The 52,208-nt window shown below is 38.3% G+C and overlaps 2 protein-coding genes across 3 annotated transcripts; both read left to right on the plus strand.

Annotated features, from left to right (window-relative positions):
• Positions 1-2,850: 2,850 nt before the first annotated feature.
• Positions 2,851-16,905, plus strand: LOC143879651 (uncharacterized). 2 transcript variants are annotated; one of them, XM_077382143.1, is made up of 10 exons: positions 6,253-6,336; positions 7,186-7,322; positions 7,895-8,379; positions 11,595-11,794; positions 11,903-12,073; positions 12,966-13,280; positions 13,534-13,692; positions 13,770-13,919; positions 14,565-14,774; positions 14,874-16,905. In XM_077382143.1, exons 3-10 carry the CDS (start codon positions 7,963-7,965, stop codon positions 16,531-16,533), a joined length of 3,282 nt encoding a protein of 1,093 aa, XP_077238258.1. In that variant the 5' UTR covers positions 6,253-6,336; positions 7,186-7,322; positions 7,895-7,962; the 3' UTR covers positions 16,534-16,905. The 2 variants fall into 2 exon arrangements, with proteins under 2 accessions (XP_077238257.1, XP_077238258.1); XM_077382142.1 differs by lacking the exons at positions 6,253-6,336; positions 7,186-7,322 and adding an exon at positions 2,851-3,564.
• A 10,855-nt stretch (positions 16,906-27,760) lies between these two features.
• Positions 27,761-44,965, plus strand: LOC143879652 (diacylglycerol kinase 7-like). The gene is made up of 12 exons (XM_077382144.1): positions 27,761-28,264; positions 29,995-30,117; positions 30,362-30,499; positions 30,589-30,674; positions 31,428-31,512; positions 35,632-35,707; positions 38,284-38,366; positions 40,348-40,418; positions 42,674-42,751; positions 43,038-43,125; positions 43,399-43,515; positions 44,548-44,965. Exons 1-12 carry the CDS (start codon positions 27,905-27,907, stop codon positions 44,704-44,706), a joined length of 1,464 nt encoding a protein of 487 aa, XP_077238259.1. The 5' UTR covers positions 27,761-27,904; the 3' UTR covers positions 44,707-44,965.
• The last annotated feature ends 7,243 nt before the right edge of the window (positions 44,966-52,208 follow it).

A 52,208-nucleotide genomic window follows, 5' to 3' on the forward strand; every position in this document is an offset into this window, starting at 1 on the left:
ATTATTACTAATATTTTTACACTAGGAGGGGGTGGCCTAGGGAATAAAATGGGGCAGGTTTATCATTTGGGAAATGATAGCCCCCCCCCCCCCCCCGCGGATAAAATCTCCCCTTAACGGTTCCTGTGAGAATGGTTCAGTGCTTGAGGATAAATGCACCCCTGTTTAACGTTTTTCCCTTTAAAACTTAATGAATAACGTGGCCGGGGGGTGGTGGAATGTGTGGTACAATGGGCGCTCTCATAATTAATGCTCATTAAATTTATAATCTCTTTTATCCTTTTGCTAGGCCAAGAAAACCGGCATTATTCCTACATTAGTAATTTATTATAATCCCTTATTTCTATTACTTAATAAAGAAAAAATAAGATAAACTATTGATATAAGATATAAGAGAGTACTTCTTAGAAAATGTTGTTCAAACTACCTATACTTTACAATACTGTGCGTAGGTACAACATAGGAGAAGGAAGAGAAACAACATTAGAAAAGAAAACGGGGGTCAAAATTCACAAATCCTAATCGCATTTCATACCACTAGCATTCTGAGAGGATTAGCGGGTGTGTATTTATAGTATGTTTCTAACCAAAAGAGTGTAAGACCGTCAACTCATCTTTCTCAAATGAAAAGAAGTGTAACCGTTCATCTCTAACCACTGGAATAGAATGAGTTTTGGTTCTATTTTCTTATTATATTTCAGGGTTTTTATTTACTTTGAATTCGTTCGGGTTTTTTCTTGAAAAACTCTTTGGAACTGCCTTCTTAAGTTTTTTTTATTGAGTCTTAATTTTTTATTATTGGGCAGTGATATTTCCCCCTCCATAAAATCCCCCATGCTACTCTACAGCTGGTACAACAACTACAAACCGGTCTCTCTCTCCCCACCCCAACAATTAATTTGTTAAATCTTTGAGCAAGATAGGCCCACCCATGTTTTTCAAAATGAACCGTATGGTCCACACCATAGTATGATCCAAGCCGTCCATTTGATGGGCCACATCGTAAATAGGTTGTCCCAAAAAATCATTTCCACAGGATGATCCTAGCCCTCCAATGAGGCTTTTGATCATCCTATGCAAATGATTTTGGGGGCACAACCTAAGCACGTTGCTGCCCATCAAATGGACAGCTTGGATCATCCTATGGTGTGGACCGTACACTTCATTTTAAAAAATGTGGGTGGGGCCTACAATTGGGTGTTAATGTTACTATACGACCCACACCATAGCATGATCCAAACATCCATTTGATGGGCCACAATGTAAATAGGTTGTGTCCCAACAATCATTTCCATGAGATGATTGCAACCCTCCAATCTGTAGAGGTTTTCATAATATGCAATTTCTCTTTTGATTGGAGGGCTAGGATCATCCAAAATGATTTTTTGGTACACGACCTATTTACGTTGTGGCCCATCAAATGGACGGCTTCATTTTGAAAAACATGGGTGGGGTCTACCTTGCTCCAAGATTTAATTATTGTGCCCACCAACCGTTCGAGTTGGGAGAGTGAGGCCGGTTTGGAATTGTTGTACCGGCTGCAAAGAAATTTGCTTGTAGTCTTGTACGATATACAATTCCTAAGCCATAAAGAAATTTGATCGCCCATTTGGGAGACGTTATTTTCACCCCGCTGCAGTACGCATTCGCACCCCTGATAACGTAAAGAGTGGGCGACTTTTAACTTTAACGTAATCACGTAATCACGTTAACAGTGCGCGAATGCATACTGAAGGAAGGGCGACATTGTGAAAATATCATGCGCTTTGACTTTTTATTTATTATGTTATAAACGTAAAGTTGGGAAATGTGATCGGCACTACTGTATTTTGATGAGTGCACTCCTCACTTTATTAAAAGTACGGTATGGCCCCATCGTAGAATGATCCAAACCGTTCATCAGATGGGCCACAGACTAAATAGTAGGGGTGTCAATGGATTCAGACGGTCTGATGGATTGTCCGAAGGTCTGATGGATTGTCCGAATCCGAACGTTACTGAACGGGATCTAAACATATGAATAGGATCCATGGGTATATTTCGGATCATCAAATATGGGATCCGAAAATTTTTTGGATTGTGTATGGGCACACCACAGATGCCCATTGGATAGTCACGATCCGAAATGGTTTACAAAAATACCCTTCAAATTTTGTAAATGCTAGCCGTTCTATGGAGGGTATTTTGGTCAAAACCTCTCATCACTTAATGAATCGGATCGGAAGGCGATTTCACTCATTTCAATCGTTTCATTTCATACTTTCACGAAGGAAAAGAGAGAGGGTTTCGTTCTTTATGCATCATATTCGTTGATACTAGTTATACATTATATTTATGCATGTAATTTTGATTAGTTTTATTGTTTACAAGCATTATTATATATATAAATTAAACGTAGATAAATTTTTAGTTGAAGAAAATGCATAGAGACACACTAATAGTGGACTACCATTCTATCTCTTTTTAAAAACAAATTGTTTACTTAAGAGTAGTGGGACATAATAAGACACTTCGATGGATAGTCCGAATTAAAATGGATCGTGATCATGACGTGAAAAGTAGGATCCGAAGAACAATCCTACTCCGACCGACCGATAAGGAATTTGAATGGATCGTGAGTGTGACATTGGTGGATCCGACCGACTCGAAGTGGATCCGTTGACACCCCTACTAAATAGGTTGCGGCTGTGCCCTAAAAAATTTTACGTTTGTAAGGTTTAAACCGGAGCCCGGACCAAGGTGGGCCGGGTCATCGGGCCGACCTGCTCCAAAAATCGGACTCAAGGCGTCTGCAGTATTTTCCGCAACGGACCCACTGAAAAGGGCCGTATTTTGAATATTATAATAAGGCCACAACTCTTCTTCTCCTTTGAGAACCAAACTGTAAACCCTAAAAATTTCCTGAAACTCTCATTTTTTCCATGAACCCTAGAGAGAGAGAGAGCTGGTCTGTCTAAATAAAACGCTAGAAACCCGAATAACAAACCCAAAAATAAATAAAACAACACCTCTCTCTCTCTCTCTCTCTCTCTCTCTCTGTTTCTGTCTCTGTCTCTGTCTCTCTCTCTCTCCAACGAAGAAACCTCCTACATCGCTATATTCACGGCAACATTCATTTGGTTTCAGGAAGACGACGACTATTAGGTTTCCCCTTTCGTGAAAACCAAACATAGTGTTCTCCTTGCTGCGAAGTCATTCCAATCCCTTTCCATTCCTATTCAATGCCGCAGTTATCTTCTCAGTACGAAGATTGTGGAGTCGAAGATGATTTTGACGAAGATATGGAAGCCCTGAAAAGAGCTTGCATCTTAACTGGAAAAAACCCTAACGAGATCGATGATGATGCTGCCATTTCCGATTCCGAAGGGAATAGCGGTGAAATCGACGATCTAGAATTGGTTCGGAGCATACAAGAACGATTCTCGCTTCCTTTGCCCAACGATAATCCCATCCCTCTCGCAATATCTCGGGATTTTAACACGCCAGGGAATAATAATTCGGACGATGAAGATGATTTCGAGACCCTCCGTGCGATTCAAAGGCGGTTTACAAAATACAGTACTGGTAAGCTTTAAATTAGTTTTGTGTTATTGTTATATCGAATGAGTGATTTTTGTTTTTGCTTGATAGAAATTCTAGGGTTTCTAAAAATATTTTCAATGAGTTTACATTGCTGCTTTTATATGTATATATGATTCTTTAGCACATGAACAATGTGCTAAAGAATAAGTTGTCAACTGATTAAAATAAGGTGATAGAGATAGAGAATTGCCAATATCAAATACTTTGATTCTAATACAAGCTTTCTATAATTATTTTTTGGAGTTACTACTATTATGCCGAAAAAAAAAAATCTAAAATCCTGCTGCTTTCTACTATATATTGGTATCATAGCTTTTAATATTCATGAAACTCCAGAATAATAGGGTGAAATGATATCCAGCATTTCTATATTCTGATAATGACACTCCTTAGCTCTCATTATTTATGCAACCTGAATAATGGAAGGAAAATGATATACTGCACTCCCACACTACGATAATGACTGTACTCGCTTTGTACACTCCTCTAATTGAAGTAAGCCTAACAGCTCTCAAACTCAGATAAGGCTTGATATCATGCAATCCAAACCTTATCAGATACGATAATGACTGTACTCGCTTTGTACTCAATCAGATAAGGTTTGATATCATGCAATCCAAACATGGCCTTTTGTCAATCTTATTGATTTTTCAATTAAGTTTTAGTACATAAATAATACTAACATGCCCCCTAACATTTACCCTATAAAATAAAATTTTAAAAGTCAATTTAGGAACAAAATAGCAAAAATATGAAACCCATAACATGTAATCGTAGTACTAAGTTCATGTAATTAAATCCCTACGTTGTTTAAGACTCTTTAAGTTGTGCCTATAGCAAACATTAATTATTATATAAATCTCATTTTGGTCAGTAGAAGTCTATGTCCAGAATCATAGCAAAGTGATGTCACTTTACATGGTTCCCCTTTAAAGTGGATAATTTGAATGGAAATTATAGTAAATTTCTAGCTTTCTTTTATTGTATTTTGTAGTAGTTTTGGTAACGAATAAGTTATCAAAATCTTTGAAATTAATGTGTTTCATTGGATTGTTTGTCTAATCTGTAGATTTGTGTACAACTTGGTGTTTCCTATTAGCATCATATGAAGATCCCAAAAATTTCTTGATATTTTAAGAACCTATAACAAAGTTGGTGTAACGGATGAAAATAATATTTACATCCAAAATGCAAACAAACTATAGCTAGATCCATCTAAGTTGAACATAAGACTTAAGCCACCTAAACTTTAATTTCTTCTATCATTAAAAAAAATTAATTAATTTCTTCTTTCTGCACAGAGCAATAAGGAACTGACACTGAAAGTGAAACTTTTCACTTGTATACTACAAACATGAAATTCCAAACTAAAGAAAGAAGCAAAGTTACTATAGAAAAGAGTTTCCTTTGGTCCGGTAAGTTGGAACCAGGCAAGAAACCCTGTAGTAGGTAAAATCAGAACTTTCTAGGTTAGTCAATTTCCAGTTTTATGATATACAGAGGATTTAGGGAAGTTGCAGATATGAAGAAGAAAGAGTGGAATGAAAAATAGAAGTGGAAAAAAGGAAAATAAGTGAATATTAAAGAAGAAGGGTAGGTGGAAATTCCATTTAAAAAAAAAGGGTAGGTGGAAATTGGAAAACAAACGAAACGGTGCTTTAGGGTGCAATTGTTTTGAATCATAGCCCACCGTGGGAGAAGAAGAGATGGTAGAGAAACGGTGAGCAAAAACAAGTGAAGAATAATACCTTCAGCTCTTGCTTGTGCACAGAAGGGAAGGAGAGAGAAAGTTCGAGAGAGACGTCCAGGAAGAGAGAGACAGTCGCAACTCGCAAGGCATTAGGTGAAGGAGAGGAGGACAGCTGCAGTTTTGATTTGGACGGATGTACAGGGCCATTTGACCTTCAAATGACAGGAATGACCTTCCGAAATGGGATGGCGTGGGATGTTTTGGTTAAACACAACAGGATGCAAAGGGAATTACAGCAAAAGATCGTGCCAAAAAAATATGATTCTCCGCACAATAACACGTGTAAGCTTATTTGGACATATACGTAGGGGTAAAAAATGGTGCCAAGTGACAGAAAAGGGCCTGTGAAAACCGGTTGTCGGTTGCAGCTGTTTCGTACCCTGGTGCAAAAGTAGGCAGGATGTCGATGGAAATTGAAGGAAAGAACGTGCCAAAAAAATATAGGATTCTCGCTTTTAGTATAGTAAGGATTTATTAATCTTTCAAAAAATTTATTTTATTTTTTATGCATGCTTTGGTGTGATTTTGCTATTTTTTATTTTCTATTTTACTTCTGTTTATGAGATTATGAAGCTCATAGTTCAATAGTTTTGGCCATTCACATACTTATTCTTTACGTTTTTACCCAGTGCATAAGCAGAAGAAGTTCAGTGCTCCTTTTGTCCTTAAAGAATTTGGCTAGTGGGATTAGTCATTAGTCAATTGGGATAGTTATTTAAATTTGCCTTGGAAATATATACCTAATCTTAATTTCATTTATTGGTTATTGCATGCACATCATTAAGTGTCCTTTGGATGTATATTCAGGTGCCTGTGTCGATGTATATTAAGGTGGCTCTGTCCATGCATTTAAGAAGTTGGTTGTCATTTATGCATTGGGACTATAGGCATTTGAATCTCAAGTATTGTCCTCATTACAAACTTCTCATTTGAACTTCAAAACAGTGTGCATGCAAATTTCTTTTTGAGCATTTGAAAGGAAGAAAACATTGTCTCATATACGGGTAAGTAGTATTATTCTTCAAACTCTTTCTTCCTAATTAGTGCTTTGTAATCATGCTACAAAAATGAAACCGATTTTATATGACCACCTTCTTGTTTTGGTTAAGTGTCGACCTTGTCTTCTTCTTCTTCTTCTTCGGTTTTTGGTTTTGGTCTTTCCCTTTGGCATTTAGGCAATTCTGGATCACTAGACCTTTGAGAAATGAGAATTAGGGTTTTTAGGTTGTGATTGTGACCTCAAACTTTTATTCCTATTCATATTTAAATGTGCCATTCAAATATGTGCAGTAGTTACCGACATATGTGTATCAATCCTTATATCAGGTGCCTCAACTTTTCCTCACAACCACTTTTGTAGTTTGTACTAGTCTCCCACTTTTTCTTGTACCATCTCTCTCTCTTCTTTTGGACACTATTATAGTAGTTCTACCACTGGTCTCCCGAACTATTAGAGTTTTGTCTTCTAGAGAATATTTGCAGTTGTTTCTATGTCGATTCTAGTTTCTTCACCATTTTATTGTCACATCATCAGTTTTGGTCCTGTGTTTTGTTCAAGTAACATTACATGAATCACCTAAGAGTTGCATTCCGTCACTCTCTTTTCAGTAGTTGATCTTAGTTGCTGGATTCTTCTTCCTGGATTTATGGTCCTCAATCCTCTTTGTGAAACAGATCCCTCGTTATATAATGGCTGAGAAGTGAGAATTCCTTTAATAAAGGAATCAAGTTTGCTTCAACATTTGTTCCATCATTGTTGATATTAAGTGATGAAGAAATTTGTTCAGATCTATGTATGATTTATAAGGACATTGTAATGCTTAAAAGTGGCTATTGGATGATCCAACTTTCAGGTGAATATGAAATGTTCTTGGAGGTCCTGTAATCTACAATTATTTCTGGTCGTTTTGCCGTGTTAATGAGTGCCTACGTCTCTTCTTCCTACATGCTTCCATCCATGCAAATGCTTTGTACCCATGCCTTCCTCCAGGTAACATAGCCCCAGGTGCTTGTTTCTCTAGATTTTTGCTTCCAACCTTCCTGGGAACATGGTATTCTGTCTTAGAAATTACTATAATTTGCGTGTGATCTGACTTTGTATATCCTTACTTATGCATCTAAAAACCAATCCAAAAGTATCAGTGAACAGACTCTGGGCATGTGCTTGCAGCATACCAAAAACCAAACATTTTCCTGATCACGAATTCCTTCACAAAGGTTTATTGTTTGTGAGTGTTTGGTTTAATTGTGATTCTTGATTTGTCTATCAGATTTTTTGACTTGTTACGAGAAGTCTCACTAGCTTAAGCCATACTATGCCGACTTACATTATAATTTTATTGGATGCCTGTTGCGGCAACATCCCATGGCTGGTCATTTTGGGTCTCATTCCAATTTGAATATCATATATGTGGTGTTAAAGATTGGGCACCGGTTTCTTTTTTTGTCTGGTGATTTCTTTTTTCTTTCTTTCTTCATTATTTTAAGCTGCTCCTCATGTCCTGAGACAGACATAGCCTGGAGGTTTTCTATTCAATTCATTATTCACATATGTTTGTGCAGATGGCTTAAAAAAGAACAATGAGGACACTTCTAATACTCTTTTTGGAGAACACAGTAATGGTAGGGCCATGGTTGAAGAGTTTCCAGATTCAGACCTAGCTCACGCCATTTCCTGTCCATTACAATATTCTTGTAACACAAGTCTTGGAAATCAGCCTTCTGGTTTCACTCAATGGGACCCACCAAAAGATGGAACACACAAGTTATCTGTGGTGCCACTCAATAATTCTAGCTTCCCACAGCCCGCACAGTTGTTCATTGATGCCATTAAGAAGAACAGGTCATGTCAGAAATTTATTAGGAGTAAGCTGATAGAGATCGAAGCAAGGATTGAGGAGAACAAGGAACTCAAGAGGCGCGTCAAGTGTCTTGTGGATTTTCAGGTTTCCTGCAGAAGGAAGGTTGGGAGACTTTTTAGCCAGCAAAACAATCCTTATGTTCAGTTAATCTCACTTCCAAAACCCAGGATTTCAAACGTTGTGAAGGTTGTATTCTTTACCTTTTTTTTTCTTCGAATGGTATTCTTTAACATTTTGTTATACAAGTTAGTTAAAAGATTACATTCTTTACTTTCCATGCTGGAGTAGTGTTTCCCGAATTTCTTGAGATGTGACTTCATCCATTTATATCTTTACAACCTTATGCATTTTTGCTGATGCCTACTTTGGTGCATGTTGGAGCTCCTTTCTGGATTCTATAGTTTTGCTGATGCCTATATAAATTGACCTGTGTCTTTATTTTAAAACTATTACACTGGAAATTTGTTTTAAATGTATGGTTCTTGTCTTTAATTTATACGGGGCAATTATGCTATGTATTCATATAACTCATTGTCTTTATAGGTCTGCTTTTCATGTTCAGTCACAAGCATTATTCTTTCTGAACCTGTTCATTGGGGGTGTTAATTTTATATAAGTTTATTTTTTTATGTTGAAAGCACATATTTAACATAAGATCTTGACCAATGTGCTTTCATTTGATTTTTCTGAAAACTGAGATTGGATAGAAAATCACTTTAGGGGTAGAATTGAATCTGTGCAAATCCAATAATACTTGTTTCGTCATGTTTGGCCTTCTACCTATTGCGACGCTAATCTTCTTCTTGCTCAGTTTGGAGTTGACAGAGACTAGTTTTCAATATTTGATTGTCTCCCACTCTTAGGGGTCTTTGTTTTTTTGCTTTTGTTGTTTTTCTTATGTTTCCTTTTTCCCCTGTTCTGCTTTCACTGCTTGTATTTCTCTTTGCTTGGTGTTTTTTGGCCATCTCAGTTATCGAGCTTTGTGTCACGGGGAAACAGTTCAGGACACAACCGGTATTAAAATCCATCTCGTCTCGTCTCGTTGCGTCTTGGAAATGCGTTGTTTATAGCACCTTTGGTCGCCACTCGCTGCTAAGCTGGTTGGTTGGCCAAACTCTATAGGAGGAGTTGACCCCGTGACTTGCTGACTCCTCCCCCGTTAGGCCCAGCAGGTGTGGGCAGGAGCCTTGGTGGCTTGCTCATGGGTTGCAAGAAGACTTGCTTGTGCATCTGTTGCACACAGTAGGAAATCATACTTCAACTCGTAGGCGTGCCCTGAGGGAGCTTTGGGTGCGGACTGCGAGCTATCCATAGGGATGCTCCAGTTTCTTTGGTCGAGGATGGGGGCCAAAGACAGTGTATGTTGGGTTGGGTTCCCACATGCATTGCGCGTACGGACCGGTGCTGGGGGCTACGTATACTGTTTGCCCTTCAGCACCGCGGTACGTCCGGTGGGTAGGCCATTCTCTAGGTCTTCCATCGGTTCGTGCCGGTGCGACTTCGGTTGCCCTCGCAAGGTGTACACCTTGCGGATCAGTCCATGGGGCATCTTGCTCCTTGGATGACCAAGCCCCAGCGCTTGGCGGATTGGTGCGTGGCATCGTCATGCCTCGTACTCGATGGACTTTGCATTAGGCCCCAAGGCCTTATGTTCGATGTACTCGTGATGCAGGCCGATCTTGAGTGTGGGTATCTAGAAGCGCATGTCAAGATCTGAGCCAAGTAGCCTGTTGAACAGCTTAGAGTTTGTGTGCACATGAGAAGCATCAAGGGGTGTTGGCGTGTAGGGCCTTTAAAGGCTTGCACGATTGAAGGCTGGCTCTAGCATTCGTGCATGTTGGGGCGCCGCACGGGTTATTCCGTTGCTCAAATATTTGGCCCGTGACAGTTTTGGCTCTCTTTTAATTGATTCCACCATTAAAAGTTTGTTGAAGGGAATTTGGTGACATGGGAGAGTAAGAAACTAAGTTTTGTCGCCAAATATAGTGTTGAGGCAGTGTAGCAGCAATACACACTGTACATTACTTTAGAAACAAAGTGTTCTCTTCAAATCTTGTGCTGATGCAGAGTCCCACGCAATTACACATGCACGTGCGCGCGTCGCGCACACACGCTGTACATGAATTAATGCAAGAGATGAAATGTAAGAATGATGAGTTAATGGAGATGTTTTATGATAATCAAATTTTTACGTACATAGTCAGTAATTTGGTGTTTTATGAAAGAACGAAACATATTGAAGTAGATTGTCCATTTATTTATAAAAAGGTTACTAGTAAACAAATATGTACTCCATATGTGAAGTTAAAAGATTAATTGGTAGACATATTCACCAAGCACTTGGTCGTAATTAGTTTCAGATGATTCGTTTCAAGGGCGGAATGAGTGATATGTATGCTCCAACTTGAGGGAGAGTGTTGAAGTCCTATTATTATCTTTGTTTCTTTTATTTATGTAGTGAGGGGTATTCTTGGTTTTCTACCTAATAATGGCATACTTGTAATTAGAGTATCCTTACTAATGTAAATAACATCGTGTGGAGATGAGAGTCTCGGTCTTGGAGGGAATCAATCCTTTTCTTGATGCCATGATCTCACGCATATTTGTTTTTCTCATTCTGTCTTTATGTTTCTCTGCCTTCTAGCTTATTTTCTTCCATTTTCTTTGATTGATAATTGCTCAATGTATTTGCCTAGTATTGGGCTTAAAATGGCTTCGGCTTTGAGTGGGAGTGTTGAAGTCCTATTATTATCTTTGTTTATTTTATTTGTATTGTGTGGGGCATTCTTATCTTTCTATCTAATAATGGTATACTTATAATTAAGTAGTTCTTACTTCTTACTAATATCAATAACACCATGTGGGGATGAGTGGCTCAGATTTGGAGGCAGTCAATCCTTTTCTTGATGTCAAGCTCTCCCTCTCACTTTCATGTATTCATTTTTCTCTTCCTCTATTTCAGCTTTTGTCGCCTTCTCTCTTTCTTCTAGTTTCTTTCACTGACAATTGCTTTATGCATTTGCCTAGCAATTGAGCTTAAAATGGCTTTGGCCTTGTTTCTCTTGGTTTTGTTGAGCTCTATGGTTTTTCTTTTTAATGAAAACTCCACTCATTTGAATACCAAAGCATGATTGCACACCATACTTAATTTTGTTTTATTATTTTCTTACCAAGTTAACCAAGGTACGTTGTGCGTGCACTGTAGTCCATAGTCTAGTATGGGGGTTAATGGTGTCATGTGTTACATCTTAGAAGTGGTGTTACATTTAATATGATGTTTGTGCTTTGTTTTTAGGGTAATTTTTATGGTAGTGACATATGAGTCTTTTCAAGAATTTATGTACATACTCTCGCTTGACAATATGATGCATCCGATGACGATCGTAAATTGGGTACTGCAGGTTAAAGATAAGAAGGTTTCTGGCTTGCATTTTGTTCCAAATGAAAATTCTCATGTTCCCAATTACAAGATGGTAATGGAAAAATTCCCTGTCTCACTGCCTAGGCGGCCTTGGTCGAAGATAGAGAGGGAGAATCTCGCAAAGGGAATAAAACAACAATTTCAAGAAATGTTGCTACAAAAGTCAATGGAAGGCTATAGGTGTGCTAGTTTGGAAATATTTTCTTTAGGTTTCATTTTTTTTAAATAATTCTTTAGGTTTCTATTATTCTTCCAATTTATGTATCTGGATGCATTTTTCCTTGACAGTGGTTCAGAGGGATCTTCAGGGGATTCAATTTCTTTAGATAACATTATTGCATCGATTGCCGATCATGAAATCACTCCTGAAAATATTAGATCATTCCTACCTCATGTTGATTGGGAGCGGTTGGCTTCCATGTATGTTACGGGTCATTCTGGTTCAGAATGTGAAGCAAGGTAACACTTCTTGTTTGTTGAGAAGTAGCCATGTATATCAATTGTGTATTGTTTCTTCTTTTACTTTCGTGCATCATTGTCTTCTTTTGAAGTTGGAACTACCATTTCACCCCCGATTGGATATATAAGTAAATCGATAAATTTATTATATTCGGATCTTTCTTTCTTTCTTTACTTATTTGAGAGATAATGGTAATTGATTGAAAAAAGATAATGGTAATTCACAATACCATTAGCCTCTGTCAATATGAAAAAGCGGGACTTATAAACCCCTACATGGATCTAACATCTTATCTTCCTAATGTGCTAGCCTCCCATGCCTTGTATTGTGATGAAGGACAAAAAAAAGGACGTCGAGTCACCTTCCACCTAAAATCTCCCATCCAACTTGTTTACAAGCACTTGGATGCTGCTGAGAAGAGTCCACTGAAACAGAATTACGGGGGTTCAAGAAATAAGGGAAATTTGTTACCCAAAATAAGAGAGTGTCACCTTCATAACAAACTACAAAGTACTTACTAACTGGAATTCTACTATAAATTTGTTACTCAAAATAAGACAGTGTCACCTTCATAACAAAGTACTTACTAACTGGAATTCTACTATGTTTTCCCCATATGGAAATTTTGTTTGATGGTTGTGGATCCATGGTTCTCTCCTTGTTCCTTCAATATTCTATCATGGAACCAGATCTTCACATATCTGGCTTGTTGCAATCTGAATTTGTCCATGCTTGAATTAAAATTTTTAGGTATTTTTTGTCTTTTCCTTGCTTATTTATTGCTGTGCTTTGCATAGATTATGTGTATGACCAGCTTGAATGTGTGTTTCATAGCTGCCAATGTGTTGGGATTACAATGATTTAATTTTTTTTTGTTGGCCTTACCTGCAGGTGGTTGAACATTGAAGATCCCATGATCAACCATAGTCGATGGACCAAACTCGAGGATAAAAATCTGTTATTTATTGCCCAGCAGAGGGGGATTTATAACTGGATCGAAATTGCATCTTCATTGGGGTCAAATAGAACCCCTTTTCAGTGCTTGGCCCGTTATCAACGAAGTCTTAATGCCAATGTTTTGAGAAGGGAATGGACAGAAGATGATGATGCTCATCTCCGTGCAGTTGTGGAAGCTTTGGGCGAGGTTGATTGGCAGCTAGTAGCTTCTAATCTCGAAGGCAGGGTAGGTCCTCAATGTTCTAATAGGTCAGTACGTTCTTATTTCTGATAGGCCTGGTGCAATGTTATTTTTGCCCTCGAATAGTGACAACTCTTACTAAAGCTAATTGGTCGAGTATAATTGTGTATATAAATCCTGTTAGAAAATATGGAAAATCATTTGTATATGAGAAAAATACTTTGATCCCATGATACTGGTTTTTCTGATAGCCTTGTACTTTTGGGCCTGCTCGTGGATTTTTTCCCATCCAATCTGATTATGTGACCCTGTTGAATGCAGATGGAGGAAAACACTACACCCTTCTATAAAAAGGGTAGGGAGATGGACTGTAGATGAAGACAAACGTTTAAAAATAGCTGTGACGCTTTTTGGGCCCAAACAATGGATGAAAATAGCTCAGTTTGTTCCTGGCCGAACTCAAGTTCAATGTAGAGAAAGGTAAAATTAAGATCAGATCCTACTCAAAATTTAACTACAATTTCTTTGATTAAATGAGTGGCTTGATCTGGTGACAGGTGGCTCAATGCTCTAGATCCATCTTTAAATCTGGGACAATGGACGGAAGAGGAGGATTCTAAGTTGAAAGCAGCCATATCTGAACATGGACATTGCTGGTCCAAGGTTGCAGCATTTGTGCCTCCACGTACTGACAGTCAGTGCAGGAGGTATGGATTATCTGCCTCTATTCTCTTGGTTTGGAGACATTTAAATCCTTCCGATCAAGCTTATGACCGGCTAATGAGTATTTGTTTACTCAAAAAATTAAAAACAGAAAATCAAGAAAAAGGCAAATAAAAAGTATTTATTTCTCCTGCTTATAAAATATCAATCTTTTAGACATAGGAAACCCTAGATATGGAATTAAGGAGCTTTTAGCGACTTTTGAGACTGGCATCATTTGTAATACTTGAGAACAACCCGACTTAGCCCTGACTACAGGATAATAGTTTTTCATGCTAAGTCACAAATATCATTCTAAGGAATTTCTCGGCATGGGAAGATCTCAGGATATATTAAATTTTTTTAATTCTTTTTGGATATACATCGGGAAAAATGATAAAAATAAAATTATTGAAAAATATAGAAACTTAAGAAAAAATACTAAATTAAAAATATCATTAAAATACCGTAAAAATATCATGACTTTATCGGGATATTATTGTGTTAAATGAAAATATTGCTTTATTTTTAAAATTCTTCGAATTATTTCGTGATTTTGTTGTTTTATCCAAATGTTGCGATAAAATCGCTATAATTTGAAAATATCGGAGATATTTGTGACATAGGTTTCATGTGCTTTGACTATTCAGGAGATGGAAGGTTTTACTTCCACATGAGGTGCCGTTGGTACAGGCCGCTCGGAAGATACAGCGAGCTGCTCTTATTACCAACTTCGTAGATCGGGAGGAGGAGCGGCCTGCTCTTGGCCCTAATGACTTTACTCTTGCTGCGCCAGAGATAAATAGTCTTTCTGAAATTGGAAATGAGAATGCTAAAAGGAAACAAAAGAAAAAATCACGGTAATTTTGCTTACAACATTTTCCTTGAATATGACTTCAATTACTTTTGCTCTCACTATATTCATATTTCTGTTGGTGTCATTCACTTTAAATGTGCAGGGATATGCCAGATTCTGAGAAGCAGATTGCCTCTTGCAGTAATGATCCCTCAAGGCCGAGCTCCACAAAGTCTATGAGTAACGCTGAGACTCGTGAAGAAGAAATTTTAAGAACAGTAGGTGAGGACGTTGAGACACTTTGTGGGGATAATACTCTCCCAAATCAGAGACAGAAAAAGGCATCTAAGTCAAGTTCTAAGAAGGATAAATGCATTCAACCGACGGAGGGCCATGGAGGTCTTCTAAATCCAGACCATTCAATTTTGGACACTAGATACACCACTAATGCTTCCTTACCTGAAAACTTGGGGTCAGCTGATGTGGCTCAGAAGGCTAGATCCAAGCAACCGAGGGCTAAAGGTAAAGTCCGTGTGAGAGAAATTTCAGCAACAACAGATGGTGATGGTGTAACTGACAATGTGAAAAGATGTCTTGAAGTTGGTAATAATGACATTATTCCAGACCAGGCTCTTCCTGGGAAGACAAGGGAGAAGAAAAAGGCCCCTAAGCAATTGTCTAAGAGAGATGCATGTGGTCAACAGGGTGATGCCCAATTTGTTCTACAACGTACTGGAGACGAAGGGAATGTAACTGGCAATGTGGAGGGAAGGCTTGTGCTTGCTCATCTAGAAAACTCAATTTTGGACATAACGGACCCTAATGTAACTGACAATGTGGAGGGAAGGATTGTGCTTGCTCATATGGAAAACTCAATTTCGGACATAATGGGCCCTAATGTGGCTTCCTTTCAGCAAGACACAATGAAAACAGGCATCCCTCAAGAGAGTAGATCCCGAAGATCAAGGGCTAAAAGTAAAGCTCATCCAAAGAAGATTTCAGTACCTACGGATAGTGCTGATGTGGCTAACACAGTGAAGAAGAGAAGGATTGAATTTGTTCCGGGCCAGGCTTTTGAGGCTTTTCCTTGGGAAAAGAGGGAGAAGAAAAAAGAACCTAAGCTGCCATCTAAGGATCAAGTGGCTTTACAATGCCTGGGACATGAAGGTGTTCAACCTGTTGAGGGCGATGAAACTCTGCCACATCTGGCCCTGACCATTTTGGAGACTCTGGACAGCAATGTTTTGTCCCAAAATAGCTCAACCACACCAAGTGTCGATATTGTACCAGATTCTGCCGAAAACAGAATTGTTTCTTTGTGTGTAGCCCAGAATGGACAGGGAATTACTGATCCAGAAAAGAAAGATAATGATAACCACACTCCTGCATCAACTTTCAACTATTCCAATGGAAGTCTGGATAGAACATTTCATATTGTTGGAGGAATGGTTGATCTCCCCTGTTCGCGTTTGTGCTTAGCTGATGAATCTTTGGATTGCTTTCCTTCTCATCAACAAGATGGTGCCAGAGAATCCATAGTGTTGTCACATTTAAAGGTGATTGAGCCTCGTCGTCCAGATGTTACAATTCCTTTTGAGCAATGCGAAGTGACTGCATTACAAAGTAGTCTACATCATATTGGAAGAGAAGAAACCAATACTGGCATATCTAATCCTCCTGATATTGGCCTCCAGGAAATGAAGCCCCCCATGATTCCTGATTCATTTGATAGCAAGAAGGATAACGGGCTCAAGAGGAGCAGAAGGGCTTCGCGGAAAGCTATGAACTACAAAGAAATGGCTGAGGGTACATATTTTGATTGAGTAATGAATATAGCACGAGAGGGTGCAGTTTTATGGAATTCTTGAGAGTATAGATGCTTTCCGGGGCGTTTTTCTATGATGTTCCTTACACATATCATCTGCCTATAGACGAGAAAACCAATTTTGTACGAAGAGAAGATTGCAGGAGATGCCTATAGTGTTGTTTTAATTAGGCATCATCCATCCCATACTTATGTACACTGACGTTTGCTTCTGGCTTGACGGATACTCTGTGTGGTATGCTGCCTAGGGTTGTTTTTGGTGTGTATTTTTTTAACAGAAAACACTGGCAATGTACCCTCACATAGAAATTGACTTCATTTCTACCATCTTTAATATGGGGAAAAAAAGGAATGAAGAAGCTTTTTGGTATGATTACATCTAATGACAAATCGCTGTTTGGAGCTGGTAACTCGATCATATCAAGAAATCCTTCTTTTCTAACAGTTTCAAGAAGCTGGAGAGAGCATTTGATGAGGTACAGTCTTTAAAAATACTGAATTTCTTACAAGTTTGAATCTTTATAAATTTCTGAATAATTCTAAACTTTCTCTACTTTCAAATTAAAAGCAAAATTTTAGAATGAAACCCAAATATGTCAAATTAAATATTTAAATTCAAATTTGATGAATCATTTTTCAATTTTCTCGTGTATTGTTTATGAATTTTGCAAGAAATTCAAAATGGGAACTGAACACACATCCTCATCTAGCAAACACAGGCACTTTACCAGTCATAATGTGCCTTTTATTGTCGTATTTAAAAAATAATCAGGAACATAATTGATATATGAACGTGCCTTTTGTTGTCTTATTTAAAAAAATAATCAGATTTATAATTGATATATGAACGTATTTCTTTTTTCTAAACTTTTTTCGAAACCTTGCCTCGTGGGGAGTCCACAGCTTACTTCGTGGAGTGTCCACGGCCAGCCTACCTCATGGAGAGTCGGCAACCAGCCTCGTGGGGAATTCACGACCATCACTGTGGAAAGTCCACAGCCTGCCTCTTCACCCATGGGGAGTCTACATTCATCCTCGTAGATAGCCCACAACCTGCCTCGTGGGGAGTCCACAGTTTACTTCGTGGAGTGTCCACAGCTAGCCTACCTCGTGGAGAGTCGATAGCCCGTCTCGTGGGGAGTCCACTACCATCACAATTGAGAGTCCACAGTCTGCCTCTCCACTCATGGGGAGCCCATGTCCATCTCCGTGGAGAGTCCACAGCCTGCCTTGTGAGGGAGCCCACAGCTTACTTGGTGGAGTATCCACGGCTAGCCCTACCTCACGAAGAGTCGACAGCCAGCCTCGTGAGGAGTCCACGACCATCACAGTGGACAATTCACAACCTATCTCTCTACCCATGGGGAGTCCATTGTCCGCCTCATGGGGAGTCCACGGCCATCACCGTGGGGATTTCACAGCCTATTTCGTGGCGTGTCCACCGCCATCCCTACCCCATGGAGAGTCGCAAACATGTCGCATGGAGAGTCCACGACCGACCATGCTTCGTGGGGAGTCCACAGCCTACCCTCATTTGTGAGGAGTCCACACTCTACACATTAGTTCCTCAGGGTGCCAAATCACTACCAAGATATAGGACAGTTGCACACCGTTCAGGGTTGAGAACCGTCACTCATACACTAGGACTAGTCAGGATTAGTGACACTCCCACATGTACATCCAACAACAAAAGAAGCAAGGATGCGACAACAAAATCCTCAACGTACGTGGTTTGCCATCGCATCCTTAGGGGGCATTTGTGGACATCAAAAATTTATTTGTACCAAATTACAAAATTACCCACAATATCTTAAGTGGACCCTAAACCCATAAAAAAGGGTTTTACATGTAAATGGTCCCACTTGGGCCCAAATGGGAGGCCACTAAGTGGCAAGTCCAAGGGTCTCCAATTCAAGTACAACCTAGTACCACTAAAATAAACAAAGGGCAGTGGGACCCACAACCACTTACACCACTATGCAAAGTGGTTGCATGATGGGGTATAAAGGCATTTCCTCTCTTTTCTAAAGGGGGAGAAGCAAAGGGAGAGAGAAAGCAAGCAAAGAGACAAAAAGTTTTTTAAAAAAAAAAGAAGAGAAGAAAGGCCAAGCAAAAAGAAAAAGAAGGGTATATAGAAAGCTTCCAAAAGAAAGAGAAAATCTCCATCCATAACAAAAAGGCAATCAAGTACTTGAAGCCACCAGATAAGGCCCTTCAGTGGAGGAATTCACACATCTCCACAGCCAATAAAGCGTGAAGCCCGGAGTGAAGTTCATAGATCTTCAAATACCGAAAGAACGAGAATCGCGCTGCGAAAGCCCTTGTCTTCACCACTTTAATTGTTAATCAGAGGATTTCAGAAAATTATACCACTTTTCTTGTAATTGCAAATTTCTTTGTAATTTGTCGTGAATTTTGTGTTATTGAATTCGCAAAATTTGTGTCTATGGATACACTCGAGGTGGCTAAAATCAGCCCCTCTCCAGCCATAGATACACTAGAGGTGGCTGTCCCAAGTTTAAAAAGGGGCAGATATATCGTTTCTCTAGAAACAATATGGAATGTCAGTCCCCAAGGCAAGGCCTTAAAGAAGTGTTTTAACTTTTACCTGTTCGGATTTGTGCGGCCTTCTAAATTAAAATAATAAAAATTAAAAAGTGAAGAAACTTTAAGTTGTCATGGAATGGATGCTCCTAATTTTTCTTAGGGCACGTTTGGCTACCATTTTTTTTTTTTTTTTTCCATGATAAATGGGTGTCCAAGTGGAGACTACGAAAACAAAAATCAGAAAACTAGTGTCACCAAGTGATAGAAGTGGGTGAAAATAAGGAAACAAAAAAATCAAACTAGGATCCACTTTTCATTCTGATCTCAATTGTGCCCTCGTTTTCTCTTCTTCTCTTGTTTGATAAGGAACGACCCAACCAGGGAAAGATAAATGTGGGCCCCACTTTTGATTGAATGTGGACCAATGGCTCATGACTTTTCCATGAACTGAAAAATCAAGGTGATTGAATAATCCCAACCATCCAATTAAATGAATCTTTCGCATTTGTTTTTCTCTACCTTCCCTGTACAAGCTCTCTTGATCGGATGGTTAAGATCATCCAACCACTGATTTTTGGAATGTTGGATATCGAAGGTGGGCCCAGCTGGTCAGACGGGTTGCCGAAGTTGGAGCCCACCCACGTGTAATATGCACATAACTCATCATGCAATAACCGTAACACGAGATTTTATTCTTAGTGCACGTGAAGTCCAATATTTTTCAGAAAATAAGTGGTGGTTACAACCTATTAACGTTGTGGCCTAACAGCTATGAAGTGGGCCCTACTGTACTTTCTAAACAATACTGCACTTAAAGCGCACCTCACCATATAAAATCTCCCTTAAAACATGTTTGAGATGAAATTTTTTTAATCTCTCTCTCTCTTAATTGAGAGACTCTCAAATTTTGTTTTTCCTTTTAGGCCCTTGTTTTTGGTAGGTAAGCTGGATTGAACCTCTGACCTCGAGGTTTAAAAACAAAGCCTTGAACATTGAGCTAGAGGCTCAATCCCGCCATTAGGCCCTGTTTGGATTGCAGGAAAATCATTTCTTGAGAAATAGTTTTTTTAAATTTCAACGATTTAGTTGCAAATGATAAATATTTCTAGGGATATCAATGTAAATTAGTGGTCCCTGTAAATAGTATTTCTGGTGGGAGTGGTTCGATTCTTTTTTTTTTTTTTTTTCATATGTAATCAGGCCAGGTAAAACTGTAAAAGCATGAAGTTTTGAAAAAAAGGGTTTTTTCTAAAAATTTCTTGCAAACCAAACTGGGCTTGTAGAGCTTTTACATACACTGACATTTACAATATTAGTAAGAGGGTCCATCGCAAAAGGCATTTCGCGTATGGTATGCTGCATGTCAGACCAGTCACCTAGTGAATAAAGACAAAAGCTGCAGAAAAGTGAGCCTGTGGCTGTGTGGCTGGTCTAACATCGACAGACCATCCGTGAAATGCCTTTGTGATGGACGCTAGCAAATCCCTAGTAAGAGTGGCATCTAATAAGGGATTTCCATGGGAATTTCTCAGAAAGGCACTTTGCACTGACTTTTGAATGTTAGAACAATCACCTCTTGATGAACTAAATGAATAAGACAAAATCTGCTGAAAAGTGAACCTGTGTGGCTGTTCTCGCATGCAAAAGTCATCTGCAAAATGCCTTTCTGCGAAATATCCTAGCAAATTCCATTTGTGTAGCATATTGCCCGCCAGTTGGAGGTCCAATGGGTAGATGAGAACATAAATATGCCGTGTGTATTTATTGTATTTGAATCGACAGGAAAATTTGAGGTGGGGTCATGTAAACCTCTTCATTCAGTACACCATGTAGGAAGGATTGATGTTAAATTGACGAATCAGTCGAACGTTTGAGTGGGCCATAGAAATCACTAGCCCATTGTGGGTTTAATCAATGGGTTGAACTACTCTCCCCAAAATCAATTCTAACCTGTTGATTATAGCCCAGACGTCCCTTGTTTATTTCAATGCTACCATTTGCATGTTTCTTACTTGAAAGAGCTTGAAAAAGCAAAACGCTTACTAATAGGGGCCCTCTCACTTACTATACTAATACGGGATAATAAGGATTCTACATGGCTATTTAGCCTTATACACGAGGTGAGATAACTCTCATTCAATGGCTTTTTAAGCCGTTTTAATAAGGTGTTACAGTTGTTGTCACGGTAGCAGCTAGGCTCCAATGCATGGACAATCGGTGTAAGATCGATCCCTGCTGCTGAAAATCTAATTGCATCTAATTATATAGTAGGTGGTATCAATTCCTGGAGAAATGATATGATGGGTGGCTGTACAAACCTGTATTTATCAAGAAGTACGGTATGGCCCATTCCATAGGATGATCCAAACCGTCCATTTGATGGGCCACAATGTAAATAGGTTGTGCCCCAAAAATCATTTCCATAGGATGATCCTAACTCTCAGATCTAGATAGGGAGGGACGGACATTATGGAAACTTCAATAAATCTCAGGGTTATGATCATCTTATGGAATGATTTTTGGTACACAACCTATTTACGTTGATTATTTGAGCGGAGCAAAGGCATGTATTGGTTCAACAGTATGGAGTTACTTTCTTTCAACTAAACCCCAGAGTATTGGTGAGAGATTTTGATACCCTTCAGTATCTATGTAATGATTCAATCTTTTTGAACTAAAGAAAGATTTTCCAAACATCAGATTTCTAGAGCTAGATTTTGGGCATGGGCTGAAAATCATTAAAGGATGTGCCTGCATGAGATAGTAAATAAAGGTGGCTGTCTGTGGCTATTGTGCCCCATGGGTGTAATGCATATATTGAATTTGGAATCCAAATAATTGAACCTGGTCCCACCATGATTGGATAATCCTATGAGCTTGATCAATCAACCATCTTTAGGGGTCCGCCAAGAAAAGCTAAATTGTTGATTTTTGTAGGTTTTGACGTTACACATGGGTGCCATCTACTTCCATGCAAAGGGACCACACACGTGGAAGGGGGAGTATTGGCTCTCATAAAAAGCTTAAGCCTTAAAAAGCATATTTTTTTTTGCATGTACCATGATGTTACCGACACCATATCAAAAAAAGATACAACTTAGGCCGGGTCAGGGGCGATGCCATAAATTTTGCACAGGGGGGGCAAAAATTATAGTAATTTTTTATCTATCTTAAAATTAAGATAGAAAAAATTTCTATCTAAAATTTTGCACAAGGGGGCAAAAATTATAGTAAATTTTGCACAAAGAAGGGAGATAAAAATCGTAACATTAAAATTTTAAACTTGTTTTCTAGCTTAGGAATGATTGGAAACGGGGGCATATTTTTAAAAAAGGGTTAAGTATAAAAAAATATTAAAAAATAAAGGTATATATTATATTTTTTCCAAAAAATAAGGGGGGCAATTGTCCCTCTTTCCTTACAAGTGGCATCGCCCCTGGGCCGGGTACTTACATTTAGTAGGGAGAGAAAGAGATTAAAATTACAAGTGGGTCCAACTTCATTTACGCTCTATTTCTAATTGAGTGTTTTAAGATGAGGTGGTCTAAATGTAGTCCCCAAAAAATAATTTTTTTAGTCACCAATTTCCAAAAAAAAATAAATAAATTTAGTCACCAGTTTCATTTTTTGTTACTAATCTCAATTACTCTGAGAGAGAGAGAGAGTTTAAAATTAGAGAAAAATACAGATATACCCCTCAACTTTTTGATATTTTCAACGATAACCCTGACTTTTCAAAGTCATACACCTCGTGAATTTTCACCGTCCATGAAGTAGATCCCCTGATTTTTCACCCTCTAGTTCAAAATTCATCAAAGACACCCCCTGACAATTTTTTCGTTCCCGTCCACCCTGTCACTTAACAAGCATTATTGAATACTAAGGGGCGGAGGCACATATAGCATGAGAGGGGCCATGCCCCACCCCCCCAATGACTAGCAAAATCTCTTTTATGGTTCATGGCATGCACATGAATGCTTGAATAGTTTAATGGTCATGGCCCCTCAATGACCAATGCAAGCCAGTGTAAATTAGTCTGGCCCTGCAAGAGTAAATTCCTAGCTCTGCCCCTGACTAAGGGGGTGTTGTTGATGACTTCGAAAAGTCAGGGTTATCATTGAAAATGTCATTAAGTTGAGGGGGTGTTGTTGACTTACCAACTTCTCCAAAAGCAGAAGCTGTTGGAGAAAGGCGTAATTTATCTTTTATACTTTAACACTCCTCCGCACATGTGGCCCACTTGGCAAACACGTGGCAAATGTGGTCCCACTTTGGGCCGATCGTCGGATGTTGATACCATGTTGACTTACCAACTTCTCCAAAAGAGGCGTAGCCGGAAGCGCGAAGATCGAGTCGAGGTTGATTAATATCAACACAGATCATAATAAACCTTCGAATCCATGAAGGGCGCTCGTCAGATCCTCGAAGAGCTATTCTTCGAATCCACGAAGAACGAGATAAACAACTTTCTCTACCAAGAAAGAGAAAAAAAAAATTTATTTCATAAAACAAACATGAACTGTGCAACAACCCTTGCACATAGGCTTTTATAAAATCACTAACTTCTTCTCTAAGTAAATCTCTACTTTATAAAATTATTTGAAGCCAATTCCTATATTAGACTAAACTTCTATGCCTAATTGACTAAATTTCTAAATCTACATGGACTAAAATTATAAGAAAAGGCAACAAGCCATATTTGTCTAAAACTACGTAACAGCTAGTAGGAAACAAATAACTAAAAAAAAAAACTCTATTTATACCCACTAAATGTACTTATTGGATTCGTGGGACACTTTCTAATTTTTAACTTTGTAGCCAAAAGAAGTGGCCATGTCAAAAAGCTTACGATGTTGGAGAAAGGCATTATTTATCTTTTATATACTTTTAACACAGGTGTACGTGTCTGTAATTTTCCCTTAAAATTACAAATAAAGCAAGCGGGTCCAACTTCATTTACTCTCTCTCTCTCTCTAGTTGAGAGTTTTAAGTTGAGGTGGTCTAAATGTGTTCCCCAAAAAATAATTATTTTAGTCACCAATTTCCAAAAGAAAACAAATTTTTAGCCACTAATTTCCATTTCTGTTACAAATCTCTATTACTCCCGGCCATTCCTGAAAGTTAGTATCTGTGTTGTGCAAAGGAGCCACCACGCGACAGAGCCCCTAAGAAGATCGACTCATATTTAAAAATGTTTACACATCAATATATGGGCCGATGTGTCCATATCGGTCCACCTCCGATACCGATATAATCCTCAGAGAAAAAGCATGTAGTCGAGAATTGAATAGGTGTTAGGTATAGCGGTGTAGTTGTAAGATAAAAACATGGGTCTTTTTTATCTACGGAATTTTTCCATTCTGAGTGTTTAATACGACGCTGACCTGACAGGTGAGCACTTCTTAAAAGCAATATTCAGAGTGCGGTTCAGCTCGATATAGACTAAAGACCAACCAGAATTGACTAACAGATGTTGCAAGGGGATGAAGGGGTCCCACCTGGCACATACTTTCTTGTTTTTCTTGGGAGATGATAAATTCGCACTCCCTGTAGGATAATTCGCACTCCATATCTACGCTTTTTTACTTCAAATCACGTTGCAGTGGTGCAGATTGATGAATTATCCTACAGGAGGTGAGAATTTGTCATCACACTTTTTCTTTTTCATTAAATATAAGAGGGATTTGCTAGGGACCATCGCAGAAAGACAAATTACTGCTGGCTGTTGTATAAGAGCAGCCACTTCAGCTGAATTAGATGAATAACAAAATCTGCTGAAAAGTTGTGGCTGCTTTCACATGCAAAGGCCAACTGCGAATTGCTTTTTTTTTTGGATGGGTAAGCTGGGGTTAGGCAGACCCTACCAGATTTCTTTAAATAAAAAAACAATTAAAAACATGAAGGGGGCATGAGGGCCAGAAATTGCCTTTCCTTGATGGTACCCAGCAAATCCCAATCTAATCTAATCTAACTACTATATATAAAGGCAAAATGATGGGTTAATGTGTTCCACCCTTTGCCAAAAATTTCGTCTATATCCCAGTTGTATTATGCATGTTCTTTTCAATAAGACGTTATAATATTACCTACTTTCTTTAGGGTAAAATCGTAATCTACATCTATCTACATATATAAAGGCAAAATCTTGGGTTATTTTCTTCCACCCTTTGGCAAAAATTCCATCTATATCCCAAGTGTATTATGCTTATTCTCTTGCATAAGAAGTTATGATATTACCTACTTTCTTTAAGGTAAAATCTTAATCTACATACGAAAAGTACCGACATAGGGTACCTGTCTATGACAATTACGGAAAAAAGTACCAAGAAGAGGTAAGGACATATGACAAGGACTAAAGAACTACTTGATATTACTTATTTAGGACACTTGCAAAATATTGACGGATTCCGGGCACCTTAAGCGGAACAACAATTATGGAAACCTCTATCGATTGGAGGGCTAGGATCAACCTATGGAAATGATAATGATTTTATGGCCACAACCGATTGATGTTGTGTTCCATCACATGGACGGTTTGGATCAACCTATAACCCTCTATAGATCGAAGGGTTCAGATCAACTTATGAAAATTATTTTTAGGGCACCACCTATGTAGGCAGTGACCCATCTAATGGATGGTTTGGATCATCCTATGGTACGGGCCATACCGTACATTTTAATAAAGTGAGGAGTGCGATCATCAAAATACGGTGAGTAGTGCTATTACAAAATACAACATATGGAAATGATTTTATGGTCACAACCGATTGATGTTGTGTTCCATCACATGGACGGTTTGGATCGACCTATAACCCTCTATAGATCGGCGGGTTTGGATCAACCTATGAAAATTATTTTTGGGGCACCACCTATGTAGGCAGTGGCCCATCTAATGGACGGTTTGGATCATCCTATGGTGAGTAGTGCTATTGCAAAAACTTCGTTGTTTTAGCGCTTCTTTATTAATGTTCATGTATTAATAATTTTTCTTTTACCTTTATGCTATGAGGTATATAGGCTATGAGGTGTATTCCATATTACTTTCTTAAGAGGAAGTCTTATTTTTTAATGCAATATTATGTTTGATTGACAAATATTTAGAGCTTTTGAGAGCAATTACTGATATATTTAGCCTATTTACTTTCACCACCACCTCGCTCTATTTTTCATGTATTATAGCTTTTTTTCCTTTTTTAAAATTAACTTTCATTTTCTCTTTGAAACCATTGCTTATTTACTTTAAAAGTTATATTTGGACCATGCTTAATGGCATTTTGAGTTTTCTATATGTAATTCCTCCAAATATCTTGCTGATGTTCTTATGAATTTTTTTGAGCTTTATCCTTCTCCGGATTTCTTTTATATGATTTTTCATGTTTCAGATCTCTACAAGAAGAGTTTTTTCAACAATCATCTGTCAAATCACTACTCGAGGGACATCATTTCAAGATTCAAGGGTGGTGGGCAATCATGGATATGCCCGCAACGTATGGTTTTTTTTTCTTTTCTGGGTATCTTTGAATATAGTGTTCTCTTTTTGTTGGCTTTCATAGATTTAGGTTTTGGCTGACCATCCAGAGTAAATGTCCATCTAATTATATAGATGGATGCTTGGCTACTTTATTCTTATTTTGATTGATTGAAAATCTTCTTTCTTTCTTTTTTTTTTCATTTCTTAAAGCATTGTTTGTTATATTCTTAGTCTGAAATATGTAATGTATGATCTGAGAATTCCTTTGGATTATATTTGCATTTTGCTTGAATTGCTTTTATGAAGTTCAATAATCACATTATATGGGCCACTTCATGCCAAAAACAAACCTTTCGCCATCCAAACGAGTCTTATAGAACTTAATTTGTGATTATTTTGATGAGAAATTGATTGCACGCATGACAAACACAAAGCTCCAACTAAGCCATTTTGAAATTTTAGTACAATATTAAATTACCACCGCAGCTGTTCCTTTTAATCCAGTCAAATATTAGATTTCCACTTCATGTTGCACTATTTGAATTGATATTTGGGTCCCTCGTGCAACGCATGTGCATTTTTACTAGTTTATAATAATGCAGAAATGACCTAGGACAAAAAAGATCTGCTTGTCAGTGGTTTTTGTTTTGAAATCTAAAAATTACATAATATATTGGCCGAAATTACAACATGTTGGCCATGGTCCGATATGATTGATATTTCCATAACAAACAATTTTAGACTAGGTGTCTCACATAGAGAAAAGAGTAGGAACTACTCCCCATAGTAGAAAACTTATCTACTCCGTGGGCTTAAAATATAATGGGGGCCACATTGTTTCGGTGATCGAAAGCTTTCATTTGATTGGCCCTCACACAGTTAGGGTGTGTCCAAAAATCAGCTCCATAGGATCATCCCAACCCTTTGATTCTTATTTGTGAGGGCCCATCAAATGAATGCCCAAACAATGTGCCCCCCAGTATAGATTTCAAAAACACCGGTCCGTTATTTCTGGTAGGTATTTTAGTAATATTATCACTTACAAAGGTTATTTTTAATTAGGGTCTATCCGGCTTAGATCCTGAAAACGACCTTGGTCGGCCGAAAACCCGAAACAAGCCCGACGAGTGACCAATCCCGACAAAGACCTCCTTTCTTCTCTCTCTCTGCAATTATCATTCATTAAAATAATAATAGAATAGAAAGCCATAAAAGTTGAAAAAGAAGTGAAAAGAAAAGCAGGGAAAGAATATCAATATCCCTCACTGTCATTTTCTTTCTCTTTTCAATACTTTTCCCCCCCTTCATATTTTTCATTTCCAACGGCATTAATCGTCTCTACAAATCGGAAATGGCTGGAATCCGTAACGGAGAAGTGGAATTGCCCGATTCTCCGGCAAACGGCGAGTCGACTCGGATCAGGGCACGATCGTCGATCGTGGACTCTTTGAAGGGATGTGGACTCTCTGGGATCCGGATTGATAAAGATGATCTGAAGCGTAGAATTCTGATCCCTGAATATCTCCGCTTAGCCATGGTCGAAGCAATCAGTTCAAAGGATCCCGCCGCCGCCGCCGGACGGTACGCCTCCGACGGTGGCGCCGCCAGTGCACCGGAGGCGCCGATGGTTGTTTTTGTAAATTCTCGCAGCGGTGGTCGCCATGGAACCATTCTCAAAGGCAGGCTTCAGGAACTTATGGGCCAAGAACAGGTCCGATTTTAAGTTATCGAATTTTCTCTTCTTACTTTTATTTCTGTTTTGGTCTTTGTGTGGAGTCTTAGTTTATTAGTTTAACTGCCACTTGAATTTTCAATTTTCACCTGTTTTTTTTTCTTTTTCGCTAGTGTTTTAATTCTCTCTCTCTCTCTCTCTCTCTCTCTCTCTCTCTCTCTCTCTTCTTATTTTTTATTTCTGTTTTGGTCCTTGTATGTAATCTTAGTTCATTAGTTTAACTGGTACTTGAATTTTCAATTTTTCGCCTCTTTCGTTTTTTCCTTTTTATGTAATCTCAGTTCATTAGTTTAACTGGTACTTGAATTTTCAATTTTCACTTGTTTCGGGGTTGGTTTTTTTTTTTTTTTTTGGTCTTCTTATTTTTATTTCTGTTTTGTTCCTTGTATGTAATCTTAGTTCGTTAGTTTAATTGATACTTCAATTTTCAATTTTCACATGTTTCAGTTTGTGTGTGTGTGTGTGTGTGTGTTAATTCTCATTTTTTTCATGCTGAAGTCAAAATTGAAATAACGCTAGAAACAACAGAGCAGGGAATCTAAAAGCATATCCCTTGTTTGTTCAAGTGCTGGGACTAAACTCACTAAACTATAGGCTCACTCACGCGCTCTTGGGGAATTCATATCCAGTACAGAGCAAAGTCACTGTTTTTTCTAGTGTTCGCTTCGTTTGACCATTCGTACTCCTGTTGAGAATCATCCTGTCCAACTAGTAAGGCCCTGTTGATTATGACCACCGATTGTGAGTCCAAAACCAATTATTGGACTCAAAATTTACGTTTAGCCCCTGTTGTTTAAGATTATGACCACCGATTGTGAGTCCAAAACCAATTATTGGACTCAAAATTTACGTTTAGGCCCTGTTGTTTAAGATTATGACCACCGATTGTGAGTCCAAAACCAATTATTGGACTCAAAATTTACGTTTAGGCCCTGTTCGTTTGAGATTGTGACAATATAACCCCGAATCGATTATTTGACTCAAAATTACGTTTAATCTTGAGTCCAATAATCTGTTGGGACAATCTCAAATGAACACGGCCTTAATTATGAGTCCAATAGCTGGTTTTCGACTCACAGGGCCTAAATGTCTTGCAGGTGTTGCCCTTGCGTAGCATGATTTAGTTAAATCCCTACGCTTGTAGATTGTGATGAAACTGAACTATTTTTCTGATGCATCTTTCTGTGGTTTACTGAATGCTTGGTTTTTGGGCATTGATCTGTTTTTGAGGTTTTCAGGTCTTTTATGCACACCACGTGCATCTTGCAGATTTATGTTTATTTTCATTTCTGATTTTTTTTCTTAAGCTTATGATGGAATTATATGTGGGATTCTTGATTGAAAAGGTTTTTTGGAGTTCTATTTCCAAATATCATATGATCTTCTTGATTGAAAATGAAATATCTCCAATATTTCTTTCCTGCAGCTCGGGTTGTTCTGCTAATACTTTCAACAATGTTCCCTTTATCTGTTTAATGAATCTACCCTCTGGTTGTTTACAGCAATCTTTTCTATTGATTATATGCTTCAAATATGGTGTTAATGTACTATCTGTTTATTTTAAGCACAGTAACATACATAAATTTGTTCACTGACAAGGATCTGTTCACTTCTTGTTAAAGTACAACCGAATGGTTTTAAACTCTTTTATGAAGGGAAAGTGTTGATTCCAAAAATTACATGATTGTCCTTTTTCATATGTAATGCAGGTTTTTGATCTTTCAACCGTGAAGCCTACTGAATTCGTCCAGTATGGATTGGCTTGCCTGGAGCAGTTGGCTAATCTTGGGGATCCTTGTGCAAGAGAGACACGTGAGAAGATGAGGGTCATGGTGTGTTGGTTTTGATTTCTCTTTTGGTCACATTATTTGAATGTGGCTCTAGTTTGTATGGGTACACCTCTAAATATGTTTCTTTTTTCCACCTGTCTGGAAATGCATGCGTGTCTCTTTGTATGTATGAATGAGTGCATTTGTTGGTGCTTATGATCTATGGTGTTTTTGCCAACGTGCGTACTGCCTTGATTGGTAGGATGTAAATTAATTGTTGTGAAGAACCTGAGATTCTTCCTGGCAGGTTGCAGGAGGTGATGGTACTGTGGGTTGGGTTTTGGGAAGCATTGCAGAACTTTATGAGCAGAAACGAGAGCCTATACCTCCAGTTGGGATCATTCCCCTTGGTACGGGCAATGATTTGTCTAGGAGCTTTGGTTGGGTAAGGACTAATGAGTTCTTGGATTTCCAGTTACCTTGTTGCTAGCTACCTTACCTTTTCATTGAATCTGCACTTAATGTTTTCTCCAGGGTGGTTCATTTCCTTTTGCATGGAGGTCAGCAGTCAAGCGATCCCTGTATAAGGCTGTTACTGGCCCAGTTTGTCGTCTTGATAGGTGGGCATTCATTCTGTTCTCTATGTTTCAAGCCCGTGAGGATGGTTCATTTCCGTCATTCATGAGATTTTTTCTGGTGAATTACTTGAATCACTGAAACATTCTGAGTATGATATCCACTGGCTACGAGGCATTGGTGGATTCCATAAGGCTATTGCGAGGTGTTAATTGTTGTGATGCAACATACTGAAGAAGATCTAGGACATTCATATCCATCTAGATTTGAGTGCTGTGACCATAGTTACTGGAAGCTCCCTAGTTAGGTCAGAAGCTTGCTTCGAAAGCAAAATTTTTCTTGCCTCCCAAATTTAGCAGAAGCATGCTTGTAACATGTTTCCTCTTAATTGAGAATATACTTCCTATTTAGTTGATTCCTGAACTAAAAGAGTGTTTGTTTTTTGCTAAAAGAGTGTTTTCCTCTTTTAGTAATGCTAAAGGAGTGCATTTAAGACTTAAATAAATCATCATAAGTTTCAAATAAAACTCATGCGATTTTTTTTTCAAGAACTTGACATTAAATCCAATTGAATTAACCTTGAAGCTTGCAAGGTTTTGAGCAGAAACATTACTAGCTAGTTTTATGCCGTTTGCTGTTACACAAGCAGATTTTAAAAGATCTTCCACATCAATATCGTAATTTTATCAAATTCTTTGTCCAACAGCTTGTTATTGTTTCATGTTCATAAACTCTTGTTTCTTTTTAATCTTTAAACTGATTAGTGATAATGAAAATTTACTTGTATGTTGATGCAGTTGGCGTGTTGTTGTATTGATGCCTGCAGAAGAAACTGTAGAACTGCCACATTCTCTGAGACATACTGAGTACCCATTTGGTCAGGTTGTGAATGTTGTTATATTGTCTCCGTTCGATGATGTAGTGGGTTGTATGCTTTTGCGGATCATATACTGTCAAATTGAACGTAGATATAAATGAAGACAGTTCCATTATCCAAACAAGGAAGTGCTTTGTTTCCCTAAATAAATTATGTTAAATTTGTGCCCTTCAAAAAAAAAAAAAAATCTTAAATTTGTTGCCATATGTCACTGGTGTTGTTTAACTCTCATATGCTATATGCAGCTGAAGAACAAGTTATCTTTCAGAGGGGAACAATCTTTACTTTTGGAGTCTATCTGTTTATTCAATTAGTACAAACAAACAATACTGATTAGTTTGCATTCTTCTTTAAAACCGGTCAGGAAGGAACTCTGGAAATGTAACATTTTTGGCCGCTAGATGTACACATATTTTTACTGTTCTAACAATGTATTTACTGTACCGTTGGTAACTCATTTGGCCGATGAATTGGTTACTGTTAATCATTTCCATTGATGAATAAACATGTTCATATTGACTCTTTTATCATATATAATAAATCTATTTCATGCATAATCGCATCATCAAATCAATAAATCTATTTGCTAGCGTCCATCTCAGAAGTCATTTCGCGGATGGTCTGTTGCATGTTACAGCAGGCACACAGGCTCACTTTTCAGCAGATTTTGTCTTCATTCACGAGGTGGCTGCTGTCAGATGCAACAGACCATCCGTGAAATGCCTTCTGCGATGGACGCTAGCAAATCCCTTCTTTTAAAATTTTCAGACAGAATGGTTCTCTAGGATCAATTGGTTCTACATTGCATCAGCAACATTCACCAGTGGAACTTACAGAATTTGCTGTTCTTTTCTGATAATTATTGTCTTGTGTACACTGACATGGAATACCCACTTCATAATGTTAACCCGACTAATATAAATAGCCCTCAGCTGTAAACATGGTTTTAAATTTCAACCGAAATACCGAAATTTTGACCGTAATCTCGGATTTCTTCCGGGATCGAAATTTAAAACCGAAACCGAAATTTAAATTTTTTGGCCAAAATTATAATATTTCCCCAAAGTTTGCACCGAAACTGAAATTGCCACCGAAATTTCATTTTCGGCTGAGGCTGAAACCGTAACCGAAATTTCAATCCTTGGCTGTAAATGATTTCTAATTATTCGAAAAAGATGCACAAACTAGTCGAATAATTTCAGATGCTTCCATTTTTATTGAAAATGTATATAATGTATAGAGAGGTAAATTATCGTAGACATTTATTTTTTATGTTTTGGTTTGTTTCTAGCTTTCATTTTTGTTGATGGAAGCTTGTTAGTGCTTGAAACATCAGAGGTGAGCCAGAGTTTTGTTTGTGGGTAATACAGACTATGTTCTGTACGATCTTGTGGTGGGGCCAATGGACAACCTTCTAACCCTGTAACTTAACTTGAGAGCTGAATGGACGGGCAACTGTCTGGCTTCATGTTTGGTTGAACCTTCAGTCATTGCTGTAGTGGTAGAGTTGTAGAGGTGGATTCTCATTTTGTGTTTCATTTCATGGTATGTTGCACGCCAACTGGGTCCTAGCAAGTTTAGTCTCATTGAGGCTTTTGGATTCTACACGTTGGACATTTTTTTTTATCATCAAAATTTTTTATATGAAACCTGAGCTAATCTCTCTCTCTCTCTCTGCCCCCCAAAAAAACTGAGCTATCTTGAGTTGGATTCATAGTGCAGAGGATTATTTGCATGGTTGTATTTTGAGGAAAACAGATAATCATGCCTTTAATTTTAGAACTGAGGTTTGTACTGATATATAATGATGCAATATGTTGTTGAGTATCAAATAGAGCATACCCACACAAGGCAAGAACTGAATTGAATATCATTGGAGCCAAAGATGATGCATGGATCAAAGGCATGGATTTATTTGAAGATCAAATGGAGAAGAAGATAAGGTTTCAAGACTTGGAGAAGATCAAATTGAAGACTCAAGTGAAGATTTGAAGTGTCTGTTACTCTGTTAAAGTATAAAAGATAAACAACGCCTTTCTCCAACAGCTTAAGCTATTGGAGAAGTTGGTAAGTAAACATGGTATCAGAGCCAAAGGTCTCGAGTTCAAACCTCCCAGATAGCAAAAATCCACATGTGATGGTCGGCCCAAAGTGGGACCACATGTGCCACGTGTTTGCCGAGTGGGCCACACGTGCGGGGGAGTGTTAAAGTATAAAAGATAAACAACGCCTTTCTCCAACAGCTTAAGCTATTGGAGAAGTTGGTAAGTTAACAGTGTCCAAGTCTTAGTTAGAGTGTATGAGCTAGTCCCTCAATAGTATCTGTGGATAATGGCACTAGGGCTAATCTAAAACAACGATAATGGATTTAGGAAAGCTTCAAATAATTTTGAAATTATTTTAAACAGAAAGTAGACTCTCTTAGCTTTCCGGAATGCACAAGAACATCGAAATCTAATAAAAACGAAGGAGATATGAATTTTGTAGTTAATCGCGCAATCCAGAAATCCTGGTATGGACCTCCATGGAGGCGATTTGTCCAAAAAATATATATATGAGCAACGGCTTGCATGGAGCTGAAGCCTCCTTACCGGGCGTTGGAGCCAATAACGGCTACTTTTGGATTCCTTGCTCTATATAAAGGGTCTTATGCCCCTTAAACTAGAATAGGACACTAATGGGCTATCTGTGATCATTATAGAAGGTGTTTAACATCCTTGTGCCAGTACTTGTGATCTTTTGGTGGGTCAGACACAGGAATTCATTTGTAAATCCTTTGTGAGTGAATTGTAGTGAGCCCAAAGTGTATATCCAACTTGTGAGAAATTGTTTTGTTTTTCTTTAATTGTAAATTGGTGGATGGCACCGTATCAACCCTCAGTCATGAGCTTGGGGACAGCTTGGGTTGGTGGAGTGGCACCGGATCAACCTTGGCAAGCTTGGGGATAAAGCTCGGATTGTAAGCGGTTTGGCCTTCAGCTGTAAGAAGTCCGGGATAGTGGAAGCACGGGAGGGAACATCTCGTGAGAGTGGATGTCGGCCAGTATTGGGCTGAACCACTATAAAATCTCTGGTGCACTTCTTTTCTCTTCTCTCTGTCTTTATCCTTATCTTGCTTTGGGTTTGAATTCATTGTTTATTTGTTCTTGCTTTAAATTGTGAAATTATCTTTGAAAAAACGATAGTTTTTAAAACCCAATTCACCCCCCTCTTGGGTTGCTTTACTTGGGTCACACATCCTATCAGTTAGCCAATTCCCATGGATCCGGTGGTTTTTTCTGAGCCCATGCCAACGCATTTCATGAGTCATCTTCAATAATTAAAGGTCCCAATCAGTGTCTCACAATCCATCTAGGAACCCATAGTAGTGCCCGCGCTTCTGCCTTATTGGAGCCACAAATGCCAGCTAGACCGGAGAATGATAGAATAGTATTAACATTTTCATCTTGGAATATGCCATCTTAGTATTAACCCAATTTCTCTCCATTGATGTAAAGCAAAAAACTTACAATATGTATTTGCCACCAAGTGCATTTCTCTCTAGTTGAGTCCAAAATCCATATTGCCCAAGGGCCACGTAGGAAGGGACTATGCAATGTGATCATAACTGTTCTCAGTCACCTTTAGTTGCTATGCCAACCAACAGCCTTCTCTGCTGCATCGTTTTATTCATTGGTCATTGGCATATTAAAGATTAGATACATTATAAAACTATGGAACTGAGGGTATCTTTTTAATTGAAAACAGGAAACTTCATGTCATTTTTGGCATAACTTATATGGTAGCATCTCTCTGTTTTTTCTTTCTCATCATCATCATTATTATTTTGAATGGTGACTCTTTCTCGTCATTATTAATTGAAGCTTTTGCTGTACTGTCAATATTTCTGTGTGTTGGAGAGTATTTTGGTCATTACGTGTAGTGTTGAGGGTATTGTTGTCTTTATACATCTAACCCTACTTTGGGCTCTATATATACATTCATATTCATTGGACCTCCCTTCAGTGGAGACTCACCATCTTCTCCCTCACTCTTCTTCTTCCTTATCCTTATCCACTTGTCTAACACTGTGGTGCTATTTATTTAACCTTTTCTGAGTGTAAGCTATACTGGACTTCATGCAGGACAGAGATATAGAAGGGGACTTGCCTGAAAAAGTTACTTGCTTTGAAGGAGTGTTTTATAACTATTTTAGCATAGGTATGCTCTTGAACTTTGTAATATTCCATTTGTGTATCCTATCATTTGCATTGGTATTTTCTAATGGCTTTTCTTTATCATTTGCATATGATTTTTTTAAACGATATCCTCTTTATTTTCCCTATGGGTCTGTTCCAGTGAGGGGTAAATACGAGGGAGTAATCCATTTCAGGGTAAATCATTTCAATGTAATCTACTTACCATGTAAATATAGAGGGGGTATATTATTTCTAGCGTTCCAGGACCACATATTGTAGAGGGTAAATGTCATAAGGGTATTTTAATCATATTACATGACTTAGGGGTATTTTGGTCATTTCACCCACTCGATAGTGGTATGTCAGCCATTTTCCATGACTCGGGGGTATTCTGGTCATTTTTACCGGATACGTCGTATTTTGATCATTTTTGTCATGAGGGTATTTTTGTCATTTTCATGATTCCGGGGTATTCGAGTTATTTTACCCTGCATTGGGGTATTTTGATCATTTTTATATCATAAAGGGTATTTAGTCATTTTCTATGACAGGTATTTTGGTCATTTTCACCCTAGGTATTTCGGTCATTTTCCATTATGCAGAGGTATCATGGTTATTGTTACCTGATTGACATATTTTGATCATTTTTTATGTTGTAGGGGTATTTTAGTCATTTTTATTACTTTAGAGTATTGTGTTTATTTTTACATGATATTGGGGTATTTTAGTCATTTTCCATGACTCGGGGGTATTCTAGTCATTTTTACCCTATATGGTGGGTATGTTCATTGTTTCATGTCGATATTTTAGTCATTTTCAATGACTTAGGGGTATTTTGGTCATTTTCACCCGATATAGGGGCATTTCGGTCATTTTCATGATGCAGGGGTAATATAGGGGTATTTCGGCCATTTCTATGATGCAGGGGCATTATGGTCATTTTACCCAATACCGTGAATTTTGATGTTTTTTATGTTATAGGGGTATTCTAGTCATTTTCCATGACACGGGGGTATTCTAGTCATTTTCCATGACTCGAGGATATTCTAGTCATTTTATCCTGAATGGAGGTATTTTGATCATATTTATGTCATAAGGGTATATAGGGTCATTTTCCATGACAGGAGGACTCTGGTCATTTTAACATGATACCTAATGAATCACCATAACCTTATTCCAAGAATGTCCTAATGAATCACCATGGTGACATGCATTGTAGGTCATATTTTCTGAAGATTTCCTTAGAGGCAATATATGGCAGCGTTTATTTCATTTAATTTTGGTTCGTATAAGTTGCTAACTTGATGTCTTGATGGGAAAATAGAAGAATGAAGTTTTAATACTGTAATATGTTCAAATAATTACTTGCTAATTTGATCATCTGGACGAATGTCATTAAGCTTATGACTTTAATAATCATTGCTGACTAAGGTCCTAAGACTATTTTAGAATGCAGTGTTTGAAAACAAATCTCGCTGTATTGAAGGGACTGAAATAACCGAAACATTTATTCTAGCCAAAGCTAGCAGCTAAAATGCTATTCTGAGTTATAATACATAGAAGCCCAACAGAAGAATTTACTATCCTTGAAAGGGTAACAAAGATACATACTCTAACAATTCCATTTACCCAGTGAAGTTCAACTTTCACTTGCTCCACTATTGTTACTTATGTGCTCTTATAAATGAATATGCTTTGTTTTATTAGGTGTTGTTTGAAACCACAAGAATGTCTTCCTTTTGTTTGAATGATGATAAATTTTATTAGAAAAAGAAAGCTCAAGAAAACAGAGCTGAAATCAAGGAGGGAGAAAGTCAACAAATCCCAAGCCCTTTTTTTTTTTGATGGGCAAGCTGGGGTTAGGCGAGACCCCGACCAGATATATTAAAAAGATAGAAAATTACATGGGGGCCCGCGAGGGCAGCATAAACATACAGCATGAGCCAAAATCAGAGAAACAAGCTGTAGGACAGAGTATGGGTTACAGTCGGGGGAACTGTAGACCGAGGCCATCTCCAACAATAATGGAATGTAATTCGGGGGTGATCCGAGCGGGGCCATCTCCCTTTATTGCTTGGTTTCATCGAAATTAGAGATTGAACATTTGGGATTCTCCTACAGATAAATGACTTGTCTATTGATAATGACTTTTCAGTTATTATTGGCTTGGATATCCAACCCAAGTTCTTTACGAGATATCAGGGATGCCATTAATTAGTGTTTATTTTCATTGTATTGAGATGACTGGGTTTGGCTGTTCATTGATTACTAAGCAGTCTAACATCCATGGACTGGGAGGAATATCCAAGGTTCCAACTTATTTTCATCTTACATTGACTGAAGTTATATGCTCTTGATACTGGTTTTTTTCTTCCACCGGAAACTAGTAAATAATGTTTAATATATGGTGTTCATCTGCTCGGAAATAATATTTATAGCTGGTAAACATCTGTTGAGCTACCATTTCATTGCTACAATTTGTATTTCAACATTTTTGTGCTTTTGATTGCTTGCTACTCTTTCTTTTTCCTTTAGGGCCTAGTTTGTCCCTTCATATATTTTTTTTGCAGATTCTTAGTTCTACTGTAAATTATGCAGGAATGGATGCCCAGGTTGCTTATGGGTTCCACCATTTACGCGACGAAAAACCATACCTTGCTCACGGTCCGATTGCAAATAAGGTATGATTAAATTACCATTTCCTTATTCAACTTTATTGATCTAACTGCTGTGGGGACTATGGCCTTCCTACATTTTTGGCAATTTGGTTTGAAATGTATTCAGTTCATTACATTGTTATACACATTTTCATTCAGTTTTTGCATGTTATTTTGGATAGCTTACAATTTGCATTTGGAATGTTGTCATGGGTAGTTCCACTAGAACAATCATACCTTAAGAAATTCTGATATATAGTTTCTTAGGCTAAATGGGTCTTCACTCATCACCATTATTTTTGAACAAGCTCGAGGTGTAGGCCTCAAAATAGGTCTTGTCGCAGGCTCCAAAAATAATTCCTGGATCGTGGGTCGGAGGGTGGGAGGGCGATCCCGGTAACCTTGCATAGAAAAAACCAAACCTGTAACCTTGCATAGAAAATTTTAAAATAATTACATCCTAGATTCTTATCTTGTATTTTGTTTCATATTTCTCATCATTGCGAGAATTGTTGTTTCCCTTGTTATTTATTTTTTGTCCTGAAAATATTTGATACTAATCAATGATAAAAGCTAGTATTACCTAGACCTGGGGAAGGGTTCCATGTATGTCCTCAAGTGTCTTGCAAATCTAGAGTGGGGGTGCTCGTAAAAGCTAGTATTTCCTAGACCTGGGGAAGGGATCCAAGTATGTCCTCAAGTGTGGTGCTCTCTAATAAATAAATTAATAAAGTAAAATTAAAGTAACATAAAAATAATAAAATCCTAACAAGTTTGAAAATACCAAACAGAGTTCCAATCAAAATCAATTTGTAAAAATCTAATTTATTAGCTAAACAATATGGAAAACAGTGAATATTATGCATGAACACAATGCAATGACCATCAATTGTTCCTCAGACAAATTTAACCAACGCCGCCGCCCACCCCCACCCGCCCCCCCCCCCCCCCCCCCCCCGATTTCTCCATATTGCCTCGCATGCAATATAAAGAAATGGGAATACCCCCTTCCAACATGTGAGGGGTTTGCTTTTGGATAGATTTCTCAAGAGAGCGAAAGCAAGCTTGAGTGCATGGAGCGAGAATTCTTTGGCAAACAATCCAAAAAAGAAAACTTATAGATCATAGGTATTTCTTAAAATGTATGACATGCGATAAGTTTTGATGACATCATCTAAAGTGTAAACACTTTATATAATCCATCTTTTTTTTTTTGAATGGAAAAATAGATTTTATTTATAATCCATCTTGAATTTATCATATTGGGGAGTGTCCCAAAACCCCCAACCAACACCTCCAAATATTTATCACAGAGATTCCCAACGAAGGGTTTCCTTTCTCCTCTTCATCCTCCAATGCCTTTTGCCTTGGATAGCCTTTCCTTTTTGTCATGCACACTTCCTTTAGACAATGTGTTTTGAAATGTTTCCCTTCCTCTATTCGCATTGACATGAAATTTACCTTTCTCAGCTAGTCTATTCGAATGAGTCTTGCATGTACGGCATGATAATTCCAAAGTGGTGTTGCCTGCACCTTTAACTTAGAATACCGTTTGATCGCATGGATTGATATCCTGCTTATAGACCCAGAACTGTTAATGACTTAATGTAGTTAGCAATTCATTCTTTGGGATTTGATTTAGTATTTTATTCATTAGCTTGGCTTTCTTCCTTTAACTCAGAATATCAGTTGATAGCATGGACTGATATCCTTCTTATAGACCCAAAACTGTTAATGTCTTAATGTAGTTGGAAGTTCATTCTTTGGGATTTGTTTTAGTATCTTATTCATTACCTTGGCTTTCATCCTTTGGAAATGCAGAATTATGCACCTTCTTTTCTTTACAAGGACATAGATTTGTTTGTTGGTCATTAGAGACCTTTTTCTTGGTTAGTTGATCTTATGAGTTCTTTATTTTGACTTTCCCTTCTAGACTTCTAGTCTTGCATTTACCGGTATGAAACATACGAATACAAGTTTACAGCTGAGTCTACTCTTATCACAGGTGATTTATTCTGGATATAGCTGTACCCAAGGATGGTTTTTTACACCTTGCATGAGTGATCCAAGTTTAAGGTTAGCCATCTCCCCCATAACAAGCATATTTTACACTTTGTGCTCTAAAAATATGTTTCTTCTCATTTTTTACTAAGAATATTTGAATGTTTTGTGAATTCTTGAATTTTGCGTCTGCTGTTATTAGCTAAAATAAACATGTTTCAATTCTCAGTGAATTTATTTGCTAGAACATGTTCACTCCTGTAATTGGATAATTCCTATGCATCATCCCACAATTTTTATCAGAATACTCAATACTTGCATATTTGCCTCTTGTTATAATCTTTTACACCTTGAATCATTGTTTTAGCTCTGTGATGTCTGGCGGTAATAACCAACAGCTCACAACAATAAAATTACCCGGCAAATGTGGGGAAATTATAAGAAATATCCTGGAAACTATAAACTAGTGTCCAGAAATAACCATCATACAGTAATGTATCCACGAATTGATTCAAGCAACAATCTTCAATAATTCTATATTTAACATCGCAAATGGAATAAATCTAGGCTGATATGACTCCAAGATCGTATTAATGAAATCAACCAATACAATAATCAATCACTTTTGCGCTGTTCCACAACTACCAATAGAACAAAAGGCTAAAGAAAGTGCGGGTGCGAATGCTATAATAATCAAGAATATAACATCACATGATTCTTTCCAAAATGAGATAAAGGACTGCCCTGAACTCAGATCGGATGAAGGTAACTCAAATATGGAGGAAATCAACAATCAGTCCAAATCTGGCTTGGAAAATGATTATAACTGCTGCAAATGCTCCATACGAAGATGTCGTCCGGGATCTCACCAACACAAGGATGCCAAGAAGTAAAGATCTAGGGAGTGAGTAGGATCTCACCTATGCCACAATGTGGACCAGGAAGAAGATAACCCCCCCCCGCATCCATCCTTTGCTGAGGGGAAAGTGGATATGCCTCACATTGCTTCGAATCCTAAATCCAGCGGGGAAGACATTGCTTCCCTCAAAGAGATCAGCCGCACAAGCTTTCCAACTCCACAAGAGGAAGAAAACTTCTAGATGATACCCTAATCTGGATTTGGGTGCTCTGTTCGAAAACCCAAAACTCGCAAAGCTCCCAAAGTGCTAATGATGTGCCCCATCTTAGCCAATTGCAAAAACGTACTTAAAAACCCATTTGCATGAAACAAACTTCAACTCCCATTTCCCACTTTCAAAAAATCGCTGCAAGAGTGGGCCCACCCTCTTAAATGTAAATCCCTTAAGAGATGGTCTCCACTGCCTGCACTGACTAGGAAATTGCAAGCGTACAGTATTTAGTCCTGTCTTATCCCGTTGGAACTCCCTGCTGCTGGCTTGTGTTTACACTCATCAATCAGGATCAATCTGATTTACGATTGATAATGTGTAAGCATCTAAAGTTGACCAGGTAAAATAAAAAAAACTTAAAACCATTCTATTGTGGCCCAGTAGACACACACAGACACCCCTTCCTCCTTTGTAACATCATTACTAAAAGCCTGTGCCATGAGCGTATAAGAACAAATACAACTAATTTCTCTAATAGGACTTCTAGACAAAGAATACTGTCAAAGTCTAAAAGAATAAATAATGCCTTCTCCAACAGCTTAAGCTTTTGAAGTAAGGTCCTGAGTTCAAATCTCCTTGATGTAAACAATCCACATGCAATGGTCAACCCAAAAGTGGGGCCACATGTGCCACGTGTAGGCCACACGTGAGGGGGAGTGTCAAAGTATAAAAGAATAAATAACGCCTTCTCCAACAGCCTAAGCTTTTGGAGTAAGTGGTTGTTCCACAAATACAACCTTTGTGTGTGGATCTAAGATGCACCGATGGATCAAGATGCATCTTGATACACGTAGAAACTGAGTTTCAAGTTGCACCGATTGATCTACTGTCTCAAGGATGTGTCCTCCTAACTTATACATAAACAAAATCAGGAACCAGGCAAAAAGAAGAAAAATGAAAGAAGCAAGAACATGTCTTTAGCATTTAGAAAATGCATATTTTAGCCTGCACAGTGGAATGTGGATATCTGTTTTGTTTTCTCTCTGAACTATGTTTTTCCAGTTCAAACACATATCGATTGTTTTTCAAATACTTGGTATTAGATTTAGAAAGTTGCTCATTCATCATGTATGCATACGGCATAACGATGTCATGTCAGTTACAAAGAATCAGTAGCATTAGGTTTGCAAATTGTAATGTTGTTCCTGAGTGTAATCTTGTGTGTCTTAACCGATATATTCACAATATTAATGAATGCAGGGGGCTCAATAACATTTTACGGGTGCAAATAAAGAAGGTCAATTGCTCAGAATGGGAGCAGATACGAGTTCCTTCAAGGCAAGTTGGAATCTATTCTTAGTTTCTATCCATCTTTTACTGGAAAAAGTTTAAAATCCGAATAAGGACTAATCTTAAAAATATTTTGATAGGCTAGAGTCCTGGATTGCATGTTCATCATTAAGTTTATTTTAGCATATTGTAATGATGAATTCACAAGAAAATAAAAAACTTAGACAGTTTTATATTTTGATGTAGTATTACCGTGGTCAATCTAATTTTTTTGAGACATCTTCATTTTTGTTCATTTTCTGTTACAAGTAGTCTGACTTTTTTTTCCTTCCAGTGTTCGGGCTGTTGTTGCTTTAAATCTTCACAACTATGGAAGTGGAAGGAATCCATGGGGTCAACTAAAGCCAGAATATTTAGAGAAGGTGTGCTTTATCTTTTCGGATGAGATCTTCTGATTTGACATCATGATGATTTCCAATTTGTTTTTGTGGGAAGTGAAAAGAGCAAAAACTAGTTTCTAATAAGAATACATTGGATGGCATTATCAGCAAGAAAAAACTCATATGATATATTTTGATGTAATTTGAGATTAGTGTGAAATATGAGCAGCAATCTTTTACATGTGCAAGTGCCCTTGTTTTGAGTGCGTGTTACAAAACACGACTAACATTTTCGTGCTGGACTTATTTTTTCAGAAAGGGTTTGTTGAAGCTCATGCTGATGATGGGCTCCTTGAAATATTTGGCCTAAAACAAGGGTGGCATGCTTCATTTGTTATGGTTGAGCTCATCTCTGCGAAACACATTGCACAGGTAACAAAACTATAATCACTTTTGTTATCTTGAAATATTGAACAATCTGTGTTGATCTGGAGCTATATGGATTTTAAAATTTTCATTAGATTTTTTTTTGCTAGTAATTGTTTTGCTCCAGTATCTAAAAAAGGATATAATTGATGCCATATAACCTTGATTCTCATGAAATGCTGGAAATATCCATCATAATTGATAATTTGTCTTGATTTTATACCTTAAAGAACCTGCTATCCAATACACATCTGATTTCTTTCCATTTTTGTGAATAGGGAAATTGTCCACTTCTCGGAACCTATGATACCCGGATCCTTCACAAACTAGGATACTAAGGGGCCATTTGGATACTCGGATTTTAGAATCCAAGGTTTTAGTTTGAAAACAGTGTAAAAGAGGGTTCATGATCAAGCTGCTGTGCGCTGTCCTGGCAGCGTTTCCTGGATTTAAAGTAAGAAAACCAGGTTTTAGGAATTTCATGATGGGGGAGTGGTTTCTAAAACCTGGTTTTCTTACATAAAATCCAATAAACGCTGCCAGGACAGCATACAGTAGCTTGATCATGAACCATCTTTTACACTGTTTTCAAACTAAAAACCTAGATTCTAAAATCCGCGTATCCAAACGGCCCCTAAGTATCGGATATGGATACTTGGGTAAGGCTAAGGGATACACCTTGGATGCTCTTGGTCTATATCTTATTATATTTTCCTTTTGCTATTTTTAAAAATTTGTAAAATGGTTTGTCCTCTTAGACCTTTCTGTCAAGAATGGCAAAGATTCGTTATCCTTACATTGACTCGATGTTTTTATGAATTAATAAAATATCCTTGATATGTAAGTTTAAATTTCAGTCTTACTAAATCGAATTTGTTCTTGATATTTTTTTTTTTTCGAACTCAGAAAAATATAAAAGTGGCACTATCTTGAACACCATGCATTTTTGTTATTTCATAAAAGATTATGGAGTAATATTAATTGGTAGGTGAAGTATTCTAACAGAATTACTTTGAAATGTCCACTGGCGTCTTTCAGGCTGCCTCAATTAGATTGGAAATTAGAGGTGGGCAGTGGAAACGAGCTTATATGCAGATGGATGGAGAGCCATGGAAGCAGCCAATAAACAAGGAATATTCAACCTTTGTGGAGATTAAAAGGGTGCCCTTCCATTCCCTCATGGTAAATGGAGAGTGATTTTCTTGGCTTTCCATTAATTCATGTTTGGACCTCTTAACTTTAATCATGAGTTCCAATAAGGTATGAAAACATGTATAGCATTTTCAATCAGCTGAGGGCTTGTAATTTATGTGCTAGAATCAAGAAATTTCCTCTAGATACTTAGCAGTGATGTAAATTTTATTTCATTTATAAACATTAGTGTATGATTTATAAAGTAGAGAGCAAACCGTTTTCACTTTACAGAAATCAACCAATAAAGGCTTCTAATGGCAAAGGCAAATAAGACTTCCTGAAATTGCTATCGGCACTCCTTTTCTTAATAATGGCACTCCTCCCTTAAACACTTTTGTAATTAGCTTTTAAAAGCTTTGATAATTCTCAAAATGCTATTGGCACTCCTTTTCTTAATTCGCAACCTTACCTCTGCTTTGCAGACAGGCTGTTTCCGTGACTCAAACCCGTGACCACTATGTCTATGGAGCAACCTTAACGTTGCGCCAAGGCTCGCCCTCTCAAAATACTATCAACAACTAATAAAAACTGTTTACTTAAGTGATACAAGAGTGGATATATTTCCCATTCTTTCTTCAAAGGGATTTGTTAGGGACCATCGTAGAAGGCATTTTGTGGACAGGCTGTAGCATGAGAAAGCAGCCACCTCAGAGAATAAGCCAAAATCTGTTGAAAAGTGAGCCTATGTGGCTGCTCTCTAATGCAACTGCCAGTCCGCAAAATGCCTTCTACGATGGTCCCCAGCAAATCCCAAAAGGTCTGTTTGGTTGCAAAATCTCTTGGGGGTTTAGTAGGTCTTTTGATCGGTTTTCTAGTGACAACTCCCTGGGTCACCCCTTTTGTGTATTTATGACTACTCATTTTACACTAGGAGGTGGTGACCCAGGGAAGAAAAGGGACGAATATATCATTTTCGTAAAATATGATAAGGGAATGTGGAGTTCATTGACAGCATTCTTTTTCCTTTAGTTATCTTGTGTGATTTTCATTAATTTTGTTCCGGTAATATTTTATGAGAAATAATATGGAGCCCGAGTGGTACGAAGGAAGCACTGCCCTTGATATTTGCTCCAACAGTATCATCTTAAAAGTTGTGCTGCTGTTGAATCAAATGTCATGGGTGGTGCCTCTTGCACAAGCATGCCCGATCTGGCACCGTATAAAAACTCTCTTAATAACGGCACTCGTCCCTTCACTTTACACTTTTGTAAGTAGCTATTAAAAGCTTTAACAATTCTCAAAATGCTATCAACAGCTAATAAAAAAACTGTTTAATAAAGTGATACGGGAGTGTGGATATTTTCCCAATCTTTCTTCAATGCTAAAAATTAGGGCTGCAACAGGGTCGGGTTTTTCAAAACCCTAGCCCAACCCTGGATCCCATTTTCTCGGCCCTACCTGCCCTGACCCTGAGTCAGGGCCGAAAAACCTCAACCCATTGCCTGCCCTGTAGGGCTCAGGCCCGCCCTGATTGGCCCTGATTGGGCCGGGCTGGCTTGGATTGTGGAATGCCAAAAATAAAGCAACTACATATCATATAGAACAAAATGAGAAAGGAAACAAAATAAGACAATATGAATTCAACAACATGATGGGCAACAGAGACAATCGATTAATAATAATAATAATAATCTAAAGAAACATCAATTCAGGATAATAGAAACATTAGCAAAAGAAACATGTACAAATGGTTCAATTCTATAATAGAAAACTTAGGGCTGGGTCGGGCCGACCCGAGGTATTAACCCTAAACCCGACCCTGACTCAGGGCCTAGAAAATGAACCCTGACCCGCCCTCAGGGTTGGAAAATCCAGACCTTGTTCGGGCTCAAGGCGGGTCAGGGCCAAACTTGCACCCCTACTAAAAATACAGTCGGTTATAAATTCCCAAGGAACAAACACTTAAGGCCTCTGAAGATATGACTAAAAGCTATTTGCTAGTAATTTTATATGAGGAAAGTGTTCTTGCGCAGCTGCGCAGAGAGCTCCTTGCGCTTAAGAGGCTTAAAAAGCCTCCCATTGGTCACTTTTTTGTGGACCCGCTATATGAACCAATGGGGGGCTTTTTAAGCGACTTAAGTGCAGGGAAGCTCGCTGCGCAGCTGCGCAAGAATGGTACATTGCATATAATTTTGTATGCAAATAGTAGTTGCAATAATTTCGCCCTCTTTTTTTTTTAATGGTACTTTCACACCTATTACCAGCAAATGAGATTAAATTAAAATAATATTATTTGCAAGAAATTTTTTGGAGCTGTTAGTCTCCTTCCTAGCATACACTTTTTGTGCGCCATTTGTGCCCATACATGATCAGACTTGCTGACCCAAATGGTGACCATAACTCAGGTCAGATGCCGTTGAGGAAACCTTGATCAAATAACTCTAGGCCCTTCATCCATCAAGCTTTATTTAATTAGGATTCGCCAAGAAAAGCTGAACTGCTTATCTTGTTAGTCCTTTATGTCTAGGATGTCCGTTTCTCATGGGCCCAAGACAATTTGGGGTGCCTGATGATGTTCGACAAGATCAATGGCCTAGATTGTACAAAAATATTCCCATCTAAGACAAAAAAAATCAATTGCCTAGTATCATTGATCCGACGGCGAATGTCGGCCTGATCATTCTCCATCTCCAAATACGGACCCATGTTGGTGCTATCCAAAAAGACCTTTAGCTAATGACTTACACGTATCATTATCACCCATGCATTGGAATTGGATGCGTAGTGTAATCCATGCATGAAATTCTGTTGCACTTTCCGTTGGCTTTATGTCCACTACAGGCCATAGACATAGATTCAATCAGTAGGTATCATCATCAACGCTACGAAAGGTTTTCGGAATAGCTAGTCTAGGTCTAGAAATCCGGAGTGGTGTTCTCCACTATCATCATCAACACTGTGAAAGATTTTAGTTACCTCCTTGTACGTTTTGTCACCTAACATTCCAACAAGCAGAAAGCTCTATATTTTGTACCCTTAATACTCAATAAAGACACTCCTTTGATAGGATGAATATCACATCAGATGTTTAAAAGTTAAAAGGGGTTTTTCGCAGTCTGCAGGGCTGCTGTTTCCACAATCCAATCCTCGAGGCCACAAGACATTTTTGTTTTCATTGGTGCAGTGCAACTGGGCCGGGTTGGGTTGGGTTGAGTTGAGGCCAATCATATTTCAACCCGAAGGGCCCAAAACCTCAACCATAACCCGGCCCAACCCCACCCAATCCTCAGGTTAACCTTAACCCAACCTGCCTTTAAATCTCTCAATGCTAACCTAGGCCGATTGGGAATCGGTTTGGGTTGGAACAAATTAGGCTTGGATTGGTCGAAGCAAAAGCAGGAAAAAATAAAAACAAAATCAGAGTCTAAAATTTTGAAGTCCTGATAAAATCATTAAAATATTAGGGGAATTTGGATAGGGTTGCCCGAGGTGTCAACACTAACCCAACTTAAAATTAGTTCGGGTAAGCTTTTCCTAATCCCAACCCAACCCAAGCTGAAAATGAGTTGAAACTGTCGGGTTCGGGTCGAGCCCAACCCAAGTTGCACTCCTAGTTTGTTTATGTTCTTCAATCTTGAAAACTCAGTTTTTTAACATCCGAGTCAAAACTTCATCTGAGTCGAGCGAGACATTGAGTCATGGGTTTCTTGTCTTACTATCAGAAAAATCAAAAGATAAAGAGTAATGGAGCTATCGCACACTGGTTGACCTTAGAACTGTTTTTTTTTTTTTGGAACTAGCCTCATTCTGGTGGGCCCCACCATAACATGTTCGATTAGGATATAAAAGGTGAAAAGGTAAAGTTTCATGTGAATGGATTAGCTGTCCGAAAAGGACACGTGGACCCCACGTGACACAAGGAAGGAGCACTCACCTCAAACCATTTTCTAAAGCTAGTTTAGTACTGACACTCTGTTTTTGGCAGGAAAAGCAGAGAATACCTTTTCGCCCTGAAACTTCAAACGAAACCTCAAAAGTGACTGGTTGCGTCATCATAGTGAAAAAAGAGGAAGAAGGAAGAAAATGCATTTCGTTATCGTTCTAAAAGGGGCGGCATATAAAGCAAAGTTTCAAATAAATAATTCCATGAATCAGGGAAATTGTTCCCCATTGCCATGCTATTTCTCCCTACATTAATGTCTTCTCTTTTCTAATATATTTTCATGTCATTTTTTGTTTGTCTCTTGTCTAATTCATTGAATGGAGATGGTATCAAAGGCCTTTTAGTAGACAATGAAGTAGTGGAGAAATGCCATTCTAAATTTCTAATCAACTCATTTGTTATTTAATTGAGTTATGGAAATAATTCATGTGGGAATTCAATTCAAATGAATTGTACACTTGGCACTCACATTAGATGGTCGGAACACTTGATTTGATAATAGCACCAGAAGTTTATTCTATTGGTCTAAGTTGTGAGATCCCACATCGGAAAGGGAGGAAAAGTTATTGGGCTATATATGTGGATTTCTCCCTTCCCTATGTAGATGCATTTTCAGCATCTCTAAGGGGCGGGCTTCGCGGAGTAGGTCGGGCATGGTTAATGCTGCTAGAAAATAAAACCGGGGAGGGTAGATGACTCAGAACCGGACAATATCTACACAGTGGGGTCAGGGCGTGAGATACCACATCGGAATGGGAGGAAAAGTACACAGTGGGATCGGGGCGTGAGATCCCACATCGGAATGGGAGGAAAAGTTACTTGGCTATATATGTGGATTTCTCCTCTTCCTATGTAGACGCGTTTTCAGCATCTCCAAGGGGCGGGCTCCGCGGAGTGAGTCAGGCACGGTTAGTGCTGCTGGAAAACAAAACCAGGGAGGGTAGATGACCCAGAACCGGACAATATCTACACAGTGGGGTCGGGGCATGAAATAATGGTATCAAAGTGGGACCTCTCATCCAATACGGTGTGCCAGCGAGGACGTTGGGCCGTAAGGGGGGTGGATTGTGAGATCCCACATCGGAAAGGGAGGAAAAGTTACTGGGCTATGTATGTGGATTTCTCCTCTCCCTATGTAGACGTGTTTTCAGCATCTCCAAGGGGCGGGCTCCACGGAGTGGGTCAGGCACTGTTAGTGCTGCTGGAAAACAAAATCGGGGAGCGTAGATGACCTATAACCGGACAATATCTACACAGTAGGGTTTTGGCGTGACATAATGGTATCAGAGCGGGACCTCTCATCCAGTACGGTGTGCCAGCGAGGACGCTGGGCCCTAAGGGGGGTGGATTGTGAGATCCCACATCGGAAAGGGAGGAAAAGTTACTGGGCTATATATGTGGATTTCTCCTCTCCCTATGTAGACACATTTTCAGCATCTCCAAGGGGCGGGCTCCGCGGAGTAGGTCGGGCACGGTTAGTGCTGCTAGAAAACAAAACCGGAGAGAGTAGATTACCCAGAACCGGACAATATCTACACAGTGGGGTCGGGGCATGACATAAGTCCCATACGGAACAGAGATCCTGTCAATTAGATAATGGGCTTGGCTAATTTGGTCGGAGAAAAACCCTAAAAGAATGCCTTTGGATTGAGCATCTAGGATCATCCTATCATGGTGAGACTAGCTGAAATGAATTGAATGCATAGTGCCCAACGAGATCTACAGATTCAATCACTTACTTGGGATCGGTACTAGATAATTGGCTTGCACAAATCAGCGGCTTAAATGATCCGAGGAAAACCCTAAAAGAATACTTTTGGATATAGCGTCTAGGATCATCCTGTCATTGTGGGACTAGCAGCATCGGGTTGTTGGTTTGAACGTATGTTGCAGGAAGAGATCTACGGATTTGATCATTGGCTTGAGATGGGTACTACCTTACTATGCCAGGAGAATTTCTATGAACTTTTTTGCTTCATGAATTTTATGTCATTTTATTATTTCCTTTTAATTTAGAGGTGTGTGATTTCACAAGTGCAATTTTCCTGCCTTTTTTTTTTCAAGAGAGAATGCCTACATCATGGCTGCCTTTGTCTCATTCATTTAATTCCTTTAATTTAATATGATACAATTATTTTTGAGTTAGGTGTATATGAAACACAAGACAATTAATATATGCGCTTGGATGAGTTGGGTGACTTGGATATACAATGGGCTTTTTTCAGTTTAGCATTTTATTTATACAGAATTTACTAGGCAATTTTGCGAAAAGCCATTTCGTGGCTCACTTTTGCAGGATACAACTGCCATACTGGCTCATTTTTTTAGCATATTTTGTCTTATTGATCCACTTATGGCGAGTTTCAACCCTGAAAAATTATTACATGGAATATTTATTAGTTTAATTGTGATAGAGGAGCTGAGAATGAGGGAGGGGGAGAAACTTGAGAGGGCAAGAGTGGAGAGAACAGGGAGAGGGCATGAGAAATCCCTAAAAAATAATAATTTAAAATGTTTTTTTTTCCCCTTATTTTCAAGGGCTTTTCATGCATTCTCACCCCATCTCAAGTCCGTCCCTCTGCGCCCATCTCTCATAGCTGACCCTACAAATATTTTATGGTTGCCAAACATGCCCTTAGTTTTTATTTTTCTGATTGGATGTTGATGCATGCCCTTACTTCTACACTTTTTTGGTTGGATGTTGATTGCATCTTGAGTCTTATGACAGGCGTAAAAAGCTACTTAAACAAAAAGGATTTGCTAGGGTACATCGCAAAAGGCATTTTGCTGCTGGTCTGTCACACGTCAGGCAAGCCACCTTGACAGACCAGCCTCAAAATGCCTTTTGCGATGGACACTAGCAATTCCCTAAAAAAAATCTATTACAAAGTAACTAGTTTCATTATTAAAATATGGAACAAAGTGAGGACATCACTACAACCATGTTGGCTAGGTGGCTGGTCTGACATGCGACAGACCAGCCGCAGAATGCCTTTTGCGATGGACCCTAGCAATTCCCTAAAAAAAATCTATTACAGAGTAACCAGTGTCATTATTAAAATATGGATCAAAGTGAGGACATCAATACAACCATGTTGGCTATATAACTAGTATATGCGATCTCTAAAAGTATTTAAATATCAGTTATCAACTTTACAGTCTAATCCAAAGACTAAAGAGGATTTAGGGACCTGTCCATTAAACTTGAGTAATGATTATTTCCTGATATTTTATGATTTTTCTTCTCATGATTATATTCTTTAACGTAGTAAAACCTATTATTTCCTCGTTATTGCTAAAACAGTCTTGCCAATGGATTCTACTTTTTCGACATTGTTTTGTCGGAAATAACAATGAAACCACTGAGCAAAAGTTTTCCCATCCTAGATTATAAAATCCAAGCTTTTGCTTAAAATTAGGGTATGGATAGCTAAAATTGCATCCAAACATTATAATATGGGAGATGATAAATTCGCACCCCTCTTAACGTGAATTGTGGATAGACTTTAACGTAAGAGGGGTGTGAATTATCCTACAGGGGTGCGAATAAATAATCTCTCTATAATATTGAATCCTTGGAAATTATAAAATATTATCCAAATAATATATTTTAAAATATAGG

The sequence above is a fragment of the Tasmannia lanceolata genome, unplaced genomic scaffold, assembly GCF_043159265.1.
Source record: "Tasmannia lanceolata isolate RefF3 unplaced genomic scaffold, GAP_Taslan_0.1 ptg000006l, whole genome shotgun sequence".
Classification (NCBI taxonomy): Eukaryota; Viridiplantae; Streptophyta; class Magnoliopsida; order Canellales; family Winteraceae; genus Tasmannia; species Tasmannia lanceolata.

Excerpts from the sequence above, each read along its gene's own strand:
- LOC143879652 (XM_077382144.1), top strand. The coding sequence starts at position 27,905 with ATGGCTGGAATCCGTAACGGAGAAGTGGAATTGCCCGATTCTCCGGCA. Across the intron at positions 30,118-30,361 it reads GTGAGAAGATGAGGGTCATG|GTTGCAGGAGGTGATGGTAC; the intron begins GTGTGTTGGTTT and ends TCTTCCTGGCAG. Across the intron at positions 43,126-43,398 it reads AGCCAGAATATTTAGAGAAG|AAAGGGTTTGTTGAAGCTCA; the intron begins GTGTGCTTTATC and ends TTATTTTTTCAG.
- LOC143879651 (XM_077382142.1), top strand. The coding sequence starts at position 3,222 with ATGCCGCAGTTATCTTCTCAGTACGAAGATTGTGGAGTCGAAGATGAT. Across the intron at positions 3,565-7,894 it reads GTTTACAAAATACAGTACTG|ATGGCTTAAAAAAGAACAAT; the intron begins GTAAGCTTTAAA and ends ATGTTTGTGCAG. Across the intron at positions 8,380-11,594 it reads GGATTTCAAACGTTGTGAAG|GTTAAAGATAAGAAGGTTTC; the intron begins GTTGTATTCTTT and ends TGGGTACTGCAG.